The sequence below is a fragment of the Telmatherina bonti genome (assembly GCF_933228915.1).
Source record: "Telmatherina bonti genome assembly, chromosome: 5".
Lineage (NCBI taxonomy): Eukaryota > Metazoa > Chordata > Actinopteri > Atheriniformes > Telmatherinidae > Telmatherina > Telmatherina bonti.
In genome coordinates, this window is record NC_136623.1 from 16,561,710 (window position 1) to 16,633,798 (window position 72,089).

The window sequence follows — 72,089 nt, forward strand, 5'->3', positions numbered from 1 at the left end:
CTCCAGCATGACCGGTTTGGCAGTAGGTCAGTGATGGTGTGGGGTGGCATTTCTTTGGAGGGCCGCACAGTCCTCCATGTGCTCGCCAGAAGTACCCTGACTGCCATTAGGTACCGAGATGAGATCCTCAGACCCCTTGTGAGACCATATGCTGGTGCGGTTGGCCACTAATGCAAGGCAATGCTAGACCTCATGTGGCTGGACTGTGTTAGCAGTTCCTGCAACACGAAGGCATTGATGTTATGTACTGGTCCGCCTGTTCCCCAGACCTGAATCAATTGAGCACATCTGGGACATCAAGTCTCGCTCCATCCACCAACGCTAAGTTGCACCACAGACTGTCTAGCAGTTGGTGGATGCTTTAGTCCAGGCCTGGAAGGAGATTCCTCAGGAGAACATCCACAGCCTTATCAGGTGCATGCCTAGGTGTTGTAGGGAGGTCATACAGTGTTATTGCAGTGCAAGCAAATGGCATCAAAAAAAAAAAAAAAGGATGAGGCGAGACTCTGGCTTGCGGTTGAACGTTTGTTAAGTGAACTCTTAGTGCACAGGTACAGCAAAAAATTTTCGACTCCACTTTACTTTGTTATATTCATCACTACTTCCTGTTTGCGCCAAAAAGAAACCACAGAAACAAAAGCGTTCCTGACCCATATGCCTTGTGGGTAATGAAGTTCTCATAAGCAAATCTGGGCGCACTATGTCCAAGCTCTGGAACAGATTCCTTTTTTCTAACTATTAAATCATCAAATTATTTAAATTAAACATTTAACTTAAACCTCTATTAATTAACCCATGAATTAAGAATGGTCATTAACACTCATGTCATTCTTCAAATAAGTCACAACATACAGGCACGTGGAGGCCACACACACTACTGAACCTCCTTTTGACTTGTTTAAAGGACATTACAACAAAGTTGGATCAACCTGTAGTGTGTTTTTCCACTTTAATTATGAGTGTATAACTCCAAATCCAGACCTTAATGGGTTAATACATTTTTGTGTGATTTTGTTGTCAGCACATTCAACTATGGAAAGAACAAAGTATTTAATAAAAAATATTTCATTCATTCAGATCTACAACGTATTACTTTAGTGTTCCCTTTATTTTTTTGAGCAGTGTATATTCTTTTTAATTACCTTCATGAAAAACTCAGCTTTTTAATGTGTGGTGTAAGGATTCGGATTTCAGATTAATGAAGCAAGTGACACAAATGAAACAATAATCAATTTTTCAACTGTCTCTGACAAGAGAAGACTGAAGAACAAACAGACGCAGAGCTGTCTACCCATAGAAGAAAGCTTATGATCTATAGAGATGTTAGTTTCCTTTTCTGGTCGACTTCTTGGCAACACCTACTTCCCCGTGTTGTTGAGGAAGGCAAGAAAGTAATAAGCACATTATAGGAGCAAGTCTTCAGCAACGTAGGAAAGTTTTCAAGCCCGCTTGACCTCCGGCTCCTTTCTGATAAAGTCAAAATACTATTACCCTTTGAAATATCAAACTTTGATTTTTCAAGTACAAACATTAAGCCCCATCATTAAATTAGTTTTTGTTAAATACTTTTATTATATTCTACAGTAAAAGTCGAAGGTTTGGACACTATTTACCATAAAAAACTACTGGGAAAATGTGTCCAAATTTGCTTTAAAGATTAAAAAAAATGGATGTGGGTTTTACTGAACAATATTTTTGGTTGGTAAATTGTTTCTTTATTCTTCACTGAATTGACCCCAGTTAAGATTTTATTAAATTTAACCGGAAGGAAATTCACATAGATGGAATTCACTTTGACCTAAACTACTCTTGAGCCTTCTTTGAAAATATTTCCTGACTTTTTGTTTTTCCCCAAAACAAGGTTGTAGCAAAATCATTCATGCACTTTATTCTTTTTATTGGAATTACATTGAGGGTCTCTGTAGTTTAGTAAAAATATGACCACCTGATTACATTTATAGAATACATCATCATAAGAAAAAATAATCATTCATGGAATGTAATAATTGTCCTTTTAAACTCTTGCAGAGGATATAGACCCCTCAGTTGGGCGCTTTAGAAATATGGTGCAAACTGCCGTTATCCCAATCAAGGTAAGTTATTTTTTTCCCTTTTTTTTGTGTAACACTGTTGCATGTCTTGCTCTGCTACAAAGTAAATGTGTGGAACTTGTGTTACCTGATGTTGTGGCTATTACAGCAACTATGTAAGTGATCTTTTCTACCTTACAGGGAAAATATAGCACTGTGATAACTAGTATTTAATAGCTCTGTGACATTGGGCTTGTAACACCAAGTTAATCTTTTTCTATCCCTGCTGTAGAAACGGAGATCAGAAGGCCAGAACACTCTGGGTCTGGAAGACCTGACTTCAAAGCGCATGCACATCTACAGCCTGGGTGGTGGTCTCTATGGGGACTTGCCTCCCACCAGTCATGAAAACCAGCCAACAGGAGCTCCAGGTGGGGCTGCTATGCAGGGAGGACTTCCTCTGCCTTTCCCTAATCCAGCACCAGAGGTTGACCTGGCCCCAGAGGCTCCTCAACCTCCTGTCACTCTCAACCCAACACCTGTAACTGCCCCATATCTACCGGAGACCCACAACGAGCCACGCAAAAAGAAGTATGCCAAAGAAGCTTGGCCAGGCAAGAAACCCACCCTTTCACTACTCATCTAACTTGCTTTGTAAAGCTGCTGACTCTCAGGTTACCAGCAGGGACTGTGGAGCAAATCACTTCAGATTTCTTTTGTTTGTTTTAGTTTTTATTTGATGTGTTCCTCATTGTAACTACCAAGAAAGAAAGAAAAAAAACCAACCCACAAGTTCCCTGCTGTCTGTCACAAGATGTACATTCTGCATCACCATGTCAGCAGTTAAATTGTCCATTAACACTCAAATCTTGTTGGATGCAAATAAAATTCACAAGACTTTGCAGCAAGCATATGTGTTGCAGGTTGGCTGTTGGACATTCTTGGCAAAATGACAGTTACATGGATATAATGGGTCACCAAGTAGTGTTTGGCTTTGATTAGTGTACAATAGTATCCTTTTTATACAAGTTTGACTTTTTTTCATCCTTTCAGAATGTCCGTGCTATTAAAAGAAATGACAAAGTACTTTTTATATAGAATCTCTTACTGTGAGAGGCACCTCAGTCAGAGTTGAAATGTGAATGAGATTTCTGTCCAAAGAAAAGGCAGCCCTTTGTTTGCAAAATATTGATATTACGTAATCACGGTTTTAAGTCTTTTTTTAATTTTTTTTTTAACCCCATTGTCTTTTGTTTGTCTTTAATTGAGATATCTTGCATTTTCTCCATTAGACCACTAGATGGTGATTTACTCAAACAGATGAAACGTTGAGGTTTGGCTGCAGGCTTGCAGAAACCAATGTGTTTCTGGCCAGTTTAACTTTAATCACAGTGTTAACGTGGCATCCCATACATGGGGGAAACTCAAGCTTCTGTTTGTTCATTTAAAGTTTTGTGCAGTTTAAAAACATTTCCCTTGTTATAACAAAACACCTCCTAAATTCCTGTTTTTGCTTTGCTCTGTATACTGAGTTTGAAATAGTTTGTTCCCCATCTTCCCACCATAAATCCACTATGAAGTCCATAGTTTAACAATTTGTTTGGATTTTAATTAGACTATGACATAGTAGGAACAATATAGCAGGATGGACACAAATACTAAAACAATTGTCAACTTTAAAGCAAAATAAAAGGTAAAAAAAACAGACTGGTTTTGCATAAGACTATTGTAAAGGTCATAGCTTGTTAACATTTTACACATGCAGCAAACTGCAGTGCGGGTTATACAGTGTATATGTTCCTCAACCAGGTTGATAATAGGAACTACGCTACAGCAGAAGACTAAGAAAAAAAAAAAAAAAGCACAGCCTGCCAGATCACACATCATATGGTTGCAACTGATTTCTATCTGTTGTAGAGTTTTGAGATGCCCCTAAATGATAATATGACCTCAGGCAGGAAACACAAACTTTTTTTTTTTTTAATGATTTTCATTTTAGAAAGAAGTGTTATAGATGGTTGTATATCAGATATCCAGGTGTATTACTATGTGTGGAACTGGCAGAATGGCTGAATAACCGTAGCGTTTGGGCTTATGTTATACTTCCTTATGGTATAAGTTGAAGTAACCGTTAAAAGATCTATTTTTTCCCCCGGAGAATCAGTTTCCAGAGAAGTTAACATGGGGATCTTTATAAGTTCAAGATAATTGGAAATTAAATTAAATTATTAATTTTTACAAACTGTGCAGGCAACCTTTTGTGCTTTTGGGGTGTGTGGATTTTGTAATATGACTGTAAATAAAAATCATTTACTTTTAAGTCTCTTGTCCTTCGTGTGAATGAATCTATCTATCGCGTCATGGAATTTTTTTTTTTTTACCACATCTGTTGTTAGATTATAATTGTATTAAACAGGTTTTGTTACAGAGCAAATGTTTGTTATGACAATTTGTTACAGCTTATGAGTCATACCTGTGAACCAGATTCTGTCTGGATCATCAGATACGTTATATACTTCTACAGAAGCACACACATGCAGCAACCCAGCAGCAGACTTTTGGTCTTATACAAAAGATGAGAGCACCTTAGTAGTAAATACAACATTTTGTTGCTCTTGAGACTGTAGCTGCAAGCATTCAAATCAATAATCAAGCAGTACCTTGTCCTTATTGGTTCTCTCATATTCACTATCTGGAACACCTGATAATGGAAATGGTAGTGAAAACTTTGAGTAATGTCCCTTCTTTTAATTAAAAACGAGCCTTTCTTCACAGCAGTGGATCCTTATTGGATTAAAGTGTGTATTTTGGCATCACAGGTTACTACGTGATATGGATCACAAGTCTAATCTTATAAAATTGATTTAAGTTAGGCTACTTTGTGTGCTAGTATTTCATAACCTAATAGCACATCAAAGTGTTTAAAAGTTTATGTAGTTCACTGAAACCTATTGTATTTCCTACACCTCATTCTCAAGAATAGATTCTGAAGATAAACATTGCCCATAAATCTTCTATGTACTTTGATCTGGTTTAAAAGAATACATGTTATAGACAAATCACTTTCATGACAGGTCATACACACTTTAAGCAAGCTTAGGTCACATTTTGTTAATGTATATAGAATAAAAAGTACTTTTGGAGAGAGCGAGGGAAAGTTACCTCATGGAAAATGCAATGAGAACCACTAACCACTTGAAAAAACAGAATATAGTATTTTCTCCTCTCCTTTTTAACTTTAAAGCCAAGACAAGCACTGGTTTTGCTTCTACTCATGTGAAATTTAATATTAATTTTCTTCAGTCTAAAATAGCCTAAATAAATTACTGGCATACGTATAAAAAACTTTGTGTTAGTAAATAGTTCATATACTCATAAAAGTTATTTTCATAAACTGTTTTAAAAAGTTATGTTGATGTGTAAAATGTAAATAAAAACACAATTCAAGCTTGGGATTGATGTATTTAGTGAACACAATCTCACAATATCCTAATTTTGAATTTAATAACAGTAGAAACTGAGACAGATGTATTGAACTCCTCAGTTGCAAGCAAAAGGTTTTTCCATTTCACTTTATTTCAACATATCGCTTGTTCAACAGCTCAAACTTCGCTTTGCAACATATTTATTAAGTCCCCTAATGTTTTAAATGTTTGACAGGTTTGAACTTTAGGTGAGGAAGATCACTTCAGCCACTGGACTACACTGTTTATTCTGCACCATCATCTGGATGGTGGCATCTTTTGCACTATAACCTGTTTATATTGTTCAGCCACGTACCCTTGCTGCTTGCTACAACATTCAGATGCTGATTTTTAAATGGTGAATTAACAAACTAGAGGGTGCTGTTTCACTTTAGAGATATCTTTTCCTAAACTATTTACATTACTCATGACTTTAGAAAATTAAAGTCTCTCCAAGTACCATAACTATGAAATTAAAGGACAGCATCAGAAACCTACCCTATCATCAGGCAGACTTCAGACAAGAGGCAGGTGAGTTGCACATAAAAATATCATTTATTGTTGATTTGTTGACAGCTGAGGGTATATTACCAGAAATGGCATTAAAACTCTCACACAACTGAAGGGTATCCTCGCAGCAAAGTTTATATAATGTGGCTGTTCTCTCAACCAAGAAAAGGAAGCAAGATTATTATATTTGCAGACTAATTTATTTGAAAAATGTCTCATTACTCACAATTTTCTTAGTTTACCAGCATATTAGTAAGTAGATGAATTGTTACAAAGACTTCTGTGAACAGTTGTGTAATATCTGGATCAATCGATGGTAGTTACAGTCTCCGATTTCAATTTGTATCGATCCGTCTGTGTCTCCAGTGAAGAGAAACCTTTCTTGGAGAGATATGTTGACACAAACTTGAGAGGAAAACATCATTTGAGCAGCAGAGTTGTCTTCCAACATACTGCTAGCTCGAATATCACCAGTGGTCATAGTTTCAGAACTATAGTCTTAGTGCAGGGATGCCCGAGTCCAGTCCTCGAGATCTTCTATCTTCCAACTTTTAGATGCAACTCTTCTTGAACACACCTGAATCAAATTAATTTTTTGTGAGCAGACCTCTGCAGACCTGAATGACATGCAGATCAGGGAATTCATCCATTTGTTTCAGGTATGTTGACAAAAGAATACATCTACAAGGATTGCAGGATTTTTTATATTGAGGACTTGGGCACAACTGTCTTAGATGATGCAGATACTGGGATTTCTACAAAGATTTAAAGTTTGATTTATCAAACAACAAGACAGTTTTCCACTCAATCAGTATTCATTGAGCTCGGTCAGAAAGCATATCTTGATCTTTCTAAATATTTATGTGCAGCAAGGCATACTTCATGTATCCTGTGGTGTTGATTTGCTTGTTAGCGACATAATAACATAGAACGGCTTCGGAAGGTTTGAACGTGTTTCTAGTTTTTCTTTTTGTTTTTTTCTCTGCATTATTAAGTTGAACATTTATCAACACAGTAACACACTGCGTCCACTGACAGTGGTGTATGCAAGAGTTTTATTGGTCCCATGGACTGATTTCCACTACATGATATTTTGCTTTTAATATAGTGCCGTAAAAAGACTGAAGATTACTGCCATCCTGTTTGTCCCAACACTTATAAACAGAAATGCTTCTGTACTTTCGTAATTTCTTAATGTAATGGCGTGCGTTTTAATAAATCAGGTTGTATATGATTGCAGATTATGTATTTATAATAGGGGTGGGAAAATCTAATCAAAAAATCGAGTATCAGGCTTTTTGCTCCACAATTTTAAAATTAATTTTTTAACAAAAAAAAAAAATAAAATAAAAAAAAATCGATATATATTTTTCAAATAAATAAAAATAATCCATTATAAAAATGTAGTCATTTTTATTGTATTTATTGATCTTTTTACTTGTCTTCTTGGGCATTACAGCAGCAGAATGATGGTCTGGCAACTGTGTTGTTTTTTTCCCCTCAATTGAAATCATGCAAAATGACTTGCAAAAAAAGTTTTGTACATTTTTTTCTGTTTTTAGTCTACAAAAATCAGCATTATCAAATAACTGAGAATCGCAATTTAAATCGAATTGGCACCCAAATAAATCCAAATCGAATCGAACTAGGACAAAAGCGTATCATCACAGCCCTACTTTACAATAAAGATAAGTAATTAGGTTTTATACTTGTCGCAAATGAAATCAAATCTACAGTGCAAGTTCTTTTTTAATGCTTGAAATGCAAAAATGTCATGAAAAAAGGATGAGGTTACAACTTTTCTATCTGCACTCAAGACAAAAAAACAATTCATCTAAAACATATGTTCAATTCCTAATCATTAGATTCAGCGTCATTCTAAAAGCTTAATTACTTCAAATCATTTAAATTATTCTCTTATCTACCAATGTGCGTTTCTTGGGTTCCTGCAGCTACTGCCCTTTTACCTCTATGGCTCTACGGGTTTGATCTTGATGTGGATGCCATTGAGTGAGCGGAGAACCAATCTAGGAATCATCTTGGGTTTGAAGTCGGGGTCTTCTATCAAATGGTAGCGCTTCAGTGTCAGGGCCGTCACCACCTTCATCTCATTCATTGCAAAATTCTGACCGATGCAGTTTCTAAAAGATGATGACATAATGACAGTGGGATATGTATGGAAGGGACAAGAAGAAAAATAAGCTTTTTTTTTTTTTTTTTTTTTAACATATCAACATTTAACTTCACAGGTATGTGTGCCAATGGGTTGCTCCTGTCTCTACTTTGCTATAATCTCTAATCTAAACCTTACAACTCTTTTTATTGGCACTTGAGCATTCAATGGGTTATTCATAAAGTCAAACAGTGTAAGGTGTGTTCAAACCTTGGCCCAGCCGAGAAAGGCACAAAGGCATGTGGTGACCTCTTTGAAACATTTTCTGGGAGGAAACGAAGTGGGTCAAAGACCTGTCATGAGATAAGAGAATTGCCAGACTGTGTAAATAACACATTTCCTAATTTGCATCTACCAACAGAGAATTGATTTTCTTTAAACTCATTCACAAACATAATTGAGTGAGTGAATAAAACACCTCTTAGCTTCATAAGAAAGGCCAGCTGAGCAACAAGAATACTCTATTTCATGCATTACCTATGTAGCAACATGCAATAGTTTTCCTTATTAACTATTTCTTCTATAATTTAACTTGTACTAGTAAGCAGACAAACTTCTAAGCATCAAGCTTTGTGGTTTAGATACCATCACTATTTCTGATGTACCGTTGATTAAGCAGAACAGTCTGCTCAGAAATCATTTTGACTTACATGAGGATTTTCCCAGACAGATGAATTCCTATGAATCCCAAATACACTTGTTCCGATATGAAATCCTAGAAATCCAGAAAATAAAGTAAGTCATGTTTAGGATTGTGCTGAACAAAATACAATAAACATATAGACACAAATAAATCCTGATCACCCTTGATTGGTTTTCCCTTTTTAAACATAACAAGAAAAATATGGGAACATTTCCATAAATTAATATAGAAGACACAGAACACACTAAATAAATCTATTAGATTAATATTCAAAACCTAATTTGCTTAAGTTTAACCTCAGGTCTCTTTCTCACTAATAGATAATATACTTGATAGTTATATAATTGTGCCAGTTTGCTGAAATGAATGACTTAAAACATTATAGTTTCACGCGTTAATGTTTGTTGCTTTGTGTCACTCTGTCTTTGCAAAATAAAAACCAAGGCCAGAGGTCACAGAGTTAATATTTCATCTTCTACCTGTGACATCCTATGACATTGAGATGGGTAAAGTTGGTCCTTGAGGGCTACAGTTTTGCAGATTTGGCTCTTTCCTGCTGCAACACACCTGAATCACATTAATGGGTCAACATGCTGTTGAGGAGATCCATTTAATTTGAGTCAGATGTGTTGGAGCAGGAAAACATTTACAATCTACAAGATTGTGGCCATCAAGGACCAGAGCTGTCCACAGCTGTTGTAACAGTACAAAATGTAACACTCTGATTTGCTCTTTTGGAATTTCACACAAATCTTACTGACCAGCTGGCAAAGTCCTTCCATCGAAAAACGTTATAGGTTTGGTGATCTTCCTGGCCATTCCTGGTACAGGAGGGTGAAGACGAAGCGATTCCTTTATGCACATTGTGGTGTATGGAATCTTACTCAAGTCCTCCCTTAAAATATGACAGTAAGATAAAGTAACCATCGTGTAACAAAGGCCAGTAGCTTGCCCACAACAGCTGCTGAGGCACAGGATGATGCAGACTTGCTTCTGCATCAAAGTGTTTTCATTGCCTACCACTCCATGGTGTCCTTGCCAGCCAGGGCCTCCATGATCTCATTCCTGCAGATCTTCTGGTGTTCTGGATGACAGGCCAGACAGTAGAGGATAAAAGAGATGCCACTGGCTGTGGTGTCATGCCCCTCAAACATGAAGGTGTCCACCTCTGCTCGGATATCTTCATCTGACAGACCCTGCTGCTGCTCATCCTGATGGTGAAATATATGGCCAACATTTGAAAATTAATGAGAAATAATGGCTTATTTTAAGAACATATATATATATATATATATATATATATATATATATATATATATATATAGATATATATATATATATAGATATAGATATAGATATATATATATATGTGTCATACGGGGCGGCTGTAGCTCAGGAGGAGGAGCAGTCGTCCTTCAATTGAAAAGTTGGGAGGTCGATTCCAGGCTTCCCCTGACTAAATGCCGAAGTGTTCTGGGGCAAGACACTGAACCCCAAGTGGCCCTCCGATGTGCCTATCGGGGTATGAGTGTGCGTGTGAATGGGTGAATGTGGCAAGTAGTGTAAAGTGTTTTGAGTGGTCTGCATGACTAGAAAAGTGCAATATAAGTACAAGTCAATTTACCATACCCCCAAAACTTACAGAAACTACAATAACGGAAGTATTAAATATTGTTGGGGAAAGGTCAAAAAGTCCAAGGATGAGCAGTCTGGATGAAGTGGAAAATAATTAAAGTTTTTTAGGCAGAAAGTAAAAATAAACAGAAATGTATAAAAATTACAATTTGGAGAAACCTTTTAGTGGTCTGATCAGGTGGAACTCTGACTGGGGTTCAGACAAGGAGACAAGAACCTCTTTTAAACCTTAAAAACTTCAATGGCTGTCATAAAATCAGTAAGATGATCTTATCCACGGGGGTACAAGAGACTTTCTGGCACCTTTACTCTAACAGAGGTCCATTTCGAGATGTTTAGCAGGTTGAAATTCCTTCGAATAAACAATCCCAGTCACCATGGTTTATGACTAGTTCCCTGTGACCAGAAGGGCACTACACATGCTTTGCATAGAGAAGGATGAAACAGAGAATTGCAGACAAAGTGTCCTGCTAAAAAGACACTTGGGTCTAACTGACCTCAGCCTCAGAAATGTCACAAGAAGAGGCCTTTTAACATGAGCAGTAAGAATAATGCATGAAGTGTAATATGAGCATAAAAAATAACATGAGATTAATGTAATATATAATAATACATTAAATTAACATAAGTAAGGTGTAAAATTAAATTCCCACTACAATATACAATATGGAAACCAGTGGCTGTTGAATATTGGAGTATTTTGTATTACCAGGTCAAAAAATGTTACAATGCACCAACTAAAATTAAAATCTTTGGAGACTTTATTACACACTTTAGTATTTATGACAGGAACGTAACTCTTAGATTTAAAAAAAAAAAAAAAAAAGTTTTGCCCTGCTGAACTCTCAGAAAGGACTTATTAGATGCTGTTTTCAGGTCAAGTGATTTTTAGGTGAAACTTAATGCTAATTGCAACCAAAAGGCAGATTTATTTTGTGATTCTGTAGTAAATCTGCTTTGATGTGTGGGGTCACTGTCCTGCTGCATCTCCATACTGCAACTGTTCAGTCAGCCCGCAAGCAGTTAGCTTTCAATGTTTTGCAAGATGCTTTGATAAAGCAGCTCAGGGTTTTACTGTTCTGAGAGACCAGAAACTTTAGATAGCAAATGTTTTCGGTTTTCCAGAGAACAAAAAAGGCTGATGACTGCCTTTGTAAGGAGTGAACATTAGTATGCAGAACATGTTACACACACACTTAATTGGCAGACATCTCTTCTTGCTTTGACACTGTGATAAGCGCATGCGCATGATATCTGACATCAGTTTCAAACATTTATTTACAAATTGGGCTGTGCTATTTAAAGTCAGTTTGTACCTTAAATATTTTGACTTCAAACTTTCAACATACTTTTGCAAAGAGAAGGATGTCCAGAAAATCCAAGTATCTCTTTGTTTGTATTCGACCAAGCTCAGTCTCCTGTTTTAGTGCTTCTTTTCTCCTTCTTATCACTTCCTCTTTAAAAGAGAAGATAAAAGGTCAGTCTTTGCATAAAAAGTGCAATTGATAATTCCAGTCTCTTTATTATTGGATAGCTTTTTTCAGATTGATGGTAAATTAAATTAGAGCTTACTTGTATGATCGTGAGCCACCTTGCATGCTTTCCTATGTCTGAAACCATGTGGGCTGAGGTAGAAAATAAGGTCACTGTGGTATGGAAACGTTCTCATTCGAAAGTTAATCAGATTGCTGAGCTCATACACTGCTTTGATGTAAGTGTTTGTTCCCCTAAAATGATAAAAGTAAGCAAGCATTAAAAAAACTACACTTTGATTCATGACTCAGACATATGAACTCATCTTTATTTTTGACTTAATGCCCAAAGCTTGAATTGTGATTGTTTTAAGAAACGTGTCATGAACTCACCCCTCTGTCTGACAGTTGCTGTTGCAGCTGAAGGCGCACTTCATGATGCTGTCTAGTGTCATGAGGCTCACATGCTGAAACAATTCAAAGGGCTCCTTGGTGGTTGCATAACTTTCCCATTTGTCCTGGTCACAGTGAGAGAACAAATGTGACATCAGTGCAGGGTATGGGAAATACTCCTACACATGCACTCCAGTGATATCTGATCTTCACAGTCTCATCTTGATCTCACTGTCATCGCATGAATTTCAGTGACTACTACGTTTTCCTTTACATACCAACATAGTGTTAGCAGACTGTGACATCAGTTGCACGTATGGCTTTAAAACATCATAATGGAAACCTGGAGTCAAGAGTCTTCTGTGGTGGAACCACTTCTGACCGCTTGACACCAATAACCCGTGTCCTGGAGTCAAAAGTAGACATAATGCGAGTGTGAGGGTGAGTGTGTAAAGCAGATCAATATAAGCTTCTGCCATGGATAGAAAAATGTTGCTGGAAGAAGGCAAAGCAGTCTTACCAATCCAAGACTCAATAAACTTGTATGCAAAATCATCTTTTGGCTCTGTTGGGAAAAAGGCAAATAACACTTTGTTACACTGACCTTTGGCTGTTATATTGCACCATATGGTTAGATAAAAAAAAAAAAAAAAAAAAAAAAAGATATAAAACACTAAAGCACTGTTTAAATGGAACAACACTGTAAAGAAAAACCCCACACACCTGTCGATGCCAGAATGGTTTTTACATAATCTGGATGGTGAATATTGAGAAAACAAAAAGAAGGTCCAAACCACAGTGGGAAGGCATAAGGATACTGCTCTGCCCACTCCAGCATCTTTTCAAAGTCGGTCCCATCTTGCTTAAACTACAAGAGAAATGACAACATACAGCTGAAAACACCTTGCAGCACGCATAAGGTCACATTCTGTTTACACACAGCTTGACTCTTAATGTTGACCAAAAATAAAACAAGATTAAGAGCAGCAATGCCATATAAACCAAAAGAAAACACACAAACACACACCATAGCTTTGCTATAAATGTGAATCTATGTATCTATTTATTTTTGAAGGGGAGAGGAAAGCAGGCCAGTTCAGAGTTAATGGCTCCTCAAAATCATGGAAACCCAGTACAAAAGGCTTTTCTCTTGGCGTATTATTATTCTATGAAGGCTGAATAATTAATTATAAAGACTTTATTATCTACAAAGAATCCAAGTATTATCTTGCATCATTGTTGCAGATAATGACCTCTTTTTTTTTTTTTTCTTTTGACGTTGTGCAATTATGAAACCATCAAAGTTGCAGCTGAAACAGGTCTTTCTTGCACACTTCGTTTACCTGGAGAACATGTCCAAACAGCCAATTTCCCGGTGGTCCTGGAAAAGCCTCAGTGTGTCGAAGCACGGCTTTTCTTTCGGCGAGGAAAACAGTTAATTTATAAACGGTGACAATGACACAAAGCACGGCGAACAAGTAATGCATATGAGACCAGGCCAGCTGAAAGCTCCTGAAAGCGCCAGTTAACTCCATACTGACGGTGTCCGTGTCTTCGTGCTGGAAAAGGATAGTTTATGAGCACCGCTTTCCACACATAAACGCGTGTTTGTGAATTATTTTGTGTGTGGTTGCGTGTGTGGTAGGCGGAGTCTGTGTACGAAACGACAACGTGACGTGCTGACGGAAAAATGGGTGTGTAGAGCCACAGAGGCCCAACAACAGAGTAATAAACCAGATTATAGAAGTGAGGTCAATTGTCATGAAGTTGTCAAGATGCCCAACTTAAAACAGATTGATAAAACACTTAAACATTGTTTTATATTTTATGGTTTTAAATTTGACCTTGTTATTGTTTTGTGTTTTTACTGTTTTTTGTTTTAATATGTTAGTTATGTCATGTTTAGCACTTTGTTCAGTTGTGGCTGTCAGAAAGTGCTTTATAGATAAAGTTGGCTTGGCTGGCGTAAAATCATAAAGTGTGAAAAGCATTAAATGTTAAAACAGTTTAAAACAATGTCGGTCTGTTCACCGAGTCAAAAGATTGAATTCATTACTAAAAATGCTCAAAAGTCATGTAAGTTTCAGGGTTACACATGTTCTGTCTCCTAATGTCAACTTTGCTGAAAATATGTTAAATAGGACTCAGTGTCATGAGGTTGTAAGAGCTTCTTTGTACTTCATGCTGTGTGTTGGGATTTGTCTTAATGATGGAGGAAACTCAAGGCAGTCAGATCAGAAATATTTATTTAATTCCAGATGAAAAATACTGCATTACAGACCACCGTTAAAAGGTTAAATAAATTGAAAAAAGGGTGAATAATGAGACAATTGAAAATAAATCAATAGTAATGAATAAAATAATATAATACGTAAATATTAGTATAAAGAAAGATAAGCAATAATTAACTTACTGAAAGTGCTTTACATAAAATATTAAAGGCATTATATTGGGGTGCGTATGAAGCATGAAACATTACATGACAAAATGAAAAAAGAACAAAATTAATAAGAACTGTAATAAACGCAATTAAATGCAAAGTTCAAATAGAATAAAATAGATTAAATGAAAAAAAAATGACAGTGCAGGAATTTAAGTTGTTTTGATAAAATTCAGTGGCAAATAGAAACGATTCTAACCTTGATATGAAACAGGTGAGAGTTTCAGCACACTTGCAGTTTTCTGGAAGTTTGTTCCACATGTGAGGAGCATAAAACTGAACACTATATCTCCATTGTTAGTTCTGATTCTGGGAACAGAAGAACACTTTGCCCTGAATACTCTGATTGGGTCATTGCGAAAACAGAATATGCTAAATGTATTTTGGCCCTAATCAGTGATTTATAACACCAGAATTAAATAATTATTATTAATTTAATTTTGGGATTTACCAGAACACCATTATGTGTCAGAATTACATTACATTCATTTTGAATTTTGCAGTTCTTGTAAAATTTTACATTGAATCTATACTCTCCCTTCAATCATTTAATCTAAAATACTGCATTTCATATAAATTTGTTAATTGTTCATCTGATGCATGAATACTTACTCAATATGTTAAATAAAAAAAAAAAAACAGCTTGCAAATGAGATCTTCCACGCGGTTCAGACTTGTCATCATCAGTGGGAAATACTAAACTCCTTTGAATGGTGCTTTGTATGTTCACAGATCTATTACAAGATCAAGATGATTATAAAACACTGTCAAAGAAAGAGTAAACCCCAGAAAGCATTACATGGGCACCTCAGATTACTTGAGCTATAAGTATTAGTAAGCTTTAGTGCTTTAATGACTCATACGTAACTTTAGTTGTTAATGTAATGAAAACTGTTCCACTTAGCTCTGTTTTGCTTGAACTCATTAATATTTCATCTTCATAGTACTACTGACACAAATCTGTGGTACAGTTTTGAACATGTATTTTTAGAAGTTCAAACCCTTGTTAAGAGTAACTTATATATGCTTAACATACAGCTAAATCAGTTTGTCCCTCAGAACTGTCTGTCTTTTATGTGATGTTTCAGAAATGTGATATAAAAACCAAAGTGCAAAAAAAAAACTTGGCACATCTGTAAGATCACATAGTTTTGCTACTGATGCATATGTAGAATATCAACACCTTTGCTCATGTGCACAGCTCAGTATATGACACACTAGCAGTGTGGGTGAAAGGCACAATAAAGTTTCTGCACTGAGCTGTTCGACCACTTCCGATGTAGTCAGCCTAAAACCTTCTGATTCGAGACATGATCTCTTCACTATGTGTTTTGAGGCGTGCTAATGTGACCACAGAGAAGGGGAGACTTGTTTGTTCAGCATTGTCTTAACCTCTGCAGAAACATGACTTCCCCGATCACAAATCCAAAAGGTTTTATTTTTACTTTCTTGCTGATTCTTTGGAACACAGACATTTTTTCAGGAAATGGTGAGTAGCTGTACCATTAATAGCATTGTATGTCCAAAATCTAAACATTTGTGGCATATATAGTTTTCTATTCGCTTTTAGAGCTGCTAATTATGAATTACAAAAATCTGGCATTTTAACAGATACGCGTGACCTACGTTTCTGGTTGGGATGTCAAGCTGTTCTACCATGTCAACAATACAGCACTCTTTCAGACTCTTTCATGTGGTTTTACAAGAGAAATGAACACAGTAGCACAATCAAGATACTTTCTCAAAATCGTAATGGAATTATACACCGGGATCTCAATGAAAACCGAGAGTTTATCATGCGGCATTACTCCTTGATCATCAATAATTTTACTGAAAGTTATGAGGGCAAATATTGGTGTGAAAGCAGTGATAAAGACAATTCCAGGGGAAAAAAGCCGACAGTCTTCTTCAACGTGAAGAAAGGTATGAATTACTCAGGAAACTAAATAAGATATTATTTTTCATCTTTATTCTGTTCTGTTGATATTTGTATCTATTTTCCAAGCCTGTTCATAAAGTGTGTTACATTCTATTTTTCAGAAACTTTGAATGAAAGACAAGAAACATTTACCATCATTGCAGGCAACAATTTCACACAGGCATGTCCAGGTGAATTTCCGCATGTAAAGTGGACTTTCGAAACAAGTAAAACAATCGCTGCCAGGAAAACTGTAACAACAATCACTAACAAGACTATTCATGTCCAAAAAGTTACAATTGCTGATTCTGGGAAATATACCTGCTGGGCTAACTGTGGTCCTGTTAATCATAAAGTTATTACTATCAACTTATGTGTTATAACAGGTAAGACAATGAAATTCCTTTCGTCATTTTTAATCTTTTTATTTTTTTCTACAAATGAAAAGTGTTTTAATTCAGACTTTTTTTTTGACAGAGCATTACAGTAAGAACTCCTTGGTATCTTGTGACGTAGTGTGCAATGTGGAAGTCAATAATATCAGCAGCCCCAGTCTGGTAGGAACAGCAATCACACCAATCCATAAAGATGCTTCTGATTCTTTCATTTGCAATCCAAGTCTGATATTGGATGGACATACCACCAGCAGCTACAATTTGTCAGCTACAGTCAACAAAACAACAGGTGTGTGTTTCCAGATTTTCTCTTTAAAGAAAAAAATCTGAATGGAAAGAGTATTAACAGGTATGTTTTTGTTTAACAGGCAACCTATTAAATAGTTTTACACAACCTGCATATCAACTGCCAGTTGTTTATGGAGTATCAGCTGTCCTCGTATGTTTTATTTTAATGGCAACTTTGGGTTGTTGCTTGAAAATAAAATCACAAGCAAGTAAGCTCTCCAATCTTGGGTTTACTTTTCTGTTCACTTGTTCAATTGTTTCTGTTTTAAAATCTACGCCCCCCCCCGGCCCTAATTCTTATTCTTTTTCTCTAAATCCCTTTCCATATCATCTCCTGCGTTGGCTTCCAAGACCAAGTAAATAAGCTTAATACTATCTGTACTAAAATTAAATATGTTTGTTATTTAAAAAAATATTCTTTGTATTTGTACTTCATATTGCAGAAGAAAGATGAGTCCGAAGTGGTCTATTCCTCAGTTGTCATCCGGACACCAGCTACAAAAAGAAGTACTCCTCAAAGTGATTGTGTTTACAGTGAAATAAAATTTTTGAGAAATACCTCAATATAGGGTGGTGAGTAAATGCAACCTGTAATTATTATAATTTCTACTCTGACTGAATCCTCAAAAATATTTTAAATTTACATTTAGTTTGGTTTAGTTTTTTAGTTTATTTAAGAAAGACCATGTACATTAGCATTGATCACGGAGGAAACTATTGAGTGTAACAGATTGTAGCTAGCCTATATATATATATATATATATATATATATATATATATATATATATATATATATATATATATATATATATATATATATATATATATATATATATATATATATATATATATATATATATATATATATGTATATATACATATATATATATATATATATATATATATATATATATATATATATATATATATATATATATATATATATATATATATATATATATATGTATATATACATATATATATATATATATATATATATATATATATATATATATATATATATATATATATATATATATATAGATCTAGATATAAACTTCCAACAGAAAAAAAATATGGCAACACTTCAAAATATTCTGCACAGAAACAAGAAAATATTTGTCTAAAGACAAAGGTGTCGGCATTAAGTTAGTTGTGTTTACCTTGGCCAGGAAAAAAAAAAAAGTCCCAACTTAGAAATTTTTTTAATGTCGTTAAATAATGTCTGTTTTTTTTTTTTTTTACTATGATATATATCTATATCTATATAGATATATGTGTGTATATATATATATATATATATATGTGTGTGTGTAAAAACAGAAATTACTAACATTAAAAAATATTCCGAGTTGGGACTTTTCTTTTCTTTTCAACTAACCCAAAACTGAAACTTGTTTTTAGACCGATGTTTCCTTGGTTTTGGGCATAATATTTTGAAGTGTTGCTGTATTTTTATTTTTGTTGGAAGTTTGTTGTATTCTGTTATTGTTTTAAGTGAGAATGAAAATCGTTCTAATACTGTGCCTTCACCCGCAATATGCTGATGATGCAGGGGTGGCCAACTCCAGTCCATGAGAGCCGCAATCCTGTAAGTGTTAGGAGTTTCCCTGCTGAAATACACCTGACACACATCAGACTTATTTAGCAGACCTGTGCAAAGCTTCACATCAAAGTTTGACAGCCAAATTTGAGTCAAACTCTCAACACTCGTAACACTTGCAAGACTGCGTCCCCCGAGGACCAGAGTTGGCCACCCGTGTAAGCTGAAGGGAAACTTTGAAGTGATCAGTTTCTAAAATAATAAATGATTACCAATGGAAATGTACAATTTCTAATCTAATTTTCCCTTGTTTCAGGAACTTCCTCTCTGATATTTTTAAATCTTAAAGACAAAAAAAGAGAGAGAGAGAATGTTACAACCTATATTAGTCCGGAGACAATTTAGCAAGAGGTTTTGGGTTTGGGGTTCTTGCATCTATGCAAAACATTTTGTCTTTTGCTACTCTGGCAGGTCAGAAGGATTGTAATAATGCATGTTTTGCAAATATTTTGTGTTCATAATCATTTTATCTTATATATATATGGGACACCTCCTAACTCTTTTTTTATGCAGTCTGTCAGTGCCAATGCATATTGTCCTGTGCACACAACTTCAAACATTTGGGTCATGTTGAAAACAAATTGTATGGCTGCAGAGTAAAACTTGAATTTAGTACTGGTTTTCCATACAGCCGTTCATATCAATAAGTCTGTGGCTTTGAAGCTATTATGTTTCTGCTGACGGCTATTGAGAAAGGTGAAACCTGCATCTAAAGAATACCAGACTACTTGAGGGCAAAGTACTTATGTTGTTGTCTGCAAAATTTCTAATGGTGGCAGTGCTGTGGTAAACCACAGGCTCTTGGGCACAAACCATCTTTAACTCAATTTAAGAACCTAGCTTTGGTGTCGCTCATCACCAAATTCTCACAAATAAACTTATGTCCTTCCATTTTACAGATTCTGCAAAAGACTCGCCTCTTACTTTTGTGGCAGAACCCTTAAAAAATGTTTGCATGCAATAATTCTCTCTACCTGTCATGTTATTTACCTGTTTGGACACTCAATCACTGAAATCTCTGGACCGGTGGCAAGACTGCATGTAAGCAAGTTTCCCATGTGATCCACCACATGCTCCCTGGCTGAACTCACCACTGATCTGCACCATCTCTGTCGAATGCATTGAACTGTCAGAACTTTGGGCTGAATCATGGAACTAAACTGTATTTCCACCTGCTCAATATATGCTCATGTGCAGCTTTTGCTGCTTTAGTATTATTTAAATTTGCTCACAACCAGCATTTTAGTGGACAATTATTGCTGTGACCACAAAGTGGACGATACACCATGTTCTGACCACTGCCTTCTCCCTCTATGAAATTGTGTGAGCTGAAGTTGTCTTTTAAGTTGTTTTGTATGTCTATTTATGTTTCTATAGAGCAGGACTGTGCTGAAAATCAGTTTTTGTCGAGTCATTCTTTCCTGCATAAGATAGATATATAGATAGATTTGTAGTCATGTAAAAAGAAAGAAAGCACATCCTCCTTAGTCTCAGGTTATATTTATAGATAAAATGAAAATATAATAATCTAGTCCTGCATGTTTTTAAGAATATGTAAATACAATCTATAAGCAATCTTACACTGTTTCATTATATGTTTTCCCTTCCCCACACGTATGTACATACAATATAATTTTATACAATGTAGTTAATTGGACTTTAATTGCATTCCCCTTCCCCTCCTCATCCACCCCTAATCCATCCAAGAAACTCCCACAACCACAGTTAAGAAAAAGTAAAAACAATAAACAATAATTTACCCATTCTTCCCACTTCAAATACATTTGGAATTGCAATCTATCACTATGAAACAAATATTAATGTCAATGTTTATCAATATCAATATGTTGACAGTTGATAATAATGCAAAAACAACGTATACCTAAGAACAAATGTTTGGTTTAATGACATTGCCTCATTAACAATATTTAATTAATCTTATGTTTTCAATTTTATCATAAAATCAATCAAATTTGGTGTATCCCTTTGAGGTATACTTATTCTTTTTCCTAATTAAAAGAAAATACTTAAAACTTTGAAAACATAAAGATAAAGATACTCTAGGGGGAATATGAGGATTACCAGTCTTACAATACACTTTGTTGTTCTAATAAAGATGCAAAAGTAGTGCTGTTTTTTTGTTGTGTCATTCTATTTATTTGACTGCTTGGACATATTCCAAAGATATCTATGTCTGCACATAGTGTGTTTAATGCCACATAAAGATGTTTGAATATAGATATCCAGCAGCTTTTTAGGGGGGACCAAGACCAAATCATGTGTATTATGTTTGCTGGTGACACACTAATTATTTACTCATTCATTCATTTCAAATAAACAGCCATTTTATGCTTATTAGCCTAGAAAACAGAGTTGCCATAACTTTCTGAAATAATTAAAATGTATGTACATCAAATCACTGGACAGTTTTTTTGTTTTGTTTGTTTGGTTCATGTTTTACATTTATCTGAAAGGGTGTTGATGGCAGCAGTTTAAAATATCCATATTCTAAAATGCTATTTGAAATTATTTCCAAATTGTTGAAACATAAATAGCAACTGTAAACAACTCCTTTCTGTAGTAGTTCTGTAAGACTTTAGCTGTTCATATACTGATCTGGTGGTCTGTTGGGTATTCCACTTTTTTTTTTTTTTTTTGCTTTTGTATTGCTTCTGGGGGTGACACAACTTTTTTCCCAAGTGCATCCAATTTCTTCCTGTAAGCATAAGTTATATATGGTCTTTGTGCTTTAATATAGTAGGCCTATATTGAAAGTAATGTTTTATTTATTGCATTTAGTTTTTTTTCACATACAGCCGACACTTTTTATGAAACATTTTCTAAACCCACGGAGAGCGGTAGTGACTTTTCTGATAGTGGTTGTTCAGAGTGCTTGTTCGGTGTGTTTTCATTGAACTACTGAGAAGGTTTTAGTCAAATTGAGTGTTTTTATAGTTGGTCGATTCAGAGAACAATTGTCCTTCGGCAGGTGGCGGTAATGAGCCTCAAAATGGACGCTACCCACTGTCATAAAGAAGATACCACTCATGCACTCTAGTAGCGTACTATTGGTAGCCTTATCTCTTAGATTGTGCTGCTTTTGCCGGCTGCTTGTTGTTATATAGGTGTATTATTATTTATAGGCTTAATATTATTGTTTAGCGTTGTTGGGACGAATAGTAAGACTGCCAGACTGAAAACAAACTTTGAGAACTAGCAGCGCGTACACTGATAAGCTGCTAGCCGTGTGCTAATTGAGCTATTCAACCCGTGAAGCCGGCCGGAGCTCTAACAAAAAATACTCACCAACATTTCCTTTGTTTATCCAAGGAGGTGGGGTGGGGTATTATAATCTCGACCGTTTCTCAGGTAAATTATAAACGCTACTACGTGGAAATGTGCAAACTACGTGTAACAGCATATTAGCCTACCTGGCTACATTTACGTTTCAATGAAAGCTAGCTAGCGAGCTAGCTGTAGCAAGTGTGAACTTAACGTCAGATATGTACAATTTTGTGTTTTTCATTTGTTGAGGCAATTTGGCTTGTGGTAACTTTAAATACTTTTTTTTTTTTTAAAGGGGGTTTTTCTACGTGTCAATGTAATTATAAACCAGCATACACTAAACCCCAACCCTGAATGTTTATTACCCAAATATCTTTGTAAACTATCATTCATGCCTTTATTTTAGCACGATGGCTGACAGTGTTTCTTGTCTTCAGGCTCGTTTGTTAACAAATCCCCCGAGAAAAGATGGAGGCTCCTCCTGTCACAGTGATGCCTGTCACCGGTGGCACAATTAATATGATGGAGTATCTGTTACAAGGTAAGATGGTGAAGAACAACTTTCCCAAAACATCTTAAAATAATAGACAAGGGTAATATAGGCCTGCATATGCGATCCACAACTTTAATTTGATGATTATCATAAAGATGTAGCACAGCTCATATTGAGACCATTTTAATAATGTAACTTCAACATGATTTCTCTCGTCTCCTGAAATGTACATTTTCACTAAATATGTGTGTTTAAACCATTTTAGACCAAACAAAATATCCACTACTAATTGCATATTAGATGAGACATGCTAACAAGTAATATTGCCATGGTGCGTCTCTCTGTAATAACTAAAATGTTCAAGTCTTTAGCAGAAAGGATGTGTACACATGTTTATGCTACTATAAGAGTGAACGCTACTGACCAGAACATTTTCTTAGAACTTATTTTCTCATGTTATATCTCTTGCAATAATATATATTATGCAAAAATGTTGTGTATTTAATACCAGAAGTTAGATCATTGTCATTTGGTAAGATGTTTTGAATAAAGAGCAAATGTTTTTTATACTTACAGTTGCTGATAACATAAAAGTCAAATTCATGCTTTCATCCTTTTGAAAACAAAAGTCTCAGCTGTTGTAAAAACACTGTTATTTAGTTTTAGTTGTGGTTTATTTCATCTGAACCATTTTTGTGGAATATGATATCTTGTTTGTGTATTTTATCCTAACATCTGTCGTTTTTTTTCATTCAGGCAGTGTGTTAGACCAAGCCCTGGAAAGCCTCTTGCATCGCCTTCGTGGTCTATGTGACAACATGGAACCAGAAACATTTACAGACCATGAACTGGTTTACCTTTTGAAAGGCCAGCAAGGAAACCCTTTCATTTTGCGTGCCAGACGTTCTTTATCGCACCCAAATGCTCCATGGCATCTACGCTACCTGGGTCAACCGGAAGTGGGAGACAAGAGCCGACATGCCCTAGTACGCAACTGTGTTGATATTTCTGCTTCCCACACCCTTCCAGAATTCCTCAATGAAATGGGCTTCCGCATGGACCATGAGTTTGTTGCCAGCGGCCACATATTTCGCAAAGGTGCTATGAAAATTGTGGTTGGCAAGGTGTCACGTCTCTTGGTACCAGGGAACACTGAAAATACAGAGCGAATGTCGCTTTCCTCCTTGGTTGAACTGAGTATTTTGGCTCCTGCTGGCCAGGATACAGTATCAGAGGACATGCGCAGCTTTGCCGAGCAACTTAAACCCCTGATTCACCTGGAGAAGATTGATCCAACCAAACAGAGACATTAAGAGTTAATGTAGTGCTGTCCTCTCTAAACTACCATGGAAAACTTTTGTTCCTCATGGATATGGTTTAATTTCTTTTAAAGAATTGGTTTTATGTTATAAAAAATTAAATGCAGTTCAACTTTGGCAAAACTGTTAGATTTCTTATGAGTTGAAAAATGTTTCATGGATGTAAAAACGTTCCAACATTTACATCCTTATTTTTCAGTCTGTTGCTGTATTCTCACAAGACCTTAACCAAAATAAGGTGATTTTAAGTGCCCGAGTTTCAGACAGGAAATTCTATTTGTTATTTTAAATAACTCATTCCTTCATTTTGTTCCCTATACATAATAACCATATTTGAAGCCCTAAAAAGCCTTTATAACACTTTTTTAAATCATTTTAAACATGGCACAATGATGTTTTTTGTAGCCTTCTTGTTCTGGACTTAACTCTCATAGCTGCCAGATATTTTGACTAACTCAATTTATAAAAAAAACAAAAAAAAACAAAAAAACAGCCCCACAACAAGCCAAGTTTTCCTTAAAATTACTGGATCTAGCTAACCTGGAGCTTTAAATAACAGCATCTGTTAGAGCTCTGGTAAGATTTGAAATTGCAAAAAAAATATTGTGCACGTATCTAGATAATGCAAATACGATTTGTTTTCCTTCATATGCTGTAATTTGATTTATTTTTTTTTAAAAAAGGCCTTATTCCACTTAAATTATAATCATAAATACCAGTTTACCTTAAACCGTACAAGACAATGTAAACAAGTAAAAAAAATAAAATAAAAAAATATTTAGTCTGATGACCAAAACCTTCATCAGACTGGTGCATATAATTTTCATGGCCATATTCACTTTACACCACTAGGGGTCTCTCTTTCTCTTGTACTGGCCTTGACTGGAAAAGAGTGCTACCTCTCATCTACAGGAGCAGTGGTTACCATGGAAATAATTAGCTGTGAGATCTGCACATCTTTTAGCCCACTCTAATTAGCTTTCTCAATTGCTTAATGATACATAGACCTGTGAAAGCCTTTCTTTCTTCCCCTCAACAAAAGCATTGATTTTCCCTCTTCCCCTCTTATTTCTTCTGTTAACCCATTAGTGCCCCTTTTCATGGGAACTTGAGCTGGGACTATTACACATGAAAGCACCACAGTTCCCTCAGGTTCCTCACTGTTCATTTTGAAATTGAAAAAGGGTTGTATACTTGCATGTCAACATTATGGCCAATCTACTGCAGCGATGGAAGTAACTAATGCACATCCTGTCAGTTATGATAATAATGTAGGCAAAAAGACATGAGTGCTTCTAATAATACCCTTGCAGGAAGATGCATTTGCTGGAGTTGAGATGTAAAGTGACCATGTGCATGTCTGAGAGGAGAGCTTGAGGGCTGATGGCTGTCTCTACTCGTTGACCTACCTGCATATCAAGGCTGATGAGGACAAGCTCACTGAGGTGGAAAGGTGAGGTGACATTGCTTCCACTTGCATTTAGTGCAACTTGAAAGCCACACTTTTGAACAGTGAATAATCCATTGTCAAGAGAAGGCTTTACCAATATTTATTTTTTGTTTCTGAAGGCAAATCTGATGTGTCCAACTGCAGCTAATCATAAGCAAAGTTTCTGTAAATTAGACTGGATTATCTGATGGAGACAGTTTTATGTTCCAACAACCACAAGCAGACTACTGGCCCTTAGGACTAAAGCATGATGTTTCAGCTCTGAGTGAATTATGTATTAAAGAGGCAGATGCCTCCTTGCCCAAGGCTTTATATGTCCTGCATGGATACACTACAGTCTACTGGCTTTCTTCCACTTAAACTTGTGTTTAGCGCAGTGCTCTTTGGTGATGAGCTGGACTCCCACTACACCTTCACTCAACATTGCCTGGAGAGCAGAGGCATAGCTAGGCTAATCAGTGTTTTGGCATCAGGCCTACTTGGCTGTTGTGGATGTTGCCAGTCACGAACTTGTAAGAGTCAGAGATTTAACTCTTTACTGGAAATAGCATTTTGTTACAATGAAGAAACTGGGTGACACATTACTTCAAGCAGAATATGGTTACCATAGCAATAGATGTAAGTTATGACAAAGTTTAGAGTTTTTGAGAAGCTATATGATTATCAGCAGTGATAAAAAAATTATGCCACAACTATTTTCTACTAGTGTTTATAGCCTAAATTGTTGTTTTAATTTAAGTTTTCACTCTTGCATTACCCCACAATCTTTGTTTTTATAATTTAATCTTAATTTTACCTATATTTTTTTCCTTTCCCAGTTATGACATTTTTTTTTTGTTTCTGAATGAATGAATTGATATTGTCTATCAAAAGTTGTGAAAAATGGCTTCAAATTAATAAAATTAGACTATATTGGCAATCTCACTTTTCACAGCTGTCCCCAGAGTTTTCATATAAAACAACCAAGAAAGCAGCAAAATAATGGTGTAAACCAGCAACCCATACATTTTGCCTTTATTAAATAATTGACCTAAATTAATGATAGATTTAATGTGGCAACGTATTTAAAATTTATTTATGATGTATGTTATTTTTTAGTTGAATTCCAATGCTTACCTTTTTAAACATTTAGATTTATTTGGAATTATACATTTCATCTTAGCTCCATAGCCTTAAACCCTCTTTGACATCAGTTTATTGTAAAGCAATTAAACCTTCATCAGTTTTGGGAATGAGAGCAGTGCACACACGTTTAGTCTCTGGACTATTTGGTTGTTCTGCATTTTTAACTGTTGAATATAATTAATTGGCTAAGGCTGATAGTGTTAATCACATTGTGTTAGACCTCTGAATAGGGATGGAAGTCATTACCTGCACATGCCTATACTTTCCATTTCGCAACACAGTCTTAATTAAAACTCTTGGCACCAATCATCTTCGCTCCCTCTGAACATAATGTTCATAGTTGCTGGTACAGATGCCAAGATGCTGCAGAATACTGGCTGTTGCTTTAGGCAGGAAGTCTTTAAGTGGTCCTGCTGTGGGTATGTGCCATAAAGAAAACTCCAGCTTTATCTTCTCAGCTCTTGCTTCAATACAAGGGAATTGTGCCCTTTTCTTCCTGTGTCACTGGGAACCCATCTGTTTGTTAGTTTGTGGGTTGTTTGCTGAGATGGGAGGATAACCAGAAGAGGAGCTCTCCCAGACAGACCTCAGTCTCCCAGGGGTGTTCTTGCGGTTTCTCGGGATATGTCCCGTCAAAGTTCCATGAGGCAAAATGGGGTACAGGGATAAATTCATAGAGTTCGACAAGGTTGGGAAAGACGGCTGAAGTGGCAGTGTCTGAGACATAAGGATAGGGTTTTCAGAAATTGGTGAAAGGAATCTGCTCCCTTCTTTGAAGGAAATTCCAAAGCATTTTGTTTAGGGGGAAACTGACAGGCACAAAGCTCTGACTTGTAGTGCATGTGATGCTTTGCCACACTTGTGGCTCATTGAGGTGATTACCGCTATGCAGAACACACTGTTCCAGGGTCAGCCACTCAGCTTTAAGCCAGTCATGCTGCCTCTGGAATGTCTGGTATGGGGACAACAAAGGAGTCAGCCTGGAGGGGACCAAACATGCGTAGTTTTTTTTTAAACTGGTGCTGCCTAGTTCTTCCTTTTTAGCTTGAGTCCTCGCTGCTTCCTACGACTTTTGTCTCTTGAGGATTTAGTCAGCCTCTGGATTTGGTTGTTTGCATTCTTTGATAGTCATTCAGTTTTCTTTAATTTCCTGTGTAATCAAGGTGCATTGTGTCATCTCAAGTATCACCAAAATTATGGCTTTCATAAGTGACTTGTGAAGCATCTCAAGCTGAACCTTGTGTTTAAAAACTGTGAGCTATAGGCTCTGTCTCCAGTGGCAGTATGACCATTAATCTAAGGACATAATTTAAATACAACTATTTTCCAGTAATTGCATCTAATAAGCAATGCGGTATGTATGTATTAAAACATATTTTATACATATATATATTTCTATCTCTCTCTATTTATAAATAAAAAATGTGTATGGAATGTATACAGTAACTATTGTCTAGATGTCATTTTAATCATATGATCTTATAATTGCTCAACATTAAGTCATTCCATGACACATCCTCCCACATTTAAACAAACTATTTTTGACAAATTTCTCAACATCATGTCTGAGTGCACGCTGTGGCCGCGTTATGCAACGTTTAAGTACAGCTTCCAAGCATGCACACTTGAATGCATGGGGGGGCATTCAGCTGTTCTCAAACAGTTTGAGCCACCTTGTTGCATAGGGGATTGTTTGACAGGACTTAAGAAGATTTCAAGGTCCTATATTCTGCAGAGGGTTTGCATATTGAAGGACAAGTTATGGTTAAACTCCTAAATATTTCTAAGGGCAAAACTGTATGTCATGACAGGCTCTGAAGAGTTTCCGTTTAGTAGCTTTTAGTGAATAGAATAGAAACTTTATTGTAATTGTACAGCAGGGCACAGTAAAACTTCGTTTTGCAGCAATTGCTGTGGCTCCTAAAGTAACCCCCCACACACACACACACACACACACACACACACACACACACACACACACACAGGACAGGTGTGAATGTCAGTAAGGATTTGAGACAAAGATTGTGAGCTCAGGAGCCTAAACGTTTTAAGTTAACGCTGAGGAAGATCAGTATAACTGCATTTATTAGGGGAAATTAACAGCCAATAGGATGAGAGCACCTGTGACGGTGTAACACCCATCTGTTAGTGTGCGAAGGAGGCATGGGTTGGAGGGGCGAAATCCCCCCCCCCCCCCCCCCACCCCCAATCTCGTCTGTGCAGCAGCAGAATTACACGGACGGGTCAAACCTTCGCTCAATCTGCCAGAGCCCAGTGGCTTTGGCGTTGGGGAAAATGCGATTTGAGATAATATGTTAGTCTTTTATTTTTCCTCACTTGGTTGGCGTCTGGAGCAGAAATGATTTTTTTTCACCCTGGCCTCTGAAAAGCCCCACTTCAACCCACTCCTCCCGGATTAAAAATCTAGGGTTACCTAATCTCTGTTAATCTGAACTAAATCTGTCTAATCGGCATAGAAAATTACACTCACTGAGGTATTGCCCGCAAATAATCAGCGGAGGTGAAACCGCCTGCGCACCGCAAGTTCTCCCTGGAGGGCATTTGGAAGCAGTGCCACGGGAAAATTTATTAGCACACACGCTGGCTTTAAATTTGTTTTAAATTACGTGCTGTATAAAAAAAAACAACAAAAAAAAAAACAAAAACAAAAACAGCCGGGTTAAAAATCAACAATAATCTCTGCTCATGATTTTTTTTTTTATTATTATTAATTTTAATACGACGAGAGGCTGGCACACAAAGCGCCATGTGACGCTTCGCCAGGAATATCATCAGACTTAGTTCTGATAAAGAATTTGGGTTTTGCCACTTCTGTTCGTAACAGAGATGGTAGGGAGAGTGAGGAAGAAAGGGAAAGAGAGAGTGACAGAGTGTGCGTGTGTGTCCGGGATTTCGCTGTAATCATTTTCGGAGGGTATTGATTTCGTGAGCGCACTCCAATTGGCAGCATCTCTACTATACAGCGCCGGCGCGTCATCCTCGGCTCACATCGACGGAACGAGTTGTAAGCAAATGAGAACATGTGTGGCATCTGAGAGAGTGAGAAAAGGCAACGGACTGATAGAAGGGGAGCAAGAGGAGGTGTGAGGGGGAAAAACCCATATATTTTTTTTTTATCGTCTTGATAACTGGATAGGATACTTGATTGCCGGGCAATTTTTTTTCCTCCTTTATATTTTTCAGACAGGAAAATGATCGATTCGTCACATGCGCACGCCTCTTCATTATAATTGCAGACAGTTGGGTGCTGTTCAGGCTGAATGGACTTGAATGTGTCGCTGCCAGCCTAATCCGTGCAGACTGGAAGATTTAATAATTCACGGTAATCACGCATTATCGCCTCAGTGGATGCTCTCTACACAGCTCTGGTGATTTTTTTCCCCCCCTCCCTCCCTCTTTCCTGATTCTTCCTGTTGTCTTCTGGAGGATTTATCGACGGCTGTTTTGCTCCTTATCTGAAATATCATCTGTTGCTGCAACTGGATTGTAAAGCCCACATGACTGACTCAGACACGTTGAAGGTTTAATGTTTTCAGGTGAAATTGATCGCTGAAAAGGAAGCATTGTCCAACATTTTGATCATTTACTCCAGTTAAAATGGACAAGGAATTATTATTACTTTTATTACTTCTTTTATCTCTCCACGCGAGGCTGTGATTTTTTTTTTCCGCTTACGTCCATCATGATTGTTCTATTCTTCTGAATTGGTCCCTATTGATTCTGACTGAGCTTAATAGGCACATTACAAAGCAAATTCCCTGGTGAAGTGGTGCTGAAGATAGTTTTTCCCCCCACCCCGTTGCTTTTTGATTCATTCCATTTTCAACAGCAGGATAAATGTTGATGATGGAGGACGACGAACTAGACGCTCATCAGGTTGATTCGGATTTTGAGCCGCAAAGCCGGCCTCGCTCATGCACATGGCCGCTGCCTTGCCCAGAGGATTTCCCCGGTGGGCACGAGGTGAGTGGGGGTCTTCCACTGGCCAACATCAAGGTGGAACCTGAGGACGTCCCGGCTTGCAGAGCCGGCCTGGTGGGCGGAACGCCCGGAGAGCTGAAGCATCCAGCCGGGGCCCCGGCTCCAACAGGTACGACTCACCCATGCTTGGCTGGCGCGGCGCTCGACGTGACCGGCTCCTTGCGCAAAGCCAAATCCTCACGGCGGAACGCGTGGGGGAACCAGTCCTACGCGGATCTCATTACCCGCGCCATTGAGAGCACCCCAGAAAAGAGGCTCACGCTGTCACAGATATACGACTGGATGGTCCGTTACGTGCCCTATTTCAAGGATAAGGGCGACAGTAACAGCTCAGCTGGCTGGAAGGTAAGACATTGAGCCCACATGCCCAGCGTAAAGGGGTCTGACGTGTTAATCACAGTGATAATATTGATTATTATTCACCAAGCCATTATGATTCATTCACCTCTTGTGCCTTACACATGTTACCGTGGGACTGCGTGTGAGTAACGCATGAATGGTGCCGTGCCTTATCTTGTCTTAGTTCATTACCGCCGTCAGTCACTCAAATATATCACTGATGGCAGAATGTAATAGACTGAAGACCCTTGCTTTGTGGGTAGCTTCTCTCAACCTAGCAGCAGGAAGTCTACTCTTAATGGGCTTTAGTGATTGTGGTAGTCCACGGAATCCCATCACCTTGGGGTCAGGATAGTTGATTTATTTCCACATTACCAAATGTGTTAGAGTGCAAATTGACAGTCCACATGTTCTATTATTTGGCTATTTAAGCATAGCTTGAAGCAACAGTGTGACACTTGTAGGAAATCACAGGTTGGCTGCCCACAACGTAAATATTCATTGCCCTGTTCACAACTGACCACAGTCCACCACTGCTGCTTGTCTGGCCGAGAGCCTAACCTCCTGGACATCTGCCCATTTTGCTCCCAGCCTCATCTTGTTTCTATTCATTATACATCCGAGGACGGTGAAAGGGGGCAGTGAGATCAGTAAGGCAGCAGTGCTTGTCTTGATGGCATAACTGCTGAGCTGAGCCTTCAGACAAGATGTTAAGTTTGCACCTGACATAGAAATATTTTACACGTTAGTTTGAGACAGAGAATAAACAAGGTATTGGTCATTGTTTTTTTTCCTTTTTTGTGGGTCCATCATCATATTCCAAAATATGCTGATGATGCAAGATTATATATATATATATATATTTGCTTATATATTTGCATTCCCGCCCTCTTTCAAAGCTACCACCAGTTCAGAGAGTTTCCCATTAGCCAGTATTCATGTGTCTGGCACATGAATTAAATTAAATTTGAAAATAATGATGAAGTTAGTGTCATCATATGATTTCTACTTATCCAGAACTATCTAGAAGTGTTGTTCATCACCACACTCAAACCTGATTAAAAGGCAAGTTTTCAACATGGAACTTGGTTTTTGTCTTTTCGGGGAATCGAGCCTTGTCAAAACTTGTTCTGCCGCTGTTACATAACAAACTATCACCAGTTAAACTTGAGTCTCCCCTTTTGGCCTCAGTCTTAATCACACAACACCTGACTGACACTTTAAATTTACCACATTACACTGAGCTGAATGTAGAAGTGCATTCTCAGATAGACTTCGTTTTTTCACTCGCACTGACTGTCTTTATCCAATGGGCCTCTTTACCTAACATGCCAAAGTCCCAGTCTGCTATTTATGAAACTGCAAATTAGTTGGGGTTGACAGTGGCAGTCCATGGCTATTTTAAGACCACAGACGAGACATGGGGCCTATTCCAGGTAATGAAGGGGGATTAGGTGAGCCATTTTAAGCAGGCTTCCTTAATGTCAGTTGCAGACCTGACCTGGTTTTGGTCAGAGACAGGGCGGTAATGTAAACATACACTTTGGTGTCACACATCTTGCTTACATGAGCTAATCAAATAGCTACTAGAAATACAGTCACTTAGCAGCGTTACAGTATGTAAAGAAACACTTTTTGAGCAACTTACTTTTAGAGGGATGTGCTCATCTTTGCTGTGAAATTGACTCATTAGATTATAATCGCATTAGAGTTTCCAAGATTGAGTTCATGAGTTAATAGTGTTATGAAATTGTGTACTCAAAGCTTCAGATTGCACCATATGTCAAAAGATTATGTAAATTATTTTTGATAGTTAAAGATAAGCTATATTGGATAAAAATGAGCTTGTAACTCCCAGTTTTACAAAGTTCACATGAATTCATGTGTCCAATTAAAGTCCGCGAAAGCTCAAATCCATGTTCCGTCCTCTTCTATTCATGCACAGGTGTGCTGTCATGCACATAATTTTACAGTCACATCAAGTAATTATATAAGACAACAACTGAAGTCTAGAAAACACTCCTCATGCCATTTATCATAATAATATAATAATCTCACTATAGTATCACTCTGTAACTCAAACATTTTGTGTGTTCTTGTTTAGTCAGAATAAATGGGAAAAAATAAAATACTTGGTGAAATGCTGATGAAATCAAATTAATTTCAGAGTTTTAGCTTTTGAGTTTCATGGGGAAACTTGAGTACAAGGGTTGGGTTGTGGTTGACAGATAAAAGGCAAAGAAAACTTTCAAAACAGTTTATTAAACCTGAACCACACTCCACTAAGAAGTAAAACACGAAGGTTCTGGAAATATCCTGAAAAGCAGATTGTGCTTCTCAGACCCCTGTTGGAGAGGATGTGATGCTGACTTGATGATGGGTCCTAGTCAGCCAGTGCACCTAGACAGTACCATTAAGCTCCTATAAATACCTAATGGCTTCTGACTTCTAGGAAGGCTGCGGTATTACAAGGTCACTGCTTCCTAATCAGCCTCTTACTGGAGGTAGAATACATAGAATTGTGTACTTGTGAACCCGGTTATGCTTTCCACAGGGGTGCTGTAGATTAGTGGTAGCTTCACTGGCATTAGTTTCCCAGTACTCTTTAGCTAAGCTGATCCAGCCCTAGAAATTTGCACAACTCTGAATTAAGGTTTGTAACTGATACTGAATCCCTTCTTACAAAGAAAACGGGGTTTTATGTTTTCAGGGCCAATTATGTCCGAATGCAGGCATCCATGTGTGCTTTTGGATGCAGTCTGCATTTATGCGTGGGAGAAGCACATGTCAATTGCAACAAAGCATCAGGGTTGGTAGTGCTCTGTGTGGCTTTGTGGGGACTACTGTGGGGGGAGGGGCTGTCTGCTTCTATAGGCGTCTGTGTTTTGGCCCACTGATTGGTCTGACAGCATGTCACTGTGGTGAATGTTATATGTAGTCTCACTCTTGACTTAATGCCTCTAATGGTGGGGTCCCTCATGGTGTAGGGATTGCTTTGTAGGTGTCTAGAAGTTCATTAACTTGAAGGAGGTTAGGTGATGCCACAGTGGGGGGGGATTATGAACAAAAATTCATGGTGCACAAGTGTGTTTTGTGTGTTTAGCATTCAAAGAAAGAAATATATCTGTAATGACACTAGAATATGTGGATGTTTGTATACTTTTTGTGTACAACTGCAGCCAAGGAGCAACTAAGTTGAGAATATCTGTTTGTCTATTTCATATGCATCATTTCCCTCTCTGTGTTTTCTCAGTGCCAGAGCTTTTTCCGGCACTTGGGCCAGTCAGATGCCAGTGGACTCTGCAACAGGTCGCCAAGAGTGCTGGGCAGTCACTCAGACGCCTTAATCCAAAGCGACTAGACTGTTATTTATAAAGTGACTTTAGGTAGAGGTCTGTGAAGGGCCAGCAGGGCAAAGGGTCATGGGGCTTCCTTTATTGACAGAAATCAGCCAGTTCTGAATGTTGGCTCCAAATTAATTTAAAAAAAAAAAAAAAAAATGTAAGTGACAGTGACCGTGTAGCAGTTAGAAGGGAAAAAAAAAAAATCGCCTCTGGGGAAAGTTGGAGGAGAGCAGGAAGGCTGTCTCTGGGTATATGTGTTGTCTTATCTGTGAAAGCGCATAACCCCCCCATCTCCACAGGCAGTCGTATTTATAACATGATCAGATCATATCACTTTATCTAATTGATTTATGGGTAAAAAGACAGACAGACTCTTCTAATCCTGTCACTATGCATGGGCTCTGGCTACTGCTGTAGAGAGACACTTGGAATATGAGAGGGACAAGAATTTTAAACATATGACAGAGAAAGCTTGAGAGGAACTTGCCACGGAGAAACCTAAAGTTTTTCTAGTTTATAGAGTTGCATTTGTATGTGAGTGTGTGTGTGTATACAAATGCTTGTGTCACTTGATGATAGTAGGAGAGTCTAGGGAGACTGGAAACTATCCTAGACTTCAGCTGATTCATAGTTTATCCTCTGTCTTGGCTCAGGGGAGAAGAGTAATTTAAGAGTGCAACACACACTTATACGCTCTCACAAAATGAGAGCATATGATGCATGCTGGACAGATTTATGGTGCAGGATTATGAGCACCTTACATCTCCCCCTGGCTCCTTCACCTGGAGCCAGTTTGGGTTCAGGCAGTATATTTAGCTTGAACTGGGTATCTGATGCCAAGAAACCCATTCTCACTGCCTTTCCCCCCTGTGTAGCCTTCAGGCAGCCGTGGTAGTTCATCACTCACTCAAATGATTAATGTACATGTAAATTACCAAAGCATGGGCACGCATTCAAATATGGGAAACAGCAATCAAGAGACAGTAAAATGAAAAACAATATCATTTCGCCTTTGATATTACTTTGCTCTTCTCTTATCGCTCTATCTACTAGACACCCCTGTTATCTCCCCTTTAATCTCTCTGCTTTCCTCTTATGGCCTGTCTATCTATCCATTAAGCATTCTATACATTCTTTGTGTCTTAGTGGTTTTAGGTACAAGGGCCAATTGAGGTGAAAAGTCTTTCTCAGGGGAGCTGTGGCGTCAGGATTTTGAGCTTTAGCTGAGATCCAGACTGCCTCTAGCAGTCTGCCTGCTTCTCAGAGATATCTCATATCTTAAATTATGATAGATATAATAGGATAACAATGCTGAATTTTACCCAGCTGAACAACTCTGATACCAAGTCGTTTTGAGAACGAGACCATCCAATACCTTATTGAACATGTCAGAACTAATTTGTATAATCTACTAAAGCTGAGTCATTGCCCTGCATTTATTTATTAAATCATCACATTTAACACCAATATTTTTCCTAAATCATAGCAAGACAAGATAAAAAATCTTCATTGTTTTCCAATTGCACTGTTAAAAACTATGGCTTCTTCTATTCTCTCTGGCTCAGACACATTTGCAGAAAACACTTGTGCCTCCTCAAACCACCCATGGAAGAACACTCTGTTCTTAGGCGGGGTGAATCATTTTTTGTTTTGGAAGAGGAGGGGGTGATCAGGAGCGGATGCAACTTTCAGCAGTGTTGTTTTGCTGTCTGATTTGTTTTGAAACCTGTCTGACTTTCAGCGATTGGCTCATAGGGAAGGTGTGGCTTTGTTTGGTAAGCGTGGATTTTTTTTTTTGATTTTTTTTATTTTTTTTTTTTATAGGCAAAACCATTCACAGCTGCAGGGACAGAATGTGGTGTGATGCCATGGAGATTTGATTGGGAGGGGTAGGTCTTTAGTGTTACACCACTGCTGAATGAGAAGTACACATCCTTTTTTTATTTCTATGCTTTAAACTAGGAGTGGAACAGAGAAGGCTTATGTACATTGTAATGTTGCTTGACACACAGCAAGTCCTCGGCACGCACCCACGAAACCCACATTTCAATAAAATTGGAGAAAAAGTTACAATGTTCCTGCTTACTTACTCTCCAGTCACATTCTGATGACACTCCATCCATGTGACTTGTAGTGCCTTTTAAAAAAACAAAAAAAAAAACAAACATATTATCACTGTTTATTCTGTTAGTTTTAAGGCTTTACTCAACAAGTAGATAAGGGAGACTCGGATCATAGCCAGAAAAGATAATATGGAATAGTATCACTCCCATATTATATTTTATATAATAAAGCTTTTATCACGCATTGATTGTATTTCTCATAATGAAATAAGGGCCCTTTAAATGAAATGACCCAGCTTGCTGTTCCAAAGTATAATGTGGAAAAAAAAGTCCCCTTTGTTGCAGATGCTTAATTCAACTTAAAAAAAAAAACAAAAACAAGGAATCATAGCTTGGAGGATTTGTGAGATATGTGGGATATTTTAAATTTTTCTGTACTTTCCTTCTCTTAAGCTATTCAAATACCTTAGCCTACTCTCAAACTGGGAAACGACCATGACGTGATCCTGACCGAGAGGAATATTTGAACTGGAAAATGTTTGAAAAGCTTCAGACACTCACCTGTGAATAAAACGCGTTAGCCCTTATGGTGCTGGAAATTTTGGACTCTGTCTCTAGCGGCATGCTTGTTGCTCATCTGTGTCAATGTGCATAATGCGTGATTGCTATCGTGTGTGTGTGGATGCTTCTCTCTCTCTCTCTCTCTTTTCCCTTTTATGAGTAAGTGTGTGCATGCATGTAGTTGTGTTGTGGTGGTGAGGGGGGCTGATGGGCTCAGTGGGAGCCCGGGTCCCGGGGGAACAGCTCTCGTTAATAATTCAGACGAGGCTCATTATCAAGGCAGCGCAGATTTCTCCCTGATTCCACCTTAATTGCAGGCAGGCTGCTCCACTCAGGCAGGCGGTAGTCACGCTGGGCTGACTCTTTCTGTCTTTTCTCCACCACTACAGGGCCTGCTCAACTCTGTTCTGCTCCGTCTCCGGTATTCACCCCATATCGCAGCAAGACGGCCCTTGGCTAGCCTGCTCTGCATTAACGTACACCTTAATAGCGTTAAATACAATGAATATGTTATTTTTATTTGTAATTAAAGATGTGCTTCATATATTTCCAATTAGATGCAGACTGTGCAGACCCGTTTGGGCATTGCTGTGGAATGTTTTCATTTGTCAGCCAACAAAACAGTGTTGTTGCAGGCTGATTGCTGGATTAATTGATCACAAAAAAAAAAAAAGGGAATAACATCAGTCATTCACAAAGATTTCTTTATTTTTTTAATTCAAACATTTAGATCGAAAACCAGTAAGTTGTAGCTCATGTTATATAGTTTGTGGCTCGTTATTTAATTTAAGTACCATGTGTCTACTAACAGATTAATCCAAAACATGAGCAATAATACCTGATGAGGCACAAAAGCTAATATGTTTTCCATTCATTAGAGGCTTTTTGAAATATTATAATGGCAGGTTTATCCTTGAAATAGCCCATAGCATATAATCATACTGATGACACTGTAGAACGTGATTGATATTATGCTACAATAATACCCTCTTCAAGCCCATGTATAGGCTTATGTAATGCATCTTGTCTTCATAATGTACACTGAGTGATGGGTTTCCATTCAGTCCACTCAGTGAAGCCCTGCAGAGAGAGATCAACATAATGGTCCTGATCTTGTCATACATGTATATGAATATTTCAAATCAAGCCTTTGGAACTAGATGGGGGGCTTTAGATAAACAACACAGATGCTTCTTCCTCTTTGCTCACGCTTTAAGATAAAGTGTGCTCCAAGCTGCATTTCTCTCCCAGCCTCAAAACTGGCTTCTCACAAATCACAGTGCCCATATTTTCTAATTCAATTTTTCTCCCCGTCTGATATCTCTTCCTGTATGCAAGGGATTGATGGCTATGTGCATGTGCATGTGTGTTTATGTGTGTGCATATTGCCTTGTCTGTCCCTGAGAATGAGATGATGTACGCCAATGTAAATGGTGTATTTCACAACGCTTAATCTCTGGACCCTTTCCCAGCAGCCCAGTGCCGGGCACCACGATTCTTTGGGCCTGTCCATCAAGCCCCTGTCAAGGGCCAAAGGACCGTAGGAGAGGAAAGTGGAGTGTGCAAGGGCCGCCGATCAGTTTACCTGAGCAAGGCAGTCCTGGAAAGTGATGGAGGGGGCTGCCTCACAAAGGGAAATGTCGTTAATGCTGAGTGATTGGAGCAAGTGGGGGGAAAAAAAGGAAGGGCATTGGAAAGGAGAAGTCGCAAGAGTTATGTTCAGGAAAGATGCTTGTTATGCTAATGGCTGGTGGATATGCTGTGGCTGAGCCACATGCTCGAGGCTGATGGATGTAACTGCAGAAGTCACCTCGGGTAGTGGATAGTTTGGACCCTGCTGAACTGGGTCACCTGAGCAGAAAAGCCAAAGCTTTGGAAAGAAAAAGCCTCACATGTATGTCTTTGTGCCTGTGCACACTTGTATGTGTGAAACAACCCGTGCATAAGCAAATCTGTGTGGGAGAGCCAGCATATGTGTGGGTAGGTTACAGGATTTGGGTGAGGTAATGAGGTGACTGTCAGACCAGCTGGGATTGAGGAGGAAGGCTTGGGGTTGAGGTACGTTATGGTCATGCAGGGGATGAAATTCCTCCGCTTTTGGATTTGTATGTCAGTGGCATGAATCTGGGTCAGGATACTGGGTCCTGTGTTTAGTATTCTGACCATGTGTGGTCTGAACTCTAAGTCTGCTCATAGCCCTGAATGAACCTAGCACGTCTACCTCACTCGCTCTCCAGACTGTCTCCTTTACCTTCCTGTCTTGCTCTGGCACCCTTTTTTTCTCTCTCTCTGCCTCTTTCTGTTTTTTTCTTCATGTGTTCTCTCTGCGCCAAGAGCATTTTTCCTTCCCCTCCTGTCTCCCTCCTTTTTTCTTCCCATACCCCAGGCTCATTTCCCCCTACCCTTCCTTTTTGTACTCTCTATTCCGCTGTCAGTCATTCACAGCCTTCCCTGCTCTCCTCCCTTGTTCCATTTCACATACAGTCCTCCCCACAAAGTAGCCTTTTTATCACTCATTTCCCTCTTCCCTCGCTTATTTCTGCTGCTTCTTTCATGTGCTTTTGAAATCCCCTTTTCATCTTTAGCGGTCTCCCTCACTTGCCTTTTCTCTCTCTTTCTCTCTAACACATACACAGACACACACACATGCAGGCACACTGGCTCATTCAGTCATTCTTTTATTATCCAAAAACTAAATTGATAAATAGCTCCCTTTCTTCTCCGTAAATGTCACTCGGGGAATTGTCTCTGCTCATTGATTGACTGGAGTAGAGGGATAGCCAGTCAGTGCATGTACAGAAAGCAGACCCATCCTTCCACCACTCAAATAAAAAAAAAAAAGAGAGGAGGTAATGTTTTGTGAGAACTACAGATTGGTTAAGGGTTGGGTCCAGGTTTGTTCTCAGTGAATAATCAGTAAAAGAACCGGTACATTTTGTTCATAACGAATCATCAGTTTTTGGCAGAGACTGGCATTTGCAGAAATGTGAGGTTCAGTCACAGTTAGAGAATCTGAGATGGCATTACCAGCCTAGATTTGCAACATTTGTTTCCCCATTTCATGTAACGTGACAGAATACATGTTATTCACAGTTTAATTAATCGTCATTAGCTCATTCCTAAGTATCAGAAAATGCTTACAAAGGCAAAATACATGTGAACCATGCATCCAAAGCAGATAATGTTCTCTGAACGTGTGTCAGTCAGAAGGGGTTAATAATGCTCAGTCATTTTCTTAATGTCTCTCTCACACTGCCTCAGGCGCTGGAGCTTGATAAAGGTCAAGACTACTGGTGGTTGGATGTCGTCTTTCCTTATTTCATTCTTTGCACTGCTCAACAGGGAGGGGGGAATGAAAAAGTAACGGGAAGTCCACCGCCAGTCATCAACAATGCTGATCTTTGTCTCTTTGTTTTAAGAACTAGGATAAAGAAATGTAATAGGGATGTAGTTGGGAGACCGGGGTGGCTATTGCAGTTGATGGAGATGGGATGAAAATAATAATTTGAGAAAGACAGACATAGAAAGACAAAAAAAAAAGTGAAGAAATGGGAGAAATAGATTAGTAGAGAGTAGATTATGAGGTTTCCAAGCAGGGCTGGAAGCTAGACTTGGCTGCACTTCAGCAACACTCTGCGCACTTCAGCTCAAGTGTGCGTACATTAGTGCAGTCCCATTGCACTTGGAAAACTGTGCTCTCTGAGATGCAACACACACGCACATATATGTACACACATATTCTCGAAGTTAGTGTAAGCTCTGTATCTTCTGCTACTGCATGCAAAGCCCAACAGACATACAGTTAATGTACAGGAGCTTTGCTCTTAAACTTGCATTCACTCAAAAAGCTTCACTGACCTAGTCTTAGTCTCGCTCACCCTTTCTCTGTCCCACACACACACTTGCACACACACACACACACACACACACACACACACACACACACACACACACACACACACACACACACACACACACACACACAGTCTCTTCACTAGCCACCAGATTGCTTCCCGTCAAAATAAATAATTAAATGTGTGCAATAACGGCTTCTGAAAAAAGATCCCTCAATTAGTCCGAAATGGGTAAATGGCGTGGGGTGGGAGCACTGGGAGAAGGAGGAGTTGTACTGCCAGAATACACACACACACACACAGACACACACACACGATCTATTACATAAGGCAAATCATAACCCAAGACGATTTTTACATAGTTGTGCAACGATAATTTGCCCCCTTTCCAATCAGCTTAGTGAAGTCTTTTCTCAAATCCTTACAAGTGATCCAAGCTCAAAGACCGGCTGGCTGAAATGACGTCTAGATGAGTGGTGAGAAGGTGCCAGAAGGGCAGCTGAGAGGCTGCTGCTGAGGTCAACGCAATGTGTGTGTTTGTGTGAGTGTGCATAAGGGTTTGTAGAGCTGTCTTTGTACATCTACAAAGTTGCATGTCTTGAATGATAATTAAGTAAAGGTTGTAATTCATGTTAGTGACTTTGTGTAAGTTAGAAAGAGAGCCGCAGAGTTGGATGTCAGTGTTTCTCTTGAAAAACATATGTCAGTGTGTGGGTGGGCCTCAGGCAAGTCACAGAAGTAGCAAAGGGCAAAAGTTAAAATCTAACGTAGGATGAAAAGTAGGAACTGTAGGATAGATGATGGTTTAAACAATCAGGGTTCTGGAGACATTTACTTCCTGTTTGGCCATAACCGTAAATAGATAGTTTATTCTCAACTAAAACAACCCATTTTATCTTATTTATTTTGTCTTGTCAAATTGCCCTCTCGTGCACTTGATTAGTCACGTGATCTCACCATAAAAGCTCACATACCAGCTCTTATCTGACCCTATGCATCAAAAATCTGTCTGTCAGCTGAGCTGGCATCAGGCCAGGTTATTTAGCCGAACCTCATAATATTGCTGTACAGTTGTCATCAGCAGGGTTGTATTACTTAACTGCACTCACAGCTGGTGCCAACACCAAGCTTATTAATGTTTACTGGGACAATTTTATTACAGAATCAGCCTAATATGTGTGTGATAAAAGCTATGACAGTTATGCAAACAGATGGATTCCCTGAACCTGGAAACCTTCAGCAATAAGCCAAGCGAGGTGCAAATTAGCACTTGCGCTAACAGAGCTAACTTTTAAGAGGCTGATCTGTTTGTTTCAAATGTCATGTTCATTCCAGTATTCAGTTTGGGGTGTTGCTGCAAAGACCAAAGAGATGGAGGGATAGAAATGGAGAAGGGGGATACTTCTAACTAAAGATAGTTTATGAAAGAAATGATGGAGGCAAAGGTTGATGGTAGAGTGGTGCACGAATGACTGTGAACATGAAACATAGTGACACAAAGTGTCAGATGAATGGATAGATTGATGGGCGAGTGTACAAATGAATAAGCTGATAGTGGTATGAATGATGGCCTGGCACATGCAACTGCAGGGGATGAACTGCTGGTGATGCAGTGAGGGATGAAGAAAAAAGAAGTGAAAAGAGCTTATGTCTCACATGTGTAGAACCGTTGTTTCACCTTGCTGCGGTTAAGAGTAGGTCAAGTATCAAAGATGTTCAGAGCAAGGAGAAGATCGGCCATTGATGCAGAGTGGGTGAAAATAGAAGCAGAGGACTGAAATGGAAAGATGGAGAAGAGCGAGGAAAGTGGGATGGGTAAATCTGGAACTCAGGGAAGCAAGGTCTACAGAACACTGCTTAAGTGATAGCATGGCTTGAGAAATGCAGGGAGAGGTATGTCAGAGATATACAGGGTGAGACAGAGTAAGATGGGTGGAAAGGCGGAGGATGACAGAGGGGAGAAAATGACAGAGGAGGGTACCGTGCTGGGGTCGCTGCGGTGGGGTGATTGCGTGACTGAGAGGAAAGTGCATTGCTGTGTGTGTAATGCTCTCAAGACAGATATTAAGAAGTACTGCCCGACTCACGCAGTCACTGCCCCTCTTTCCCCTTTTCGCCCTTACTCTCCTCCATTCTGCTCCTTTTCTTGGTCTCTCCGTCTCCACTAATGATCCTCGCGTCCTGCCACACTGCAGGGCTGAGTGATGCCCACTGACAGCCTCGCTCAGGCGGAAATGCTGCAGCCCCATTTCAGGAGAACTGTGACATACACATGGAGAACATATAGAGGTGTAGCACCTACGCACATACGTGTCTCAGCTCATGCAAAGCTTCTGACAGATGTGTGTATGTGACCGTACAGACACACACACACACACACACACACACACACACACACACACACACACACACACACACACACTGTCTACACACTGACAAAACCCTTCAGTGGTGCCCACAAACGTCCACTATTGTAAATATACCTCCATCCAGCTGCATCTGTACTTAAGTTTATGCAATGGACACAGGAAACTCTGGGCCATCAAGGTAATCACAGGATGCAGCTAGCTGGTTAATGATTCTAACAGCATCTCTTTTGACTTTTCAGCTTGATGGCAAAAACGTTTTTGTGCTTTACATATCTTCATTATATTACAGCTGTAGATGAAGTCACCTGCTCATAAATAAAGCACAGAAACAAGCTTGCATCCAGTTGTGGCATTGGACATGTGCTATCATTGACAGCGGCAATCTTGGTGTACTGGGAGGATGAAAGGGTGGGGAGTAAAATCAGGTTCAACAATTACAGCAGTTTATCCATACACCATAGTCACTGATGGTCTGTAGTCACCCTCTATTGACTTTTTATAAACACATACACAGAGAATAAATCCAGTAACTTTATGTGAATACCTACACGCAATCCCACTACTCAGTAGTCAGCTAGATCCTACCAAAGCATCTTGGAACAGGTGTTTTTGTTCATATCTCCAAAATTTAGTAGTATCACAATTTGTAGTTAGAAAATGTGCGATTGCCATGACAGTAATTATGTGATATGCAGCCAGTTCCCTCCATGCACTAAGATTTGTAACCTCAAACAATGCATATTTTGCAAACTCATTCATGTATTCTGTGAAATCTAATCCCAATCATGTATGTTTCTAATACTAGTTGCTTAATAATGACACAAAGGAATAACATCATTGAGACATAAGCTTAGTGTCTGTAGGGAAATAAATTAAAGAAAGCAGTAATCTTTTTAAAATAGTATAAAACGGCAGCATTTACACTGTGAAACCATGTGGCTACTTATAAATATATATATATATATCTCTTCAAATGTTTTTATCAATTATTTTTTTGCCAAGTGTTCAGAAATAAAATCTATAAATCTGCTTTTCACAGCTTCTAAATTTGGTGTAGATGTATGATCCAAACTCATGGGAGTTTCCGTGACATGTACATATGCAATTTCACCATTCTGTTTTTAAAAAAAAAAATCTAAATCAATGATGATAGCAAAACTTAAAACTTTATGTATATATTACATTATGTAATACTCCAGACATATAATAGTGCTGGTCTTATTCTTGACTCCTTGAACTCTTTAAACATAAGAACTGCACATGTAAGCTCATGCTGTGCTCTCCATATAAAAACTTATTTTTTTTCCCTAATGCAAAACCATACCAACTAGTACCCTCTGATCCGTTTCTTATGACTCTTACTTGTCCGTATGAGGTTTCTTACATGAGGTCTTAATCTGAACAGATGCCCCAATGCAGACTACCACAGAGAGGTTTGGAATTAGGTCACAGCATCTCACTCATCTAATTAGATGCAGTGAGAGTATACATGTTGATGCACATGAATGTGTGCCTGTATATGCGTCCACACGCTAGCTGCTCTTAATCCCTAGGTGGCCTCTATAGTAATCAAGAGTCCCGGGAAGAAGTGTTAACCCGCATTCCTGTTACTATCCACAGGTTTTTTGGGATATCTCTGATGTTGCTGTTTGAAATAATGATGAAGTGACATAGATGGAGCGATAATGAGGTTGAAATTATCAGCAGGGTGAAAGAAAGGTCAGGTTCAGCAATAAAAAATTGCAATAACATTCAATATTCAATAAGCTCAAGTTGAGAGGATGCTTTGGCCTGTACGTGTTCCATATTTTCTATGATTCAGCTGAGTTTCGGTCTGTCGGTGAGAATGTAGCGCCAACTTCTCTGTGGAAGTATATTGCATTTAAGGTTAACTGGCTCTTCACATCGCTCTTTTAAACCCCACTGGCATCTTTTTTTGAGATGCATGCATGTGGGGGGTGAGGAAAAAACATACCTGCTTCTGCAGTTTTAATGGCCACTCATGGTTTTCTTTTAACTCCCGGATATGTTTGTGTGCTAAGTAAAGTTTTACCTCTAGAACTGCATTGTACATCAGCTACATGGAGTGTCTGTGTTATGGTGCTGTGCTGAGGAGAGGGGTTACACAGCCAGTATATGCTGTGAGGAGGGCTGAAGAAGCTGAGGTGCCGTGTGCAGGCATGCGAGCAGAGGCATGTGTGGCAGAAGAAGGTAAAGAAAGAAAGAGTAGCACAGGGCTAACCTTAATTAAGTTTTCAGGAGCCTCTTAAAAGGTCATGGCACGGCTCTGCACCCCCTTACAAGTGCAACCACTGCCAGGCCTTGCCAAAATTCCACTTTGCCCCTTCCCTCCTTTCCTTGTCTCCCTCCCTCACCTCCCTATTGCGATCTATCCAGTCATCAGCCCCCCATCTGTGCACATTAGCCATTCATGAACACACTCATTAGGGTGGGAGTTTGAAGCGATTGTGTTCTCTAGTCTGCGGCTGGAGCGTGGCGATTAATATTTCAGCGTCTCCCGCCGAGGAGCTGAGAGGAAGTTTGGCCCTCTTAGGCTAGAGCGGGAGACTTGCCCCCCCCCCCAACACTCTCCATGCACACACAATCCCAGAAAACCTTCCCCCACCTCCCCTCCGCCTCTCTCAGACGGCCTTGCAACTTACAGTGCGTTGCTCCCTGATTTCCTTTTATTGCATATGCACTCATGGTCTGGATGCACATTTTGTTCACACAAATATACACACACGCACACACACACACACAGAAGCACACACATATAAGACCCTAACTCAAACTGACTTAACTGGGCTCTTTTTGTTTCAGAAAAAAAGGGTAATGGAGGGAGGAATGGCAAATTCTGTCTCTTGTTGTGCCCCCATATTCCTCATTCCTCTCAGTTGGGAAGGAATGTCCTTTTCTCACCACACATCATTCTGTGCCCTCATAATCACACACTGAATTGGCTAGGCTTGGGTTTGGGGTGGAGAGGTTCTGATGAGAGGTGGGTGGGTGGTATTCTTCCCTGTATAGAGAAACTGACTTCATTCAAACCAATCAATACCCTCCCTGGTGTGTACTGTACATGGACACTTAAAATATGAGAATTTGAGGCAGCCAGGGGCATCATGGGTTATCAGGCTGTCAATATTAGAATCACTGCTCCTGCATGCAGAAATCCCTCTGACCCTGCTGGAGAGATCTCTTCTTCTTGATTTCACAAGCATCCTGCTACAGAGACCATGTCCACATGAGCTTGGATTAATTTGAAAACCCATTTTTCCTCACTGTTTGGGCTCTACTCTTAAGTAGCGGTTCTGTCAACCAATAGTTGCTTTTTTTTCCCTAAACTATCCTCACCCTATTACTCCTAAAATACATCAGCACTTGACAGTTATTAATTAGTGTGGCTTAAGCATGTCCTAATGTGAGGAATCATCTCATTCTGCTGTGTAATTATTTGTAAGTATTTAGGCCAAGAGAAACACTTTGGTGCTCAAACCTAACCTTGTTCCCCAAATCTAGAAAGATAGTGGTTTGAACTGAATAGTATGTATTACCCTGGAATGGAAATTAAATGGTTGGTTAAGATTGTTTTATTTGGCAGGTTTGAGGACATAAACTGCTTATTTCCTTGCACTGGAAGTAATTTATTCAATATGCTAATATAGTTTGAAAACCCACTTTCTCTATTTTGTTTCTCTGTTCAATTCAAAGTGAAATTCTCTCCAGTACAAAATAAATCTTTTTCAATCAATTATCCATCTAAAAATGTGATGAATGGTTATATAAAGCAATGGCATTATCATTTATGCACTTAAATCTACTATACTGAAACCTTTTGAATAAGTTAATTTGATTTGATTACTGCAGCCTCATAGAGTTTTGCCATGCATTGACAGAGAAGAGGGGCTCTGGTCAAGTTTTCAAAAGTTTGAATAGCTTATTTGATTTCATTTACGCATGGGTAAATGAAACAGTAAATGAAACAGTATTTCAACAGCTTTGTTAGCATTACAAATTTTCAACCATATTTTCCCAATTTAAATGCCATTTTTACACATACAGGATATCAAATAAAGTGCAGTGGAGAATTATTGGTTACTATGAGGTGCAGTTGTTAAGCTAAAAATTATGATATATGTTTGTTTTTGTCATTGACAAATCAGTGGGAAACAATTTGAAAATGCAAATTGCACAAAAACATCTAACATAAAACTTTGCTACTGAGTTTAGACACATAAACATGGATGTTGCAAGATGCAAAGATACAACAGCAAGTGGTAAAATAAGCACCTTGCAGGCCATTTAGTATAATTGTACCGGTGTGTAAATACACTTTGTGTATAAAAAGCATGTGCATATAGCTATTTAAATGTATCATTATCAAGCTTCTCCAGAGCCTGCTGAATTTGCCCACTGAGTTAGTGTGCTGGTGGATGGGAAACCTCTAAAACATGGAGGGTTTTTCAAGAAATAATTTAGAAGCACTGCAGTATGATTTGTTATGTACAATACTGTAAATACTCTGACTCCTCAGTGCGTTTCAATCATTGAAGGATGGAGACTGTCACTGAAGGTCAAAGTTGCTTTAGGGAAGACATGGTTACAAAGGAAATTTTCTCCATATCCCCTCTAACTACCAAAACCTTTGTGATGTAGATCCCAAGACCCTTCTTTTGTGCCTTACCCACCTCTGCCCTCTCAACCTCTTCCCTGCGCAGATAAACCATGCTTTTCATTCTGAACATGCCACTCCGCATCCATTCTTTTTCTTTATAAAGGTGTATGAATAAGTGGGGTCCATGGTGTGTGCATGAGTAATTGAAGCCTGCAAGCTGAAGTGTAGCATGTGGGTAGGTATTCACAAGAAGCATTGGTTGGTGCACTGCACATTGATGGCTAATGAAGTTCCTCTGCACCTCATAGCCCTATTAAACTGCTGCCCCCTACCTCTAGCCACTTCACCCCCCACCTCTTGCCTTTTTTCTCCCTGAGGGAGAGTTGGCAGGGAGCGAGCTGGCTGCTATGGCAACAACAAGGAAACCTCCCTCTCCCACAGGTCTCCTTAGCAACTGGTAGTTTGGCATTGCAGTAATGAGTGTGCCCGGTGTGCCAGGCTTTGTGTAATATTTGTATGTGTGAGCTGAGTGTGTGTCTGTGTGTGTGTTTGTGATAGGGGCAATGGATTTCTGCACAGTTGTGTGTGTATAATATATATATATATATACATATATATATATATATATATATATATATATATATATATATATATATATATATATATGTATATATATATGTATATATATATATATATATATATATATATGTATATATATACATATATATATATATACATATATATATATATACATATATATATATATATATATATATATATATATATACATATATATATATATATATATATATATATACATATATATATATATATATATATATATATATATACATATATATATATATATATATATATATACATATATATATATATATATATATATATATATATATATATATATATATATATATGTATATATGTATATATGTATATATATATATATATGTATATGTATGTTTATGTTTGAGCATGAATGTGTGGCTGTTGGGTATAGCTTTCTAATGTACGAGAGTTAAAATATGTGAAGTGATGTGGGGGTAGTGCTTTAGAATTGTCTTTTAAAATCCTAATTTATTTATTTAAAAGAAATATTATTTCATTAAAATGTGACCAAACACGGCCTCTTGACTTGGTTTGTGTTGGATCCATTTGTTTTCTTTCTGAGTGTTTGTCTTTGTGCCCTCTGCAGATGTGTCCGTGTTTGTGTGTTGTTTCTCCCCTCTGTAATTGTGGTCATTCTTCTCTAAACTGTGAAATTGAAGCAATTAAAAGGACAATCTGATGAATTTTGCATGCCATGTGCATGGCTGGCTATGAGTTTCCTGCTCTGCTGAAATTAAATTAAACGCTGAGAATGATTTTTATTAAAGTGTGATCGGAGGTGTGCACTGACCTTTAGAATGTAGGAAATGAGATTCTCATTGTTATGAATGAGATTATGTAGAGGCTGAGTGTGAAAAAAACAGGGTATGCATCAAGGTTCTATTGTTGGCTGACAGTTTCTTTGTATATAGCAGAGGGCGGTTTCAATATAATCAAATCCACACTGGCTGGTGGCTATTAAATGGACTGATACACAAATATTGACATACATGCACTCATAAATGTAGGCTCATTTGCACACACTTGCATGCACGCAAATCTTGCAGATCTTGTAAAAAAAAAAAAAAAATTAAGAGCTATAAAAGCCTCTCCAGAAACGTGTTGGTCTTTAACAAAAGCATGGCAAGCCCAGTGGAAAATGTTAGTTTGCTCCCAAGACGAGGTGTGAAGCGCGAGCAGGCGGCCGGCCCCACAGGTGGCCCAGCCCAAACACCTGTTGTGTGAATCCTTCGTGGGAGGGTGTGAGGTCTGCCTACCTTGCAGGTCCCAGTGGAAAAACCACACCCATGCTGTACTGTGGCACGTGCTAATTCATGTGCCCGCACCAACTCTGAGGCTCCCCTGTCCTGTGTGTGGGCGTCAGACGTGATGCCCAGATTGTGTCCCCTTTGCGCCCACCGGAAACACTCGGCTGTCCCTGGCATCAGGCGAACGGATTTTCCGATCCCCCATCAGGGTCTCAGATGCTCTTCTAATCTGTCAGCATCTATTTTTACCCACTAAAGCTGCGGCAGCCCTTCTCAACCCACACCCTGCCACCCGATGCCAATCCTTCCCTTGGCGCCAGGGTGAGCGTGGCCGATGAGTCGCCAGCCATTGGCTGCAATTAATGCACAGTCAGGCAGGAATCCCCCACCAACTCCATCACACCCTTCTCCACAGCCATGTCCTGATCTGAGGCTACCAGACTCACTACCACATATTTACTTTCCATTTTAAACATTTTTATAAATGGCACTCCTGCAGTGTTGCAGAATAATAGGTTTGGACTCAGAGCACCTTTCATAGTGCTTGAATCACTCTACTGTGCAGACTCAGTCTATTCTCGTACAAATCCACCTCAGGGAATTCACATTTGAATTGTACCTGCTCAGATTTGGTGTTGAGTTTAAGGGAAAGTTCTGCCTATAAAAAGGATATTTGTAAGCTCCTCACTTGACCTTAATGATCCCGTAACAAACTGTTTTTTTTGTCTTTCTTGTTCAGAATACTTATACTTGATCAACAGTTGCTACCAATCCTTAGAGACATAACAGTGATAGTCTAAAATACATGCATTTCTTAATCCCGTTTTTTTTTTTTGTCAACAAAGACTACAATGTGCCTTGCATGCCAATACAGTCGTGACCACTGCTGTGGAGGCGATGATGGCATGTGGCAGAGAAGTAACTGTTTCTCACCTCCTAATAAAAGAGACTCCTTTTTAATCTTTTCAATTTGATTGCATTCCAAAACAGGCCCGTCTGCCCATCTGTCTCTCTTAAAGAAGCTTCCTAAAGGGATTTTAATCATCTGACTCTGGGCTTCTCAGGCAAATAACTACATCTCTCTCTTTCTCTGTCTCACACACACACACACACACACACACACAAACAATTTCCAATTTTCTCTCTTGTACTCACTGTCAAAGTCTCACTTGTCTTTTCTCTCTGATACACTATATCATCAGTGCCATATCTGTGCTGCCATTAGGCCCTTTAGCAACACTTCAAGTCCCTCCTCAGATGCATAAAATTCCCCCAACTCTGTCCCTATTAATCCACATAGCTCTAAATTCTTTATTTCCCTTCAAAGGGACAGCGTGAGCCGTAACATCAATCACGGAAAGCGAATATTTAGCTGCCGCTAATTTCCACCAATAGCCTGGAGACAGGCTTAGCTGACAAAACTCATTCCTGCACTGAACAAAACTGCTTGTGTTGAAACCTCCCCTCCCCCTGATCCCTCCTGCCTTCTGTACAGGCAGAAACAGCATCACAATAAACACAGTTAGTGCTTCTGTTACTCCCCGTTGATTTAGGCTTATCAAATGAATGTGCACCATGGAGGGATACCCTTTGACAATACATAATAGATCCATTTTGCATGAAATGGTTTGGTAATACCAGTCGAGTGTGGCAAACGGCTTTACCCGGTGCCACTACAAGAACAGCTGCTGTGTTCTTAGCTGGGCAAGCGCGCCACACTGCTTCACCCTTGAGGTTGTTTGAATCGGGTGAGTGGTTTCTTTTTGCTGGTTCCCAGACTCCATTCACAGTCCTTAGTTTCTCGCTAAGTTCTGTTTGAATGAGTGCACATTTGCCACAAGTTGGGTTTTATAAACCATTTGACCTGTTTCCTTGCCCCTCTGTGTGTGAGCAGAAAAACTGGATTCTGACGGGGCCTAATGAAGGGGGATGGGCGAGTGGGGGGCATTTTGAGGGCACTCTTTTGTGTGGCTTGGAGGGGCCCCTTGTGGTACCTCTTATTCCCAGCCCTTATGCACTGGACCCTCCACCACAGCTGAACCCATGCCAGTCAATCAGGTTATTTCAGATTTCAGAATCACTGAGCACATTATAACAAACCCTCCCCCATCTACCAGCATCAATTCCCAAAGTTTTTACCTAATTCACATTGGGAGTGGCAATAAAAGGATGTATTGGAAATCTAGCCAAAGTGGGCAATTGTGCACAGTAACTTAACACCAAACACTGTGTCCTTTACATGTTGTGAGAACAGTGAGCGGATGCTTTATTGGGCACCCAAGCAGGCCTCAGAATGCAGGTAGATTGTGTAGTTAAATCAGATTTTGATGTACTCTAACTATAGCACTGATCAACGGAGAGTAACCGAAGCGCTAACTGTGTTTATTGTGACTAAACTCCATTGATTCTAAGCACTAAAGAGGTCTCTCCAGTGTCTAAATTAATCCGATTTAGCATGTTGAAGAAGGGAGGGAGAACAGTAAGGCAGTTCATTTGTATTTTAAGATTTGCAAGAACCAACTGATTGGATCTTTAAAGTTATTATTGAGGATGAAACCCACCAATCTGGCCTTTCTCCTCAACAGATACTGAGCTGTAATCTGACAGACTGGGTTCAGACATTTTCCAGTCTCTTTAGTTTGAACTCAGTTCCATCCTTAAGCTCACAAAAAAACTCCTGCTGTTCAGTGCACCTGTGTGTTGTGGAAAAAGTGCCAACATGTCAGATTTGTTTTGAGAGAGTCTAAACTTTTAATCTGAGGACAAAGAATCCTATTCCGTGCTTTGGTATCTGTTGTCTAAATATCTAAATCTGCCATCAGGATTTTAAGATCTTAATGAGAGCTGAACCCGAGCAGATTCTGCAGCGACTTAGAAAGCCTTGTTCACCTTAATTGGCTTTGATTTGTCTGTAAGCTTTCATCCTTAACCTCTTTTGTGTTTTGGCTGAATTAACTTAGTTGTGTTTTAAGACCAATGAGAGTGGATGTTCCTAACAACAAAAAATAATACAAAGACGCCATGGCACTACTTATGACTCCATCTGTTCTTTCCATCATTATTGGACCAGGCAGTGGATCTTTTTGCATAAGCTCAGACACTGGTTCATTCATTATTTAGAGCCCTCTCCACCAGGCCCATTGTATTAAAGGGGTATGATTTGAATAGGAAGTAGCTTCCTGGACCCAAGCGTGTGATGTGTGTGTTCCTCTGTCATTGTATGTTTCTATGGGCTTCATTCGTCTGCCTCACCGAGCCAGGGGGCTGAAAGAGAATTTCCATTTTATGAATATTTAATACATAATAAAGTTTTCAATTTTATTCTGTTCAAGCTGTGGGGGTAAAAATGTGGCACAGCCAACCCTCAAGGACAGAGCACAGAATAAAGGTAGTTGATTTGATGGAGGCATCAAAAATATGGTTAACATCAGCTCACTGCCCTGTCATCTACTATAATACACACACAAACATTAGAACCTCTTCACCACTGCATCCTATAAAGGCTTTATATTGTCCATTTCCCACTTTACACACTTTCCTTATTTTGTATTACTGTAGGATCATAGCATATCCAGGCTGCCTGCTGTGACTGTGGTGAACTGGCATAGCTCTGTGTGAAAGACCCAGCTGGGAGTGCCCCTGAATCAACTTGGGATTAGCCCAGGATTGTCTGGGATTACTCTGGGATGGAGGGGGATTAGCAGTGACTGCCTGTTTCAGGGGCGTGAGGGACATAGGCTGACCAAATTGCCCCTGACTCAGAGAACAGGAGGCAAACTGAACCACACCTATGGTGGAACCACCTGCAACCTGAGCTATTCTTAGATTCTAAAATACACACTCTCAGAAACAGGATGGGAGTGAAAAACATGTGCTGTCAGAAAACCATCAGCCAATGATGATGATGCCATGGCTGGCCACCATCCGAAATCTCTCAAATCTCTCTAGCAGGTGGATTCATCAGATAAAGAGGGTTTGGGATGATGACAAATCCCTCCAAGTTCAATGGGGCTGCTCTTCCCTCATATGGGGGATAAATTGAGATTTGAATCAGACAGGTCACACAGAGTGGCAGCGCGAAGTGCTTCAGCTCTCTGAAAGATGCCCCATTTACAACCAGCCGTGGTGGAAAGGCTTGAAAGCTTACATATGTTTTAATTCAGGCATGCACAGGACTTGATGGGGGATGATTTGGAGTGGTATGATAGGTGGATGATCCAGCCAGAGTGAGACAGGGAGTTGGCGCGGCACGTAGAGAAGCCGTCAGAAGCAGGGAGCGGGCATCCCCTGCGGACCTGCACTGCCAAGATGAAAGGCTGCTTAGTGTTGGAGCAGCAGCATCAAACAGCCGCCTCTTCTTGCATCCTTTTCCCCATCCCCCACTCTCCCTCCATTTTTTTCTCTTACTCTCTTGACTCTCACCACAATATGATATAGTTCTGCCATTGCACGTTTACCCGGTTGCCATGCTGATGCAATGCCGGAGGTGTCACAGCAAGATAACCCAAGGAAGCATTCACAGATCACCTGAATACAGCTCACCTCCCGTTTATGTGTTTTCTTCACTGCAATTTGATTTATTTGTTTCCCTGCTGTACAATTCTATGTGAATACAAATAATCTGCAGCATAATGGAGATGGTGGAAGTTGGGGAAACTCTCAGTCTGAAGCAATCTATTGTACTAGTATATTCCCAAACCACAGAAGATGCTTTTGATTGGATATTTTTTCTACTTGCACATCAAAATGTGCATGTGTACATAAAAAAAAAAAAAAGCCCAAATTGCCACATTTAGCAACCCTTGAGATGTAAATGATAGATTTAAAAAAATAAAACAAAACACAAAACTTAATCCTATGAATTACTGAGCCAGTGACTGTACTCATGGGCATAGAGGATAATGAGAAAGTAATTGGTGACACACTTTATATCTGATGGCAAAGAGATTGAATGCAGAAGTGGAAAATGACTTATGTCCATAGAAGTGTGCAAAATAAGAAAAAGGGAAAATCTGCACAGAAATCTAAGCTGAAACATGTAGTACTCAGTGACAAAAGAGACAGTGTGATAAAGACAGAACAAGAGAGGGAAAGGGAGATAGGCAGCAAAGGTAGATGTCAGAGGGTGGGATACATCCATTAGCCTTCCTTGCTCCTGGCTCAATCTTGCAATACAACCCCTGCTTTTCCATTCAAGCTATGAGAGTGAAAGAGACAGGGCTGGCACTAAGCCAGACTGGCACAAACTTCAAACATACAGCATGCTCAACCTCAGCAGCTTACATCAGCCCAGCTAAAGGGAGAAGTACTGGAGGACAGATGGATTTATGGAAATGAAAGTAGGAGGATTGACATAGAGAAGGACATTCTTTCAAGACCAAGTCTCGGGTCATTTCAGGTTGAATGAGTCTGACAGGATCTTGCTTTTTGCCAGATGTGGCTGATTACCTATCTCTGCAGTTTGTTTAACCAGTAATAATCATGTAAGCATCTGTCATGATTACTTTTAACAATTTCTCTGAATAAGTTTGTATTTATAAGAGCGTTACTGATGTTTACAACTGTGGTTGTGGTTTGTTGTGTTAAACCTTTCAGCAGAATGTATTTAAACCTCTCATGTTATTTACCTACCAGTTTGTGTGGAAATGGCAATTAATGTGATATATATTACAATGTATCGAGTCATCTCTTTCATGGTTTCCTCTTTCCTTTTTCCACAGAACTCCATTCGACACAACCTTTCTCTACACACACGCTTTATCCGGGTGCAGAATGAGGGAACAGGGAAGAGTTCTTGGTGGATGCTCAACCCAGATGGAGGGAAGATGGGAAAGGCCCCACGGCGGCGAGCAGTCTCCATGGACAATAGCACCAAATACCTAAAAAGCAAAGGCCGCATCAGAGGCAAAAGAGTAGGCCGTCCAGGGATTGGAGCTGTGTCCTCTGTGGTGGGGCTCCAGACCTCCCCAGATCATGGTAGCCCTTCACGTAAAGGCCTACCAGCAGCTGCAGGTGCATCTGGGACAGATGGAGAATTTGATGCTTGGACAGATCTCCATTCCAGGGCTAGCTCATCTGCCTCCACTTTGAGTGGGCGTTTGTCACCCATCCTTGCAGAGGGGGAACCAGAAGAACCAGAGGAGGGTGGCCTGTCCTGTTCTACCTCCCCTCACCTCTACCCTTCCCCAACTAGTGCCCGTTCTCCATCTATGGGTGCAGGGAATCATTGTCCCCCTCTTGAGCAGCTTCCTCAGCTGGCCAAACTAACAGGTGCGATCAGTTTGGATGAACAGATGATGGAGGATGGTTATCATCATCATCAGCCACAGCAGCAGCAGCACCCGCAGCATCCAGCTGTTGGCAGACATAAGCACCAAACCCCTGTGTATCACTACAACTCTGCAATGAAGGGGCAGAGTTCCTATGGTTCTGCAGTCTACGGTGCAACTGGCATGGGTATGCTGCATCACCACTCACCCATGCAGACAATTCAGGAGAACAAACCTGCCAGTTTCTCCGGAACAATGCGTGCATACTCCAGTACAAATGCACTGCAGAGTCTACTAACAGGTGGCTCTGCTGGGCAACAATACTGTTCCAAGGACATGATGCTGGGACAGGAAAGAGAAGCTCATTCTATGATGGCTCAAGCCAGTAATGGTGTAGGATCCAACCATCATAGCCACCATCCTGTCCACCACAATGGGCACCGACACAGTGGACCTCATAGCCATAACAGAACTCATAGCCATACTCCTAGTCATAATCATAACAATGTAACCAATCACAACTCACCTCACAGCCTGTCTCATAACAGTCACAACCTCGGCCGGAGCCACAACCACACACCGCCCCAGGCTGCAGCACTTACCCCACGTGGGAGCAACAATCAGTTACAGGTCTATAACCATAAAGCTCCCTACTTGTACAGCCCCCCTTCACATGCCCACCTACCAGCTTCAACCACCCTACCCCCAAACCCTGCAGGTATGCTTGGCATGCCCCAAGACTCTTGTCACGTGGCCACCACTCCTCATCCTCGTCACAATCATTACCCAGACTCACAGCACCAGGGCATGACCAATGGACCATACCACCCTGGCCAGGGGATGGGAAATTGTTCTGTTGGGAGTAACTACCATGGCTATCATCAGCCACACCCCCATGAGAGACTACCAGCTGACCTGGACATTGATATGTTCCATGGTAGCTTGGACTGTGATGTAGAGTCCATCCTCCTCCATGACATAATGGACTCTGGGGAGGAGATGGATTTTAACTTTGACTGCTCCCTTGCACAAGGGGTGGGCATCGGCATGGGCATGGGAATGGGTGTGACTATGGGTATGGGAATGAGCGGTCTGGCTGGTCCACAGCAAACCCATAGCAATCAGAGCTGGGTGCCTGGTTGAAATTAAGAACAAATTGTACCCTCAGACAGAACTACCCCACCCATGACACACTGTTCTCAACTGTGACATTCCTGACTTGACACAAAGGCTATTGGACCACCCCTCCCATGTCTCTTTGTTGTCTTAATGGCTCCTCTGTCTGCCTTCCTCTTATGATCACCCTCTCGACCAGAGATCTAGTTCATGTCAGATTATTTTTTTTCTCATATCAGCTGTACTGTGATGACAATCTCTCAGCTGTGCTTGCCCAACATCTCTTCTCATCTACCATGAGAACTGAACTCTGAATGCACTTTATTGCAAGTGGGTCACATCTCACGGTGCAATGCCTTCACAGAGCAGCTCAGGCAGAGCTTGACATGTTTTGTAAGGTGGCTGCAGCATTTGACAGGAGCAAATGAGGAAATCGCAAGTTTCTCCAATAAAAGTGTCAGATATAGGAATTCTTCCAAATTTGATTCCTTTTTAAAGAACTCAATTTTTGCTATTTTGAGATTTTATGTATTACTTTTTTGCATTGAAAATAATTTGTGGGATTAAATACTTGTTTTAAGATGTAGTCATACACTCTTTTTTGTTTTACAGTAACCAAGTTAAAATTATAATTGATCTAGTACCTTCTGTTTTAAACAGGCTACATTATATTTATGCAATATATTTAAATTGGATTTAGGATTTACCAGTTTAACATTTAACAAATAAATAAATTAGCATATTCATAAGTTTGAATTGATTATCTTTCATTTGCTTTGTTATTTATAGGCTCCTGCATTCAGTCCTTGGCACTTTGACTTTTCTCTTGGATGTTATATTTTGTTAATGCCCCTTTGCCATTAGTTTAGAAAATATTGTCATCATGTCATTAAATAGATGCTATCATTAGTGGCTAGCATGCAATTTGGTGAATTAAAATGTCATATCACCTTGTCTCACCTGGGTTTCTTGTAACAGTTTGTCTCCCCCCCCTTTGTCTGCCAGGGGGGACAAAGTGACCATTCCTCACACCAAGCCATTAATGTGGCTTGATTGAAATTCAGCATCTTGCTTTTAATCTCCAAAGTGATGCAGTGGCAATGTGTCATTATTAAGAATGTAACATGTTGTCCTCCCTTCTCTCACCCTGGCTGTCTGGGCCATTGCTCACCTCTCCAACATAATGCGCCAAACACAGTGAGACAAAATGGTGATTAACGTCAAGTCACTCTGCCTGTCGTCCTGCTCTGAGAAGGGGGCCAATGTCGCTGTCCACTTGCCCGCTCAAAACAGAAAAAAAAAAGGGAAGAAGACAAGGATAAAACAAAAGCCTGTTGTTGCAAGGGGATCAGCCATTACCCTCAGTTTAAATGACCTTATGATGTGTGTGTCTCAAAACAGGTAGTGTATTCATATTGTAAATCATCTCCATTTTATGTGTTATGTTGATATGTTCTCAGCAGTTGTTATCCTGAGCTTCAAATCCTCAAATGGATGCAAAGGGAGAGATTTAAGGAAAAAACATGCAGCCAGTCTGAATGACAAGTCTCCATCAAACAGGGTTATATTGCCACACAACCATCCACATCTGCTTTTTGTGTGTTTATTCTGTTGTATTGTAGTTGTTGTATTGTTGAAATTCTAAGGACTGATGAGGATAGGACTGAATTATCCACAGTTTAAGGACTGAATTGGTGAAACAATGTTGGTATAGTGCAGTATGACCTTCCGAAGCTCCAGTATCGCGCACCCACTTCCCATATGTGCTCCGCTCAGTTGTTTCTGTGTTTGTGAGTGGGGGGAGTCTGCAGCTTGATTCTTGCCGGCCTTGAGAGAGGGATAAAAAAAGAAAAGAAGAAGAGGACACCCCTATTTTCTAGTTCCCTCAAGGAGACTCTTCGCTCTCTGGTCTGTACCACACAAAAGAAAAGCTGGAGGGGGTTGAGGCTGGAGTGGGGGTTATTCTTACAGCCAAAGGTCAAGCATGGCACAGACTATCAGACCCATTATTGAGGTAAAAACCTTTATTTCAGGGCCTTTAGCCTCAGTGGTTCCAGTTAATCTCAGTGTGGAAAATGCGTGGAATTTTATAAGCATCCAGGCCTCACAAATCAGTTATGTTCTATTCTATGCTACAGACATTTAGCAATCCCTTGCTATTGGAAAGAGAGCTATATATGATGTCTAATTTTACTATATTTATTTATGGAGAGACTGGTCTTTGTCATTCCTAAATGTGATAGTTGTTTGAGTCAACGCCTGTCCCTTCCTCTTTTTTTTTTCCCGGTTTTTAAGATGTCACTCTCCCTTTGCCCGTTTTATTGGCTTTTTATTTTGTACAAATTCTATATATTAAAAAAAAAAATGTACAATAGTTTTTAAAAATCTGAAAACAATATCAGTTTTGTTGTCTATTTCTTTTTTTAAGAGAATGTATCTCATCATCTGGTGACTGTTAAATAAATGAAATTTAAAGAAAAAAAGCCACTGTAGTCACATTTCTGTGAGTATGACCAAGAAGAAACGATTTCTCTTTCAGGAAAACACAGCAAAGTGACCTTTTCTTTACAATGCAGTGGCTTAAGTGGATTTTTTCAAAGCTTATTGGTGCTTGTCATGTGCTATTTCTTTCTTCTGTATGTGAACAACAACTGACAGGATGAATGCGAGTTGCTGTTTAATTTTTTTTTTTGTTGTTTCACTTTTACAACATAACTGATCATACAGGGGTGGCAACCTCTGTTTGAAGTCATATTTGATCGGACACTGTCACTGTGTGGGGCTATGAAGGGCTGGGCAGAATAAATGTAATTTTTTTTTTTTTTAAAAGTAGAGGAAAAAATGGAGCTGTTACATGCAGGAAAGCATTGTCTGTAGAAAATTAATAAATGGACAAGGTTGATGTTTGTTAGAAAAAGACCTTTTGTGACAGAAACACAAAACAAGGACGATACAACAAAGCCAGACAGACTTACTTGGCATGAAATAATAGGTGTGTGTCATAAGGCTTGTTATAGCCCGTGAATCAGTATAGGTTGGCCACAGCTGTCCTGGTCCCATTGGAGGCGTTTTCACAGGAGTGTGCGATGCTACAGCGCCATACTGCCAGGCCCCGGGGGAGCCCCCGCCTCTACACACATGCATAGGCAGACACCACACCAAAAGTGTGCGCACACACATTTGAAAATACCACATATTCACACATTTGCACAAAAGAGGTACAGAACTCTGTTATGAAACCATACACACAGACACACATACTCAGACATTTCTCACTTAGATGTACAGTTTTAATTGACTCCACTTGGCAAAGCTTCTCTGTAGGGAAAAAGTGAGAAGTAGAGAGAAAGAGAATAATAACGGTGTGGAGAGAAGGAGCTAGGCAGCTTATATTTAAAGCCAAAGATGCCTGACAATAAAATAAATTAATAAATAAGGAAACAATTAAATAATGGCTTGCATGGTTAGAGGTTGTGATGTGCTCAAACACGGTTCAGTGGCTTTATAAGAGATGTTTTATAATTCAAAATGAGACCAAACTGAGTGTGATTGAGTGTAACTGAGACTGAAAATCTGGCATAAGTCCAAAGTCTGACTCCTGTTTGACTGTCTCCTGAGAGACATCGAGGTTGGGGCCGACAGGATGGCAGTCCAGTACAGGTGTGGTGCCTCGGGGAGGTTTAGCTCTTCTGTTCCTCATTATCAGAGCGGCAGAGAGAAGCTGTGTTACAATGTCATTATTCATCTACTCAAGCATCTGGGAGTAGGTTGTTCCTCACTTGGTGTAGCGATATTGCAGTAGAGACCGCCCATAGAGCTAAAGGCTGTCTGGGGATGCTGCTAACTACTAACAGACAGACCCACCCAGGCAAGACTCCAGGGTACAGATGTCCTTGAGTGCTCACGACAATTCAGCACTTTCCCCTTTCTGGACAAGCTGCAAAGTGAAAAACTGTTATATCTAACAGTTAAAAACAAAAGCTAAAAGCTAAAAACACAGCTAAAAAAAGAAACTATTGGTTTCCATTGGTTGTGGAGAATAATGTGATGCATTAGGGTTAGATAAAAACAAAACTTAAATAAAATGTTTTTACTTTGGCTTGTCCATTAGGCAGCTAACATATTATTTTCTAAATGCACACAAGTTGCTAGTTTCATAGGACTGATTCTGGAAATATAAACGTGGAAACGTATGGAAATACAAACATTTCATGATAACATGGTTTGTGATTGTCCTTTGTGTCCTAGAGAGTGCCTGGTGCTCTTTTCTGTTTAAGTCTTCTGTGCAAATGTTTTTAAGTCAGTCTAAAAACTAGTATTTGAGACATTAGTGAGACTGTTTATTCATTTAAAAGTTGAAAAGAAAATCTGAAATTTCTAAAATTATAATGAATTGATGCAACACTGGAAGTCCAAACTCCAAACTGTTTTAAACTTTGCATCCTTTATTTATACATTTTTTATCCAAAACATTCTTCAGAATAATCATTAATCTTGAATGTTACCATTGTTATTTTTAATTTTCATCAAATGTACGATAATAATATTTTAGTCAAAAACTGCTACATGGACTTCATATGTTAAAAACAAAACAAACAAAAAAACCAAACAAGAAAAGTCCCCAGAAAAGACCAAGAACAACCAGAAAAGAGTTGCTTCTTTGAAAATCTGCAAATGAGCTGGACATCTCATGGAGGGAATCCACCTTCACAAACATGGACTGCGTCTGCTGTGGCTATGCAGCTTTGGTGAGCTCAGTGTAGCGGCACATGAACCAGTTTTCCACATGCTGCTGTTTGTGGATGTCGATGTGCTTCTAGCAAAAGAACAAAGATGCCAGCTGCAGTCCAAGACAGAGGAGTTGCAGTACACCTGTGAAATGACAGGCTTATGGGGGAGGCTGCAGAATGACTTCTCAGACCGAAACAGTAGCTATGTGACCAGACCGCACGCAGATACACTGAACAGAACATAGTTAGCTGGTTAGCGGCGTATGACTAGAGATTTTATATTAAAATGTGGCAGCTTTTGAATAGGCTTCTAGGGGTAAAGATTAGAATCTAAAAGCCACAATTATTGAAGAAAATCTGTTTTGTTTAAAGGCAGGTGTTGAAATGACATATATCCTCCTTGGGGTTGGGTCAAGGCAGAGGAATTGTATTAGGGGAGGTTGTCAGAAAGGACTTTGAGATGTATCTGTTGAAAACAGGGTTAAAAGCAGTGGTACTGCACAGCACCTGGACAATAGACAGCAACTTGTTATAACTCAGATGGTAGACAGACAGAAACATTTCTACTAGTGCAACAAATGAAAACTTTAGTGTGTTAAACCAACTGTATTGAAAGTTCTGACAAAAGCTAATTCCATAAAGATACTAATTTGGTATAATTCATTCCAGGAACTCAGGCGAATTATAAAAGAATGCATTATTTAGTTCCAAGCCTCCATAAAGTACATCATAGGGGGGCTTTGCATGACTTCATATGGCTTTAATTTTCCCCACGCTGATGTAAACAAACCTTACAGCAGCAGTAAACATTAATAACTTGGACACCGCTGTTTGTCTGTGTCAGTCCCTGTATTAAAAGACCTGCCAATCAGTCTGGGAATAATCAAAGTTTTCTGTTCAGCACTGTTAGTTCTAAAGTGACTATTTGCCCCCAGAAGTAGCATCGGTCCACAAAATGTAAATGAGAATAGGCGATTCATTTATTATAAAATTAACTTGCATGAAATGCGTTTAGTGATATCAGTGCATCAACTAGCTCTAACTGAAGAAAAGATTGAATGTCTTCAAGTATCTCAAAACCAATCAGCCTGAAACAAGTCTAATAATCTGGTGAATTTTGTGGATAGTAACAGTATTTATCCTTAATAATAAACAAAGGACATCTAATCATTCTGAAACAGGAAATTGCTTTTGTGTAATATTTTTTTAGCAGTGAAAAACATTGCTGCTTGAAGATTTGTATACGATTTTTTTTTTTTTTACAGTCTACATTCAGTACAATGATGGTGCACATGATTGCAGTTGGTGTTCCTGAACAAGAGCATGAATCTTGAAGTGGTGGTGGCTTCAGAACGATCCTGATGAACCTCAGCAGTGGTTGGAAGGATGGAAGGTCCTTGTATTCAATGATCTATGCAAAAATCCGGCAGAAGCAATTACTCACAAAAAGATAACTGAAATTAAATCCAACCCATGCATATTGTAAAGCAACAATACCAAATAGGACTTTGCTACTCAAAAATACATTATATACTTTTGTGTATTAAGCCGCAATTATCTGTACAAGTGTGTTTGAAAATAGTAATTTACCAATCAGTTTGCATAATTTCCATGCTAATGCTCTAGCTTGGGAAGACCTAGCAAAGTATACAGTAATTTCAGAAAATGAGACAAGTCTGGAGAGCAATCCAATCAAAGACTCAAAGAAAATCTCTGTAATGTCACGAGCTGCAAAATAGAGAAACTTATAAAATGGTTTTAAACAATAGAAATTCAGTTAATAATAATAATAAAATCCCCTGCTGGTGAACCACATTCACGCACTCAGCATTTCCTTAAAAGGTAAGACAGTCACAAAAAAAGGAAATAAATTTTTTTTTTAAACCTTTACAGCAAATGTTAGGAAATGGCTAGAAAACAAACAAACAAAACAATAATTTACTCACTCATAAAATCTATAAACTGAGCAAGTTCCTGTAGTTTCTCGAGTTTCTGTGATTGTTTCTTTTAGATGATACAAGTTATACAGGAAACAGGCTGACAGTGTCTGTTCATATATTGTACACACTGTTCAATATAAATGTTATTTTATTGTAAAGTTGTTTTCTTTTATTTTTTCTCCTTAAAAGGCTGAACCTGGAATGAGTTGCAAATGACCTGACTGCCATGTAGTCTTCATACAAAACATCCATTGTTCTTCACGTCTTAAATTATTCTTTGCAATGTCCCTGCAAATAAACAAACAAACAAAGAACCAGGAAAGAAACCACTTTATTTGTCACTGCTTTTTGACAGACATCACAAATCAATATGGAGGGAGGTCTTCTATGTCAGGCCATGTCCACATAGAGATGGAATCGAATTCATTTCTTTTTATAAAACCTTTTGCACATAAATTCATGTGATTTAAACAAACTCACAAAGAAAATGGCAATCAAGCTGAAAAGGAAGTTTGGATTGTTAAATTTGTCTGTGTTTACAGATTTAGGTATAAAAGCCAGATGTTTAGAAACTTCTACGGCACAGATACTCCTGTAGTCCATCATTGTTGATTCTAATGCAGATGCATGTTAAGGGAAGTTGTGCTAATCAAACATAATCAAACTATCACGGTGCTAGAACCTAATCAGCAAGTCAAAACAAAAATAAACAATAAAAAGAATAAAATAGTGACAATAAAGAAGTGATAGCCGACATTTGCAAACTGGCTTAATGTTATTTGTTACATTAACTCCAATATTAACTCAAACATTACATCCGTTAGAGGCTGACCCTATAAACTGATCAATGATATTGGGATTCTACATTGAGATATTTTTTCAGTTGTTCATTGGCAAACACTAGTGATGATAGGCAGGCACTGCAGAGCTAACTGTATTTATTCATATAAGGAAAAAGGCTAAAAATAATACACAATTTTAGTTGTGAAATATAAGTTTGTAACCTAAAATCTTGTTTCCTTGTGTACAAACATGAACTATTCAATGCAGCTTGAGTCACTGCTCTAACAGACAATTTTCTGCCTCAGACATTTGAACTATTAATAGTAAAGGAAGCATAAAAGGTTAATTTCTCCTACATCTCCTGGTGAACCATGGCACTGGGACATGAATGGGCAGTCACCATTCTATAACTCATAAAGTGTCCTGAAAAAAACTCTATATGTTTTTTTTCACATTGCTTAAAATATTGTGTTCAGGTTGTTGAACAGTTGTTTACCTGTGACCTTAACTTTAAAGAAGGTGAAGAACTTGTAATATAACTACCTACTGTCAAGCTGAAATAAGAAAATCCGCTGTAAAGTGTGACTAAAATGTCTGAGTCCTCACAGTCATTAGTTAGTTCTTAGGAAATGATCTACATAAATTCATCTAATTTTGTAGAGCTTACAAATATGAAATGGTTGATAGAAGATGCTAGACATCCCTTGGGTGTTCAAGGCTGCAGAGTCTTTCCTGATTAAAAGAATGACCTACCATGAAATCCTCCTGATGTTGTTCTCCTTTGCGTGTTATTAAACCAATCACTGTCCTTAATGACTCCAAACCCCCTCCCTCCTGCTTCCTCCCTCTTTACCCCATTTCACCTTCTTCCACTGCAGACAGACGGGATGGATCTAATCAGATATTTGTCTTCCTCTCCGCTATGATCCACTCATCAAGACTGGGAGACGTGTAGAAGTCTACGTGCAAAGGAGGAGGGGTGGGTGACCTAAAGCGGTGATGACATAATTAATGGTAAATTAATGATCCACCTGAGCGCCAGCATCACCTCATCTCCCTCTTACATTTCTTCTCGCCTTCTCTTCACTATCTCTTTCCCTCAAACACGCATCCAGCCTGCTTCATCCCCCTCCTATCTTACCACATGTGGCCTAATCTCTCACGTAGGGGAGCTCATCTCAGCGGCAACTAACTTAGCTCACTGGCATACAGTATAGTGTGGAGTGCTAATAGGGGCTGGGAGGTGGTGGGGAGGAATAGCAGGGCAGGGGCCTGATTGCTGTCTCTAATTATGGCTTGATACTAAAGAGTAATTAATGAGTTTGTGGCTGATGGTAGCAGCTTTAGAGCGCCAGAGTCGATTGGAGGAGATAAGAGCTGTTTCTCCAGAAGCAGTGCAAGATCCCAAGAGGCAAGTATGCATACAGGCACTCAGACATTCACCGACATGTACAAACAGCACAGTTACCCTGTTAATGGCAGACACTGCTGTATCCGATCATTTTCTTTTCTGAGGCTGTCACACAGGAATATGGGAAAATAATTTAAACATCAAAGCACACAACACAAAAATGGAATTGGTTCAATTGGTCAGGATACCATCTATTTTAGTGAAATTTGCAGTGGACCAAATGGTAAAAAAAAAAAAGGAAAAAAGTCTTGATTCTGGTTTTGTGGTTGATATCCCAACAACCAGATGCACGTGTGTTTCTTGGAGTAAAGGCGAAGCTTTAAAATCCAGGGATGTTCTACAAGTTCTGTAGTTATAGTACAGGTAACATCATGCTCTGGAAGTGTTTTGATGGTGGAACTGGTAAATTGCACGTGGTGGATAGAATGACACAGGATGACCAGCTTGAGGTTCAAAGTTGTTTCTGGATCATTCAGATATAGTTTAGAATAGTTTAATTATTAAGTCAAACACCATAAAACTGATGTAATTTCAGCCATTCCAAGGTGCTGCCAATCTTCTAAGATGCCTGCTTCACCAAAAAGCGCCTTCTTATAACTGTAATAGGAGACTGAGATATCTTCTATATTTTCTTGCCCCTAAATACAATTTTCATTCATAATATGTCCTACATTAGATCTTCATATTTATCCAGAAAAACATTCCTTATCTTGCGAAATGGGACGAGTTGAACCTATAATTCCAATCAGACTTATTTTCAGAGATCTTCTGTCTCTATGCTATGATATAAAACAAAGAAATAGGATTGAAGTTTGGGCAAATAAAATCACAAAGCTTGAAGAACAACATGGGAGCTTGCGACTGTGTGTTCATCTCCAGGAGATAAAGAGTGAAGGGACATGAAATGTGTGTGGAAGTGAGGAAGAGGGATAGACAGCGAGAAAGCGTGCTGAGGAGTGCCTCTAAAACAGGGGCAGCTGTAGAGCAGTTAATGAGGCCTGCAGTCTAAAGCCCAGTGACTGAGCATGTGTGTGTGTGTGTGTGTGTGTGTGTGTGTGTGTGTGTGTGTGTGTGTCCTGGGGAAAGACAGAGATGGTGAATGTGTGTGTTGAGGTGAGTTATCCAGTGTGCAGTCTTGCTTGACCCTGAGTCAGTCTGTCACCTGGAACCAACGGGCTTCAGAGAGGAGGGAACAGTATGGAAAACACAAGGAGGGAGAATTTTTCAAAGAGAAGCAGCGTCTCTCACTCAGCTGAGTAACTGCTGCAGACTTTCAGCATGGCTGCTAACAAGCTCTCTGTCTTTCTTTCATCGTCTTTCTCTTTCTCACCCTCTACTTCCTTTCATTTTTTCACTCTTTCCTGTTACCTCTCTGCTTCTTTGCCCTACCAAAGTGACACTTTAATGAACAGAGTGTGTGCATTCAGTGGCCAGGTTACCATAAGAGATGCCTCACAAGAGCTTCTTATTATGAAGTGCATGTAAAGAGACAAAGAATGAAAAAGAGGAAGGCCTCTGCGAAACAAGCTCCAGCTTTTCACAACTCACCCCCACAGGGAACTAAGCTGACAGACGATACAAAGTCCACTGCCTTCATGCTAGTATGTTACCTGCTAATAGCTGCCCCTTCAGTGGCTCCTTAATGGACTTTTTATTTTATTTTTTTTTGTTTACCCTCAAAGCAAAAAAGATAACAACAAAGCTGCAGAAAGAAACCATTCCCTTTAAATTCACCTGAAACTGAGCTCATGAACATTTGTAACATCATATTTAATCACTTTTTAAGCTGTTTCACGGTCAAGACTGAACAGGAGCGGGCCCAGTTCTGTCTTTTTGTTGTTTAGTTGTGAATAATCAATTTTTAAACCAAAGTGTGCCGGTGAGGTGTTTTAGGGTTATTTAAGCTAGCTTTTTTGTGGGTAGTGTCTTCTGATTGGTAAATTTTTTTTGGCTACTTACTGATGAATGCAAAAAACTTGTGTTGCCAGTCATGACGATATTGCAGCTTGTAAATAGAGACAACATATATACTGTCTGGTCCAAAAATAAATTAATAAAAGAAAAAAGAAAAGGATCAGATCAAGAATCAGTGGATTAGAAAATATTTACCAGTCATGGATGTTTATGTTTCAGCTGCAACAAGTCATGATCTGGGGTTTTTGCAATTGTTCACATCTAAGTTCAGCAACATTATTTGCCCTAAATATACTGAATGGTTATTCCATCAATGGAACTTTTCTTCCTTGACGGCACGGGCATATTCCAAGATGACAACGTTGGGATTTATCAGATTCAAATTGTTGTTTACACATTGACTGGCCACCACAGAATCCAGACCTGAATGTCACTGAGAATCTTTGGGATGTGCTGGAGAAGGCTTTGTGCTGTGGTGGGACTCTCCCATCGTCAAAACAAGATTTTTGTGACAAATTAATGCAACAGTGGATTGGAAAAAAAAAAATCTTGTGACATTTCAGAAACTTAGGAAAACTATACCACAGTAAATGCGTGCGATAATCAGTGATGAAGGTGCAAACAAAATATTATAATGTGTCACCTGTTTTAGGCGATGTCTTTTATTTTTATCCAGGCATAACAGGTATAAGGGCCTTTCTCTGTTGAATAGAATTGTCAAGAAAAAGTAACATGAGAAAATGGAGAAATGTTAAAGACTCAAGGATAGACTGGGAGGCCTGGGAGGTGAAGGCAACAGTTGTACCTGTAGTCATTGGAGCACTGGAGGCTGTGTTCCCCACACAGGGGAAATGTCTCTAACAGATAGCCGGGGAAACATCACGCATCTCCATTCAGAAGATCACAGTCCTAGGACCAGCTAAGATACTGCGTAAGAGTCATAAGCTCCCAGGACTCTGGTAGAGGACCTGAGCTTGAGGATGAGCAGTCATCCACCCTACCAATAGGAGATGGAAAGGTGAGTGAGGGAAGAGGTTTTGTATATCATAGACCCTTTAAATATCTTGAGGAATCCACAAAATTTAGAAATTAGTCAAACTAACAAATTAATCACTCACTCCCTTTCAATGCAAACATGATTGTATCAATGTCTGTACTTCAGTTTTAAAAAGAAGCTAAATATTCATATTTTCCATAAACTGGAACCTTTGAACAAACAAATGTCGATCTTTGTCCACAGGTTTCTCTGCAGGTATGTTAGAAAAATCTAAAAGTGCTATAATTCATTGTAAATTGTTAAGTGGCGTCTGTTGGCTGTTATTTTTGCATTGCATTGATAGTGTGAGATTATTGTAGCTTATTGAGATTATTGAGAGATTATTGTATATTTTTCATATTACTATATATTCTGAACATCTATAACTATACATGCAAATGCAGAAGAAATAAGGATTTACAAGAAAGAAAGAAAAAAACTGAAAGGATTTTGGAAAATGTTTGGCAACAAAGGACTCTTTACACTTAGCTTGACGTTGAAATGACGTTGATGTATTTGATCTACATGGCAGCCTCTAATGAAATATAAGACTGGATCCTGGAAAAGATGTGTAAGTAGTATTTCTGGTGACTTTGCCAGTGGAGAGGTTTCTCTAGAACAACAGGGGTCCCTGTGGTGTTAGCAGAGGTCCCCGTGGTGAAGTTCTGCTATGGGGCTGCCCATTAGAAAATACAAAGGGATGTCTGCAAGCAGAGTGTGTATGATGGTACATTTGGAGGGAAGCTTTTTTTTCAGCTTGTGAGAGTAAAGCCCTAACAGGCAATCACAGTGGAGGAGAGTGTGTGAGGGCATCCATCATAATATTGTCTACCCAAGGGCCAGTTTCTCACACACTTGAATTATAGAGATAGTACACTGACAGTTGCACACACTGTCACTCAGAAATGTGCACAGTATACACAAACAAGACAAACGCACAAAATACAGCTAAGCCAGAATACCCCTTGGGAACACATAAACACATATGGCCTTGCCAGTACCTTTACATATCGCTGCCACACACCTCCTGGACACACTGCCTCATACACACCCCTCAGCACCCTCTCTCTCTTCTCTACGCACACATACATGCCATGCACATATATATACAAACCTTGCCTTTCATTGTCCCCCGAGCAGCAACACCATGCAGGCAGACAGGGTATAGTGTGTAATGCAGAGGATCGTTGTGGTGGTGGTGTGGTGCTGGTTTTTGCCGAAAGGAGCGTTCCAGTCTAGACGGAGGCGATAGACATCTCATTAGGCTTTCGCTTGCTCTCCCTCCCCTACAGCACCCGCTGGCTAGCAGCCTGTCCTCACTCTGAATGAAGGCCAGAATAGAAAGGAGAGGAATGAGAAAGATGGAGAAATGAGATGTAGGAGAGGACAGGTGGGAGAGAAAGAAGCAAGAGACATGGTTAAAAATCAAATTCGGAAGTAAGGAGGAGAGGCAGATGGAATAAGGAGGAAAAGACAGGGGAACAAAGGAGGGAAAATTAGACAATGATAATAGCAATAATTGTCTTGATCCTCCAGGAAGCCCACTCCTAAAGGCTCCCTCTCTCTTTTTTTCTCTCATGCTCCTTCTCTCATTCAGTCCCACTGCTGCCCTCCCTCCTATCTTCCCTCCTGCTGCTGTTTCACTCTTAATTAATTTCTCAGTACTCACCAGAGCCCAAAGCTGCAGCTCTACTCAGCTGGCCTTCGAGACTGCTCTCAGATCAGCTCTCTTATTGCCTCACAGCTACAGTCACTAGTATCTGCATACTTATGCTGAACTTGGCCTCAAATCAGTGCTGAAGGTAGGACTCTGCTATGGCATTGTCTCGAGGAATAAAGTGACACTTGGATCAGTTTCAGCTGCACAAGTCACTGTCAGCTTATGGAGGTGAGTTGATTTTCTCTTCAGTGTGTGGCAAAGTCAAATAGCCTGTGCTCAAAAGTCATTATATTCATTCAACAAGGTGCTTTCATTGGAGTTTTCTTATTAAATTTTTTGATGGATATTTCCTACATTCCTTGGGATGTTGATTGCTTTGTTTTTTTACATAAAGTGCTTACTTTAAGTATTTCCAGGACATTTTTATTGTAGGCATTTTATTGTATTTTTAGTGTAACATTGCCATTCCAAAATATAAGAATATTTTGGGTGGTTTTGGTGAATGGATTCCCTAATGACCCAAATTTTCCTGAGATTCATTTTATAAGCAGGAGTGTCCTGATGTTTTTTTTTCTTTTTAGTAATTTATGTTTTGGGAGTGAATTTTCTGGTCTTGCTGGCAGCAAGAAGATCTGTCTCAGGCTGATCACAGACCCAAACCATGACACTACCACCACCATTTTTCTCTTTTTATCTTTATATATTCTTGGATTGTGTTGGTTGAGCACCTTAATTTCACTGCACATTATTGTACAATGTCAATAAAGTATATTCTGCTCTCGAAATAAAATACCTTTTTTTTTTTTTTTTTTTTTTTTTAGCTGGGATGCCATAGTTTCTTTTTATGCAAATATACTTCTCATTTAAACCAAAATTTTATCATTTGGTTTCAACTGTCTCCTATATTTCATAAAACTGCTGGTCTTTATATGGTGTTTAATTTATTGTAAATTTTCAGTTTTATTTTTGATTGTATAACTACAAATCCATTTACCTTTTACCATTCATAGCTATTCTCATTAATGTCCTATACACGACCAGTCAAAGGTTTGGACACACTTTCCCATTAAATCCAATGGGAAAGTGTGTCCAAACTTTTGGCTGGTACTGTACATATCTGCTAATTTGTCTTAAAAGTGTTGATTCCTTCTACGTTTTACTCTTGTTCTGTAATCCACTTTAGGCAACATTTATGTTTGAAAAGTGGAAGAAAGCTGAGTTAAGCATTGCAGGTAATGACATTGTTGTTCAGTGTTATAGTAAACTCATGGAGATCATTATACAGAAATTTACAAAATGCAAGCAAATTTTCATAAACCACAACAGCCTGATTGTTTTTTTTTAAATTTTGTCACAATCTGTTTGGTTTCTGGTGATAAATCAATATTTCTTTTATTTTAGGAGTTGATTTCTACTAAAATTAGAAATTAGAAATTCAACAGAAAATGGAAATTAAAACAACAGATATTTCAAGAGCTTTTAAAAAACTGAATGACAAGTGGATGAACCCTGTTTTGAGGACAAAATACACCTAAAAAGACCTCAAATTGCTCACACCCCAAGACACCCTTAC

General features: G+C 39.1%; 4 protein-coding genes across 4 annotated transcripts in view; 3 read left to right on the forward strand and 1 right to left on the reverse strand.

Annotated features, from left to right (window-relative positions):
- ppp1r8b (protein phosphatase 1, regulatory subunit 8b) overlaps positions 1–4,320 on the forward strand; it is a gene marked incomplete at its 5' end in the record, with an annotated part of 8,277 nt that extends 3,957 nt beyond the window's left edge. Inside the window, 2 exons of the mRNA XM_079241243.1 lie at positions 2,029–2,093; positions 2,323–4,320. Coding sequence (XP_079097369.1) covers positions 2,029–2,093; positions 2,323–2,676 — 419 coding nt within the window. The 3' untranslated portion in view covers positions 2,677–4,320. The remainder of the gene's footprint in view (positions 1–2,028; positions 2,094–2,322) is intronic.
- A 3,653-nt stretch (positions 4,321–7,973) lies between these two features.
- Positions 7,974–13,855, reverse strand: cyp4t8 (cytochrome P450, family 4, subfamily T, polypeptide 8; the record flags this gene model as incomplete). The annotated part of the gene is made up of 12 exons (XM_079239996.1): positions 7,974–8,145; positions 8,388–8,470; positions 8,828–8,892; positions 9,582–9,715; positions 9,841–10,031; positions 11,805–11,911; positions 12,028–12,182; positions 12,321–12,445; positions 12,599–12,726; positions 12,841–12,885; positions 13,044–13,188; positions 13,664–13,855. The coding sequence occupies 12 exons, from the start codon at positions 13,853–13,855 to the stop codon at positions 7,974–7,976; spliced, it is 1,542 nt and encodes a 513-aa protein (XP_079096122.1).
- An 8,157-nt stretch (positions 13,856–22,012) lies between these two features.
- Positions 22,013–24,310, forward strand: med18 (mediator of RNA polymerase II transcription, subunit 18 homolog (yeast)). The gene is made up of 3 exons (XM_079240716.1): positions 22,013–22,333; positions 22,687–22,790; positions 23,499–24,310. Exons 2-3 carry the CDS (start codon positions 22,718–22,720, stop codon positions 24,053–24,055), a joined length of 630 nt encoding a protein of 209 aa, XP_079096842.1. The 5' UTR covers positions 22,013–22,333; positions 22,687–22,717; the 3' UTR covers positions 24,056–24,310.
- Positions 24,311–30,494: 6,184 nt separating this feature from the next.
- On the forward strand, positions 30,495–57,069 carry LOC306755531 (forkhead box protein O6-like; the record flags this gene model as incomplete). Its single annotated transcript, XM_079239943.1, has 2 exons — positions 30,495–30,983; positions 55,378–57,069. 2 exons carry the CDS (start codon positions 30,495–30,497, stop codon positions 57,067–57,069), a joined length of 2,181 nt encoding a protein of 726 aa, XP_079096069.1.
- Between the last annotated feature and the right edge of the window lie 15,020 nt (positions 57,070–72,089).

Coding starts and splice junctions, on each gene's coding strand:
- med18 (XM_079240716.1), top strand. CDS start 22,718: ATGGAGGCTCCTCCTGTCACAGTGATGCCTGTCACCGGTGGCACAATT. Junction 22,791..23,498: donor GATGGAGTATCTGTTACAAG/GTAAGATGGTGA, acceptor TTTTTCATTCAG/GCAGTGTGTTAGACCAAGCC.